This window comes from Suncus etruscus, chromosome 1, assembly GCF_024139225.1.
Source record: "Suncus etruscus isolate mSunEtr1 chromosome 1, mSunEtr1.pri.cur, whole genome shotgun sequence".
In the NCBI taxonomy this organism is placed as follows: domain Eukaryota; kingdom Metazoa; phylum Chordata; class Mammalia; order Eulipotyphla; family Soricidae; genus Suncus; species Suncus etruscus.
In genome coordinates, this window is record NC_064848.1 from 59,197,005 (window position 1) to 59,269,093 (window position 72,089).

The 72,089-nt window shown below is 42.8% G+C and overlaps 2 protein-coding genes and 2 pseudogenes across 2 annotated transcripts in view; 2 read left to right on the forward strand and 2 right to left on the reverse strand.

Moving 5' to 3' along the window:
* Positions 1 to 1,509: 1,509 nt before the first annotated feature.
* Positions 1,510 to 1,606, reverse strand: LOC126029441 (uncharacterized; annotated as a pseudogene).
* An 8,125-nt stretch (positions 1,607 to 9,731) lies between these two features.
* On the forward strand, positions 9,732 to 10,025 carry LOC126009829 (CDKN2AIP N-terminal-like protein; annotated as a pseudogene).
* Positions 10,026 to 23,380: 13,355 nt separating this feature from the next.
* APTX (aprataxin) lies at positions 23,381 to 39,323 on the reverse strand. Its single transcript, XM_049773773.1, has 8 exons — positions 39,262 to 39,323; positions 35,507 to 35,643; positions 35,081 to 35,127; positions 33,606 to 33,902; positions 32,603 to 32,662; positions 30,358 to 30,584; positions 26,222 to 26,325; positions 23,381 to 23,664 (listed from the first exon to the last, which is right to left on the reverse strand). The coding sequence occupies exons 2-8, from the start codon at positions 35,634 to 35,636 to the stop codon at positions 23,510 to 23,512; spliced, it is 1,020 nt and encodes a 339-aa protein (XP_049629730.1). The 5' UTR covers positions 35,637 to 35,643; positions 39,262 to 39,323; the 3' UTR covers positions 23,381 to 23,509.
* Positions 39,324 to 65,354: 26,031 nt separating this feature from the next.
* DNAJA1 (DnaJ heat shock protein family (Hsp40) member A1) overlaps positions 65,355 to 72,089 on the forward strand; it is a 17,494-nt gene continuing 10,759 nt past the window's right edge. The window contains exons 1-5 of the mRNA XM_049773616.1: positions 65,355 to 65,427; positions 66,686 to 66,827; positions 67,055 to 67,232; positions 69,944 to 70,048; positions 70,995 to 71,222. Of these exons, the coding sequence (XP_049629573.1) occupies positions 66,696 to 66,827; positions 67,055 to 67,232; positions 69,944 to 70,048; positions 70,995 to 71,222 (643 nt within the window). The 5' untranslated portion in view covers positions 65,355 to 65,427; positions 66,686 to 66,695. The remainder of the gene's footprint in view (positions 65,428 to 66,685; positions 66,828 to 67,054; positions 67,233 to 69,943; positions 70,049 to 70,994; positions 71,223 to 72,089) is intronic.

Sequence of the window (72,089 nt, forward strand, 5' to 3'; positions counted from 1 at the left end):
GTACCTTGTATGTCTTAGATATTAATCCCTTATCTGATGGGTATTAAAAAATTGTTTCTTCCATTCTGTGGGTACTTTTTGTATCCTAGTCACTATTTCCTTTAAGGTACAGAAACTTCTGAGCAATACCACTCCTAGAGATATACCCCAGGAAAACAAAAACACAATACAAGGGTCAGAGCAATGGCACAGTGGTAGGGCATTTGTCTTGCATGCGACTGACCCAGGATGAACCTGGATTCAATACCTGACATCCCATATGGTCTCCCAAGCCAGGAGCAATTTCTGAGCGCACAGCCAGGAGTAACCTCGAATGTCACCGGGTGTGGCCCAAAAAACAAAAAACAAAAAACAAAACAAAAAAAAAAGAGCTTTAAAAAAATACAAAAATGCCTTCTGCATTCCTATGTTCATAGAAGCACTATTTACAATAGCCAGAATCTGAAAACAACCCAGGTGACTGACAACAGATGAGTGGTTAAGAAAACTGGTAGATCTACACAATGGAATACTATGCAGCCATTAAGCAAAATGAAGTTATGAAATTTGCTTTTACATGAATGAATATAGAAATTATGCTGAGTGGACTGAGCCAGAGGAAAAAGAATATAGATATAGAACAATCTCACTCATTTGTGGCATATAAGAAAAACAAGAGATAGTATGGTAATAATATACAGAAACAATAGAAATAAGGGTCAAAGAAAAGAATAAATAAGGGTCAGGAGAGAGAGAGAGAGAGAGAGAGAGAGAGAGAGAGAGAGAGAGAGAGAGAAGAAAATTGCCTGCCCGAAGGGTGGGGTTGAGGGAGGGTGGAAGGAAAAAGGGAGACATCAATAGCAGGAAGGGCGCACTGGTAAGGATGATATACATTGTATGACTAAAAATCAAGAATGAGCAATTTTGTAACTATGATGCTTAAATAAATCAATTTAAAAAGCAACAACAAATAAATAAATAAACAAACAAACACAGCTGAAGGTGAAAGATAGGCCTCATGTTCTGGTCTTCTCATTTGCCTAGTTTTCTACCAGCCAAATATTTATCTTTTCCCTTGAAATAAGTTTTTAGCATAGATTCATCTTTGTTACTGTTGTTGCTGAAACTGCTGCCATGGGAAAATTCACTCAGGACAACAAACAGGAATTAAACCCTGTAGAGTCCAGGATAGTGGAGCTCAGGAAACATGAGGCAGCTCCAAGGATCAAATTTGGGACCTCATGTAGTCAAGGCATACTCTCTACCATTGCTGTACAACTGGCATGCCTTAAAACCTATCTGATAAAGGCCAGAACTGGACCTCAAACTCAGCTTTTATTTCCAGTTTTTGTTATCAAGATACAATTTATAACAACATTAACAGTTTTATACTAAAAATGCTACTGCACCACCCCCGACCAACAGAGGCCGTCATCCCTACTCCACCATTCCCAAGTCCGTCCCCCTTCCCCTTGCCAGCCTGTTTCCAGTTCTGTTGTTTGGCCATGTTTTTTTGTTTTATTTTTTTATTATTATATGGAATGCTTCACAAATTTGCGTGTCATCCTTGCGCAGGGGCCATGCTAATCTTTCTCTGTATCGTTGGCCAATGTTATACTCTGTTTAATCCCCATCAGTTGGGCTCTCCTTAAATAATGTGCCGTACTACTCACAACCTGGCTCTCCTATATTAATTAGGAAATCTGTTGGGGGGCCGGTGAGGTGGCGCTAGAGGTAAGGTGTCTGCCTTGCAAGTGCTAGCCAAGGAAGGACCGCGGTTCGATCCCCCGGCCTCCCATATAGTCCCCCCAAGCCAGGGGCAATTTCTGAGCACTTAGCCAGGAGTAACCCCTGAGCATCAAACGGGTGTGGCAAAAAAAAAAAAACAAAAAACGGAAAATCTGTGGGGAAGCATGTCTTTTTTTTTAATTCTCTTCATATTTTATTTTGAATCATTGATTCTGAGACATGAAAGAGTTATATAAAACTTCCAAAAAAACAGTTTTGGTTTTTAAGACAAAGATTCAGAATTTCTTGTTCAAATGCTGCCATCTGGTGGACAAAGGCAGCAGCTTTCACACACACCCACTATAACCCCAAAATAGGTTTATGGGGGTAGGGGGACAAAACAAAAACCCTGATCACCTGGTCTTTAAGCAAAGATTAACCATCAAATTGTGTGAGAAACATATTCCCTGGAACACATATAGGAAATCATTAACTTCATATTCTACTAATTCAATCCATCAGAATACTTTGTCCATCAGAAATGGCAAAGTCAAAGCTGCAGAGTCTACAGACAACCTACTTAATAGTTAAATGCATAGAAAATGTGTTTTCGGAGGTGTGTCTTTCCGGCCAGAGTTGTGGATAAGACAGACTCTGCTGGGCCTCTTAAGCTTGGCAGACATTTTGGGGCTTTCCCGGGCTTGCTTCAACCTGGGAACTTTGATCTTCTCTGGCATTCATCCCCTGACGGCTTGCCTCGGCTGAAGTGAGTGTTTCCAAGCCGAAGTTGTGGATAAAGCTGACTCTGCTGGCCCCCTTAAGCCCACCTATCAGGGGTAGAAGCAGAGGAGCGTGGCCACACACTCCACCTAGCCAATGAATACCACCACAACATGTAGAAAAACCCACAGCATAAGCGTGACAATGGGGAAACTATGCAGACCAATTTCAGCCATAGAGAATGAAGATGGAAACTCTGATGACCCAACAATTGCCAACTACCTAAGCAATCTTTCAGAAATGGAGTTTAGAGAAGAAATATGGAGGTTGCTCACAGAACTCAAAGAAAGTATAAATCAGAACACTAATAAAAATCAAGAGAATATGAAGATAGAAATCAGAAAACTCCAAACTGAAATATCAGGTCAAATAACAGGTCTGAAAAACTCAGTATACAAATTGAAGAACATAATGGATGAGCTTTCCAACAGGTTAAAAGCAGCTGAGGATAGAATTAGTGTGCTGGAAGATGAGATGCATAACAACTTTACATAGCAGAAGAGATTGGAAAAAAGCCTGAAATCAAAGGATCAGACAATGGAAAAGTTACTCAAAGAATATGAGCAGATGAAAATAGAAGTCTTTGATAAGCTCAACAGAAACAACTTTAGAATCATTGGAGTCCCAGAGACCCAAGAAGAAAATCTCCAGGAAGAATCAATAGTCAAGAATATCATCACAGAGAAACTACCAGAGCTAAAGAAAACATGTGACCAAATCCTGCATGCCCGAAGAGTACCAGCTAAAAAAGACCCCAGGAGAGACACATCCTAGTCACCATGATGAATCCCACAGATAGAGATAGAATACTGCAAGCAGCAAGATCAAAAAGGGAAATTACATTCCAGGGAGCATCCTTGAAATTGACGCAGACCTGTCACCAGAAACACTCAAGGCCAGAAGGCAGTGGTGGGATATAGTGACAAAACTCAATGAAATAAATGCTTCGCCAAGAATACTGCACCCAGCAAAACTCACTTTCAGATTTAAAGGAAGTATACATGGCTTCACAGATAAACAACAGCTCAAAAACTTTACAGACTCAAAACCAGCCTTAAAAGAAAAACTGAAAGATCTATTCTAAAGACAAGACAGAACAAAAAACACACCAAACTTCTACACAAAGATGGCAATAAATCCCATGACAATTATTTCTCTCAATGTCAATGGACTAAATGCACCAGTTAAGAGGCACAGAGTGGCGAAATAGATCAAAAAACTGAAGCCAACCTTCTGCTGCCTACAAGAAACACACCTGAATAGTCAGAATAAACATAGACTCAAAATCAAAGGCTGGAGGAAAATCATTCAAGCAAACAACACTCTTAAAAAAGCGGGGGTGGCCATACTAATATCAGATGACACAAACTTTATACTCAGAAAAGTTGTAAGGGACAAAGATGGATATTATGTACTAACCAAGGGGTTTGTACAGCAGGAAGAAATCACTCTCCTAAACATATACGCACCCAATGAGGGACCAGCAAAGTATTTCATACAATTGTTGACAAATCTGAAAAAGGATATCAATAATAACACAATAATTGTGGGAGACCTCAACACAGGCTTTTCAACACTTGATAGGTCAACCAAATGGAAACCCAACAAAAATATACTAGACCTGAAAAGATAAATGGAAGAAAGAGACCTAGTAGATATATATATATATATATATATATATATATATATATATATATATATATATATATATATATATATATATAGGACACTCCATCCTCAGAAACCTGGATACACATTCTTTTCCAACATACATGGGTCATTCTCCAGGATAGACCACGTGCTGGCACATAAAACATACCTCCATAAAATCAAAAAGATAGAAATTTTGCAGGCTACCTTTGCTAACCACAAGCCTCTGAAGTTAGATGTGAACTACAAAGGAACACAGAAGAAAAAATTTAACACCTGGAAATTAAACAGCCTACTACTGAACAACCAGTGAGTCCAAGATAAAATCAAAGAAGAAATCAAAAATTTCCTGGAAATAAATGGCAATGAAAACACAAACTATCAGAACCTATGGGATATAGCAAAAGCGGTACTGAGAGGAAAATTATAGCTTTGCAAACACACATCAGGAAGGAAGAAGGAGCATACATAAATAGCTTAATGATGCAGCTTATAGAATTAGAAAATGATCAACAAAAGAAACTAAAAATAGGGAGACAGAAAGAAATAACAAAGCTGAGAGCAGAAATCAATGCAATGGAAACCCAAAAAACAATCCAAAAGATCAACGAAAGCCGAAGTTGGTTCTTTGAAAAAATAAACAAGATTGATAGACCATTGGCAAAACTCACAAAGCAAAAGAGAGAGAAACTTGATAACACGTATTAGAAATGAAAAGGGGGAGATCACTACAGATACTGCAGAGCTTCAAAGGGTATTCAGAGAATACTTTGAGAAACTCTATGCCACTAAATATGAGAATCTGGACGCGATGGATAAATTTTTTAACTCATATAACCTTCCACGGTTGAATAAAGAAGATGTAGCATATCTAAACACTCCCATCACTATTGGGGAAATTAAAACTGTAATCAAAAAATTTCCCAAAAACAAAAGCCCAACCCCTGATGGATTCACGAATGAATTCTTTCAAACATTTCAAGAGGAACTACTACCAATACTGGCCAGGCTCTTTTATGAAATCGAAAAAACAGGAACACTTCCAAATAGCTTTTATGAAGCCAACATCACCTTAATACCAAAACCAGATAGAGATGCTGCCAAAAAAGAAAATTACAGACCAATATCCCTGATGAACACAGATGCAAAGATCCTCAACAAAATCCTGGCAAACAGGATCCAGTGCCTCATCAAGAAGATCATTCACTGAATGAGGGAAGTAGAAAGCCTGTCTCGAGAAAAGGTGTAGGGGGGTGGGGAGGAGGGAGATCTGGGAAATTGGTGGTGGGAATGTTGCACTGGTGAAGGGGGGGTGTTCTTTACATGACTGTAATCATACAACTATAATCATGTTTGTAATCACGGTGTTTAAATAAAGATAAAAAAAAAGAAGATCATTCACTTTGATCAAGTAGGTTTCATCCCAGGAATGCAAGGCTGGTTTAACATCCATAAATCTATCAACATAATACACAACATAAATAACAAGAAAAATAAAAATCACATGGTCATATCAATAGACGCAGAAAAAACATTTGATAAGGTTCAACACCCATTCTTGATTAAAACTCTCAGCAAGATAGGAATAAAAGGAACCTTTATCAATATATTTAAAGCCATCTACCAGAATCCAGTGGCAAATATTATCCTCAATGGAGATAAACTAAAATCCTTCCCTCTAAATTCTGGTACAAGACAAGGCTGTCCGCTCTCACCACTCCTATTCAACATAGTACTGGAATTACTGGCTATAGCGATTTGGCAAGAAAAAGATATCAAGGGAATCCAGATAGAAAAGGAAGAAGTCAAGCTCTCACTGTTTGCAGATGACATGATACTCTACTTAGAAAACCCTAAAGACTCTACCAAAAAGCTTCTAGAAATAATAGATTCATATAGCAAAGTGGCAGGCTACAAAATTAACACACAAAAATCAATGGCCTTTTTATACACTAATAATGATAGGGAAGAAATGGACATTAAGAGAACAATTCTATTCACATTAGTGCCACACAAACTCAAATATCTTGGAGTCAACCTGACTAAAGATGTGAAGGATCTATACAAAGAAAACTATAAAACACTGCTCCAAGAAATAAGAGAGGACACACGGAAATGGAAACACATACCTTGCTCATGGATTGGCAGGATCAACATCATTAAAATGGCAATACTTCCAAAAGCATTGTACAGATTTGACGCAATTACCCTAAAGATATCCATGACATTCTTCAAAGAAGTGGATCAAACACTTCTGAAATTCATTTGGAACAATAAACAACTTCGAATAGCTAAAGCACTCCTTGGGAAAAGGAATATGGAAGGCATTACTTTCCCCAATTTTAAGCTGTATTACAAAGCAATAGTTATAAAAACAGCATGGTATTGGAATAAAGACAGACCCTCAGATCAGTGGAATAGGCTTGAGTACTCAGAGAAGGTTCCTCAGACATATAACCACCTAGTTTTTGATAAAGGAGCAAGAAATCCTAAATGGAGCAAGGAAAGCCTATTCAACAAGTGGTGTTGGCACAACTGGTTAGCCACTTGCAAAAAAGAGAACTCAGACCCACAGCTAACACCATGTACAAAGGTAAAATCTAAATGGATTGAAGACCTTGATATCAGATCTGAAACTATAAGGTATATAGAACAACATGTAGGTGAAATACTCCAGGACATTGAGACTAAAGGCATCTTTAAAGAGGAGACAGCACTTTCCAAACAAGTGGAAGCAAAGATAAACAGATGGGACTATATTAAGCTGAGAAGCTTCTGCATCTCAAAGGAAATAGTGCCCAGAATACAAAGGCCACCCACTGAGTGGGAGAAATTATTCACCCAATACTCATCAGATAAAAGACTAATATCCAAAATTTACAAGGTACTGCCAGAACTATACAAGAAAAAAAACAACCCCATCAAAAAATGGGGAGAAGAAATGAACAGACACTTTGAAAAAGAAGAAAGGCAAATGACCAAAAGGCACATGAAAAGATGCTCAACATCACTAATCATCAGGGAGATGCAAATCAAAACTACTATGAGGTACCACCTCACGCCACTGAGATTGGCACACATCACAAAAAAGAAAAACAAGCAGTGCTGGCAGGGATGTGGAGAGAAAGGAACTCTTTTTCACTGCTGGTGGGAATGCCGTCTAGTACAACCTTTATGGAAAGCAATATGGAGATTCCTTCACAAACTGGAAATTGAGCTTCCATACGATCCAGCTATACCACTCCTAGGAATATACCCAAGGAACACAAAAATACAATACAAAAATCCCTTCCTTACACCTATATTCATTGCAGCACTATTTACAATAGCCAGACTCTGGAAACAACCAAGATGCCCTTCAACAGATGAGTGGCTAAAGAAACAGTGGTACATATACACAATGGAATACTATGCAGCCGTCAGGAGATGAAGTCATGAAATTTTCCTATACATGGATGTACATGGAATCTATTATGCTTAGTGAAGTAAGTCAGAGGGAGAGAGAAAGATGCAGAATGGTTTCACTCATCTATGAGCTTTAAGAAAAATGAAAGACATTTTTAACAGTATCTCAGAGACAAGAGAGATGAGGGCTGGTAGGTGCAGCTCAGGACATGAAGCTCATCACATAGAGTGATGAGTGCAGTTGGAGAGATGACTACACTGAAAACTATCATAACAATGTGAATGAATGAGGGAAGTAGAAAGTCTGTCTCGAGTACAGGTGGGGGGGGATGGGGAGGAGGGAGATCTGGGAAATCGGTGGTGGGAATGTTGCACTGGTGAAGGGGGGTGTTCTTTACATGACTGTAATCATACAACTATAATCATAATTGTAATCACAGTGTTTAAATAAAGATTATAAAAAAAAGAAAAAGAAAATGTGTTTTCTCTATTAAGTATGACACAGTTTCAATGACCAAAAATTTTTATAATCTTTATTTAAGCACCATTATTACAAGCATGATAGTACTTAGGTTTCAGTCATAAAAAGAACACAAACCCCCTTCACCGGTGCAACATTCCCACCACCAATGCCCCCCATCTCCCTCCTCGTCTACTCACTGCCTGTATTTGACAGGCATTCTACTTCTCTCGCATATTAACATTGTCAAAATAGTGTTAGTGTAGTTATTTCTCTAACTGCACTCACCACTCTTTGTGGTGAGCTTCATACTGTGAGCCAGTCCTCCCAGCCCTCATCTCTATTGTCTCTGGGCATTATTACAATAATGTCTTATTTTTCTTAAGACCCACAGATCAGTGAGACTATTCTGTCTCTATCCCTCTGACTTATTTCACTCAGCATAATAGTTTCCATATCCATCCATGTATAGGAAAATTTCATGACTTCATCTCTCCTGACCACTGCATAATATCCCATTGTGCATATGTACAATTTCTTTAGCCACTCATCTGTTGAAGGTTATCTTGATTGTTTTCAGATTCTGGCTATTGTAAATAGCGCTGCAATGAATATAGGTGTGCAGAAATTTTTGTATTGTTTTTATGTTCCTAGGGTATCCCTAAGAGTGGTATAACTGGATCATATGAGAGCTCAATTTCCAATTTTTTGAGGAACCTCCATTTTGTTTTCCATAAAGGCTGGACTAGACAGCATTCCCACCAGCAGTGAGAGTTCCTTTCTCTTCACATCCTACCAGCACTGATTGTTCTTGTTCTTCGTGATGTGTGCAAGTCTCTGTGGCATGAGATGGTACCTCATAGTTGTTTTGATTTGCATCTCCCTAATTAGTGATGTGGAGCATTTTTTCATGTGCCCTTTGGCCATTTGTATTTCTTCTTTAACGAAGTGTACATTTCTTCTCCCCATTTTTTGATGGGGTTAGATGTTTTTTCTTGTTAAGTTCTGTCAGTACCTTGTAGATCTTAGATATTAGCCCCTTATTTGATGGGTATTGGGTGAATAACTATTTACTCCCATTCTGTGAGTGGCTTTTGTATCCCAGTCACTATTTCCTTTGAGGTGCAGAAGCTTCTCAGCTTAATATAGTCCCATCTGTTTATCTCCTCTACCACTTGAAGAGTGATGTTTCCTCCTTGAAGATGCCTTTAGTCTCAGTGTCATGGAGTGTTTTGCCTACATGTTGTTCTATATACCTTATGGTTTCGGGTCTGATATCAAGGTCTTTAATCCATTTGAATTTGACCTTTGTGCATAGTGTTAGATGGAGGTCTGAGTTCAATCCCAGGAAGAAAGTCTGAAGCAGGGTTGCAACAAGAAAAGACCAAGAAAGACATCAGGGAGAAAAGCATTGAGTCGGGGGCTTTCAGCATCGTGGTCGGAGAGCCACCAAACAAACCTCTCCTATATTCTTTATTGTCCAGCTCAATCCACAACTGGGAGGTGAGAGTGACAGACTAAAGTGGCTACTAAAGTAGCTCAAACTAATCAGTCTAAGTGGGTCTTTTAATATGTCAAAAGAAGTGGATGAAAGAGGAAACTAAGGAGTCTTCCTTTTAGGTAAAGCAGGATATGATCTCTGTGCTGAAATCCAACAGCCATCAATCCTATAGCCTTCTATCCCCTAGTTAAAATGGACCTGTCACCCAGGCGACAGAGGGAGGACACCATGGTGGGTGGCAAGACGGCCGCCGCGGTGGAGGAGCTGGTTTCAGGGATGCGGCAGGCCTCGGACTGCTGCTCGCCCTCTCCATGGTCTCTAGGCCAATCACCTCTTCCTGGGTTGCAGTTACAAGAAAGGTCTTATAGACAAGGTGATGGAGATGGCTGATGGGATTGAAATGCAAGACCTCCCACAGTTTACTACCTGGAGTGAATTAATGAAAAAGCATCAAAACTAAGACAGAAGATTCTTCACATTTCCGTAATCGCTCAAGGCTTCCAGAAGAGGCTGGGATGAATGGAATTTAAAATTAAAAAAAAAAAAAAAGATGGACCTGTCACTCCTCCTGAGACACAGTGATAGATCCAGAACCAAGTATGTGACTAAAGCAAAGGGTTTTTGAGGGGCAGTGAGGCACCCCAAGTAATCTGAAGGTCATGGCTGTCTCAAGATAGAGTTCACATTGGCAAGCAGAAACAAAAGATGGTGGAAGCCAGAGAGACAAAACCTGAATTAAGGCAGTTTGGTCCATGGCACCAGTCCTCTCTCACCGGGTGGGGTCTGGAACCTCTGGGGAGGTTCTGCTGTGGCGGCCTGGGAAATTCCCTGTACCACAGGGCCAGAGCACCACATACTCAGGCCACCACAATGAACTACAGTTTGATCCATTGAGAATCAACAGGGGACCCCTGGCTTCATGAGCACCACTTGGGAGATCCCTGCAAAAGTATTTTAAGAGATGGAGAAGGGTTTTTCCACTCTAGAGAAGCCCTTCAAGATCTCTCTTGAACTCGTTTTTCTTTTCTCTCTCCTTATATCTAAGTGTCATTCAATAAAAACTACCTTGATTCACTAGAGATGGAAAGGGGAGATTTTAATGTCATTTCAAGAGTCGTGATTATGGTCCTCATTTCCCACCATGAGTCCAAAATCAAGATAAAGTGGGGCAGACATCTTATAAAACTTTATAGAGTTGGAGAGATGACTCAAGGTTGGGCCACAAGTTTTATGAAAAGAAAGCAGTAGAATATGAAAAACTACTTTAACTTCAGCTAAGAAATTTATACTGAAGTAGAATAGGACCACAAGCTTTCTATGCTAAACTCCCAAATTTGATCCTAAGACTGCATGTCCCCTTGAACTAAGAGTAATCCCTAAGCACCAAGCTGGGAGTAGGCCCCAGCACTGTTGAGAGGTCCCAAGCCCAAGAAAACAAGAAAGCATATTGTAGGGCAAGAGAGAGTACAGGGATTAAGGTACTTGCCTTGTACACAGCCAACACTGTTCAATCCCCAAAGCCATATATGATCCCCAAGGCACTACCAAGAGTGATCTCTGAATACAGAGCCAGTTTTGAGCACCACCAAGTGGAAAAATTAAATAAAATAAATAAAAAGCACCAACAGGGGCCAGAGCAGGTAGCACATTTGCCTTGCATGCAGCTGACCCTAGTTCAAACTCCAGCATCCCATATGGTCTCTGACCCTTCAGGAGTAATTTCTGAGCATAGAGCCAGGAGTAACACCTGAGTACCACTGGGTGTGGGCCAAAAATAAATAAATAACCCACTGCCTTACATGTCAACATATGGATTCAAAGTGTTTGTCATGCACTTTAGAACGTTAAATAGCAATAAATAAATAAATAAATAAATAAGTAAAAGAAAATTAAATAGCAGCTATTGGTTGAGAAAAAAAAAAGGGAGACTTGGACCAGAGTGGGTAAAATGCTCACTTGCATGGTCCCCTGAGCCCTGTTAGAAGTGTTGCATTATAACCCTTCTATTGTCCAGGTTCTTCTAGCAGGCATTCTCTTGCCTAGTTTCAAGTTCCCCTCAACTTTGACTGACTGATTACATCTATTCCACTTCAATATAAATTTTCCTTAGCTAAAGTTAAAGTCACTTTCCATATTCTACTGCTTTCTTTTCATAAAATTGCTTCCTTGCCTTGCTATGATCAGCAGAATAAGAGGAATTTCCCTAACAAAGAAAGTGCTCTGATATTTTTTTTAATAGATTAAAGACATCAGGTGGAATTGGGGACACAACCTGTAAATTCCTCAAAGGTTTAACCAAAGTTTAACCAAAGGTGGTTAAACTGTTTTACTATGATATGGTAACACAAAGCCAAACTCTTTTTCACACTTATCCCATCTTCCTCAAGGCAGAAGGGAATTCCAGCCCAGGGCTGGCAGTCGTGTTGGAAAATCTAGCATCTTAGTGGGGTCCTATCTCCACTAAACATAGGCCACCCATACTTCTATGCAATAATCTTTGGAATCCTGCACAGCAAACCCTCATTAGACTTATATAGACGAGCAGAACCTGGTCTCATTTCCTGGAGTTGAGTGTTTCCTGGCAACAGACAAGGAAGTTGATAGGCTGGATGAATGTTCTTGGATGTTCTAGAATTCCAGTGTTTGAAACACTGTCCACTCCAAACACCTGAATGGACAGTGTTTAAAAATCTTGATCATGGGTCTTGAATGACAGTACAGCAAGTAGGGTGCTTCCCTTGCATACAGTTGATATAGGTTCAGTCCTCAGCAACCTATAATGTCACCGAAGGACCACCAGAAATATTCCTGAATGTAGAGCCAGGAGTAACTTCTGAGCATTACTGGGTGTAGACCAAAACAAAAACAGAACAAAATATTGGAGCTTGGGCCAGAGAAATAGTACAGCTGACCCAGGTTGGGTCCTTGGTTTCCCATATTATCTCCTAAGATCATCAGGAATGACCCAAGTGCAGAGCCAGGGGATTAAACCCTAAAATTTAATTTAATTTAAAAAACTCTGAGTAGGCTCAGCTTGTCTTCCATACTGTCTTCTTTGTGCTCAAGCATAAGCACCCATTAGAGCTTTGTCTGGGAACATGTGTCTGTCAAATTCCATGGCACACAGAGGCAAAGAACCTGGAAAATAAAACAATTAGTCATCACAACTGGGATATATATGCTATTGGTCAGCTTTTGCAACATTGAGGAGACTCCATCCAATGCAATACAATACTAAATTTTGTGTTTAAACAATGGGAGAATGGAGATATAGTACAGCGGGCAAGGCACTTGTGTTACATGCAACTGACCCAGTTTCTATTACCAAGCATCCCATATGGTCCCCCAAGCCCACCAAGAGTAATTCCTGAGTGCAGAACCAGGAGTAACTACTGAGTGCCACTGAGTGTAGCCCAAAAACAAACAAAACAAAGAGAGGGACATCACTTGGAAAGATTGCATGTGGTTTGTATACCTCAATATCTCTTTATTGGTCTCTTCCAAGTTATTATTCACACTTATAATAAGGGTTCTTTAAGTCACTCAGTAGCCTGGTTGAACAAAGAATGGAGAAGTGTTCACCTCACTCTTCCAAATTATCCTTCATTACATTTCACATATCACATATACAGTGGTGGTCACTTCATTCTTTTTAGCCTTTGTTTTGGGGACATATGATGTTCCTGGCTCTACATTCAAAGATCACTCCTAGTCTCCTGGTGTTTGAGTACCATCTTAGGGATAGTAGGGATCAAACCCAAGTCAGTCAACAGGCACTGTACTATTTCTCTGGCCCCATCTCCTTTTTAAAAAAAAAAAAAATTGGTCCTAGTTGGAGCCAGAGCAATAGCATAGCAGGTAGAGCATTTGCCTTGTACACAGCTGATCTGGCCCCCCAAGCTTCCCAGGAGTAACTTCTAAGCTTGAGCCAGGAGTAACCCCTGAGCACCTCTGACTGTGGCCCAAAAAACAAATAAAATAGAAAAAAAAAAGTTCTAGAGGTAGAGCAATAAGGCAGTAGGTAGGGTACTTGTTTTGCATGAGGCTGACCCAGTTAATACCTGGTGTTCCATATGGTTCCCCAAGTACCAGCAGAGAGTGATTCCTGAGTACAGAACCAAGAGTAAGCCCTACGCATTGTTAGGTATGGCCCAAAGACCAAAATATATCAATAGAAAATAAAATATGGTCCTTTACCCTCTCACCCCCCTCCACTTCCCTTTCCCACTGCAATGACTATAAATCATCAATCACTTTGGAGGTGGTGTTCACCAGGTGTTACATACACCTGTAGGTCTCTAGAGATTGTATCATTGTGGTACCAGATATCCCAAATAGTAGAGTCACTGGGTGGTATGTATGTGGAACAATGCTGGGGATGAAAATCAGGGCTCAACGGCCTCAAACTTACAAGGCAGATAATTTTGCCACTGATCTAATGCCCATCTCCCTCACACACACCTTTGTATCATTGCAGATTCTTACCATTTTTTTCCAGATTCACATTTTGAATTTCATATGTTGCAATTTATGTTGAATCATTCAGGTCTGAGACACTGGTGGCACGCACCCGGTGTTAACATGTTAATATTTGCATGTTATATAATACATTATAAAGATTAATTAAATTTAATGCTTTTGCGATGTTTTTTTGTTTTGTTTTGTTTTGGTTTTTGGTTTTTTGGGCCACACCCATTGATGCTCAGGGGTTACTCCTGGCTAAGCGCTCAGAAATTGCCCCTGGCTTTCGGGGGGGGGACCATATGGGAGGCCGGGGAATCGAAATGCAGTCCTTCCTTGGCTAGCGCTTACAAGGCAGACACCTTACCTCTAGCACCACCTTGCCGGCCCCTGCGATGTTTTTTTAAAAGTTCATTGCAGGGGAGTGATAATACAGCAGGTAGGAATCTTGCCATGCACACAGCAAACACAGGTTCAATCCCTGGTACCACATATGGTTCCCCTGAGCCTGACAAGGAGTAACCTGAGTACAGAGCAGGAAGAAAACCCTGAGCACAGCCAGGTGTGACCCGAAACCAAAAATAAGTAGGTAAAATTGAAAGTTCATTATAGGGCTAGAGAGATAGTACAAGGGTTAAGGTGCTGCATTACATTCAGTTCAAATCCTCCTGGCACAATATATGGTTCTCCTGAACATAGGAATAGCCTAAGCACAGGTAGGTGGGCCCAAAACACCCCAAAAAATAATTTTTCTCAAGTTCACTTGGCTCTTTACTTGAACTTTACATGTTCTAAATCAAGAAATTTTTGGAAAGGTATGGGGCTAAAGAGCGAACCCAAGGCACATGCACTAACTCTGAGCACATCCCTGGCCCTAAATTCACTTTAATGTTCTAGAATTCTCAGGCAAAGGAGATGATTTAAGTGGCAGAGACCATGCCTAGCATGTATGATACCTGAATTCATTGCAAGTACCACTAGCCCTATTGACATCTGTTGGATGTAACACTGGTGGTCCCATTCCTGCACATTATGATGTTGCCACTATTTAAATGAAAAAAATGGCAGGCTCAGAGCGGTGGCACAAGTGGTAGGGAGTTTGCCTTGTACACGCTAACCTAGGCCGGACCATGGTTCAATCCCCAAGCATCCCAGATAGTCCCCAAGCCAAGAGCAATTTCTGAGCACATAGCCAGAAGTAACCCCTGAGCATCACCGGGTATGGCCCAAAAAGCAAAAAAAAAAAAAAATAAATAAAGAGAGATAATACAGTCAACAGGGTACTTGCTTTACATGCAACCAACCCATGTTCAATACCCAGCATCCCATATGGTCCTCTAAGCTTACCAAAAGTGATTCCTGAGTGCAGAGCCAGGAGTAACCCCTGAGCACCACTGGAAGTAAAACAAAAAAAAGAAAGAAAGAAATATATCATTTTCTCATGGTATTTAAATAAAGATAATTATAAAAAAAAGAAATATATAATTTTCAAGTGTACTAACTTGGGCTTCAGTGAAATCTGCCTTAGTTTAGCAATGCAAGTTGCTTCAAGCTATACTAGTCTACAGTTCATTTACTGTTAACATTCTATACCCAAAAAATACTGACCTAGGGTAATCATAATGCAGCCAATCTCTGTACAGATGGCTGGTGCTACTTCCCTTTAGAAGTTCCATTTCATTAGAGTCCTCACCTTTTAGATCAAAGTACAAGTCTGTCAGTAAGGGTTCCCGAATCATTCAGGAATCTTAGGTAATGGGCAGCTATATTGGAGTCAAGATCCTATACTACAGCTAGAGACTGTGGGATGAAGAGTGAGATCACAAAAAAAAAAAAAAATTACATTGGGGTTGAAGTGACAGCACAGCGGTAGGGCGCTTGCCTTGAACGGCTTCCGAGGATGAACCTGGGTTTGACCCCTAGTGTTCATATGGTTCCCCGAGCCAGGAGCGATTTCTGAGTGCATAGCTAGGAGTAATCCCTGAGTATCACTGGGTGTGGCCCAAAACAAACCAAAACAAAGAAAAAAGCACCACAGAAATATCCTGGAGATGGTTTGACCAGACAGATGGATCCTTCTTGCCCAGAGCTCCTCAAGCTGGGATTCCCATATGCCAAAAGGATAGATCTAGAAGTACTAAAGAGGATAAAATCCATACACATGAATAAACTGTATCTACACATAAAAAATCATACATTTTTATATCTATTTCATAGATATATTTTCATAGAAAAATCTTCATATTTCTGTGAAAGTCTAAGTTGGGGTTACTTGGAAGGGCAAACCAGAATGAACCCAGATGAATCCTGGCTCTAATATCCAGTGTAACTCACTAAGAGATGCCAGACTCTGACATGTCCCTGAATATACAAAAAAAAATTTCTGGTTTTGAGGCCACACCCAGCCTTGCTCAGAAATTACTCCTGACAATACTTGGGGGATCATATAGGATGCCAAGAATTGAACCTGGGTTGGCCACATGCAAGGCAACTAACTCCCTTCCTGCTGTGCTATTGCTTCAGCCCCCTACAAATACTTAATAATTATTGGAAGCATGGTCTGGTATGGTCCCTGGAAGGACCACTGATAAGTAGATCAGAGACAGAACCAGAAAAGAAAAACCTCTATCTGTGTTCTAAACCGAAAGCTAGCTATATTCACTCCAGGTCCCAGACCAAACCTCTGGAAGAGATCTCTGGCAGAAAAAGATGGGAGTTTTTAGAAATAATCATCCAAGTCCAGATCATCTCCCAAGAACCTGGGGACAAACTTCCAACACTCACAGAAAGTCCTTTTCCCATGTTTTCATAGACCCTAAAATTGTATTGACTAGCCCAAAATTTGGCCCAAAAAGTATAGGCAGCCCGATTTTAATATTCAAATACAAAGTATTTGGGAATGGGGGGATTGTGGGGTTTTTTGTTTTGTTCCTTGGGTACAGACAGCAGTGATCTACAGCTAGCAGGTTACTTCTGGATCAGTACTGGGGATCCCTCCTGGCATTTCTTGGGGGACATTATGGTACCAGGATGGAACTGAGTTCTAGCCATTCTGCACTTAGCCCATTAAGTTTTATCTCCAGCATTTTCCCCATCCCCAACTTTTTTTGTGGTTCTCCAACTTTAGTGTAAATAAAGATCTGGGGTGGGAGCTGGAGACATAGTACAGCAGGTAGGGCATTTTGCCTTGCATGCAGCCAACTCGGGTTCAAACCCCAGCATCCCATATGGTCCTCGAGTATTGCCAGCAGTACTTCTTGAGAATCATCATGTATGGCCCAAAAACAAAGAAATAAACAAAGATGCTGGGTACAGGTGATTGTGAATCGGCAATTTAGTGGGCATTCTGGAGCAGTGTTTAATTTTGGTGGGGGGGGGGGTTTGGGTCACACCTAGTGGTGGTCAGGAGTTACTCCTGGCTCTTTGCTCAGAAATTGCTCCTGGCAGTCTTGGGGAACCATATGGGATGCCAGGATTTGAACTGCTATCTGTCCTAAATTGGCTGCATGCAAGGCAAACGCCCTACCACTGTGCTATCTCTCTGGCCCCAGTGTTTAAATTTTTAAAACTACTGATTCTAATCTCAGGAGTCTCAGAGTATACTTTAAAAAGTTTCAAAGAAGACCAAAGTAATAGCCGTGGTTTAGAAACTGCTTACAAGTGTATGATTATGAATTCGAATTTCCAGTGTCGCATCCACTCATCAAGCATGAACCTGGCACCATGCTGTTTGAGTCTGGCAGCTCTACTGTTTGTGGTACCTGGCACCACAAACTATTCCATACTGTAGCTAAGTTTGTGTAAGCACCACCAAAAGAAGTGTGAGCCCTGACAAACACTACAACTAAAAATGTGTACAGAGGCTGGAGCAATAGTGCAGTGTATCAGGTACCTGCTTTGCACATGGCCAACCTAGAGATCACTCCAGGAGTGATTGGAGTGATCACTGGGAGATCACTCTCCCATATGATCCCTCAGAACTGCCCAAGTAAATACTGAGTACAGAGCAAGAAGAAATCCCTAAGCAACACCAGATGTGCCCTGACACCCCAAATTACAAAAATGTGCATGCACCATAGTTAGATATGTCGGTGACCACATTCCACAATGAGAGGAAGAGGAAGGAGAGAACAGAGAAATAATCTGTGGAGAAAGTTTCTAGAAGGTAAAAAGCAGTAGCCATAACGAGAAAGATAGACCAGATAAATATTCTTTCCAATCCCAAACCAACATAAAAGCAGAGACTCCAATTATAAGTTGAATCCTTCTGTATCAAGTATTGTATTGATACATCTTACACCAAACCCTGTTATCTTTCCAATCTTTTCTTTCCAATCCCAAACCAACATAAAAGCAAAGACTCCAATTATAAATTGAATCTTTCTGTATCAAGTATTGTATTAATACATCTTACACCAAACCCTGTTATCCCATTAATCCTTAAACCAAACCCTGTTATCCCATTTACATACATAAATACTAAAGGTACAAGAAAAGAAGTAACTCCCAAAATTTCTGAGTACCAAACCATGGTTGGAACACAAAGCCTGTCCAAAAACAATATACTGATAACTTTGAAGATTCAATGACCACAAAAAAAGTAGCCATGAAGCCATAGCCCCTCTGCAGTTGGATTAGGAGAGTGTCTCCATGAGCCTACTACAGGAGGAGAGAAAGGCAATGACAAAGCAGGCCTGTAGGTCCACAGTAGAGGAAGGCAGTGAAAACAGGTAGCTGTGCCAAAAAAAAAAAAAAAAGAAAAAGTGCCATGTGTCTAGTGCTGAGGAGCAGCAGACTAAGATGAAAATTATTAGAAAGTGGCACATGAACAGAATGGGTTGTAAGATAATCAACAATTCTCAGAAACCTCAATTATATACTATGGATAGGTTTCGGTTAGCACAGGCCCAAAACCTCTGGGAGTATCAGGTTCTAGCTGTCTATAAATAAGAGGATACTATATTTATATTTTGTTATTGTTTGATTTGGTTGGTTTTGGTAGTGGAGTCACACCAGTGCTCAGGCTCTGTACTCAGGTGACAGTGCTCAGGGGATTATATGGGATATTGGGGTTTGAACACAAATCAGCCACATGCACCACATGCAAGGCAAGCATTCTACCTGCTATACTATCACTTTGGCCCCTATATTTCTACTTTTCAACTGAGAGGACAAATAATGGGTTTAAACTAAGACCAGAACCAACACCAACTCTGAAGCCCAGAATTCTCTGATTATTAGGTTTTCATTCTTTACATGTAGATTAACAATAACCACCTCCCAGAGTTACATTTAGTGAGAAGTAAATGAGATTACTTGAAGTATTTAACATAATACCAATCTCTCAGGAGTCAGACAAATGTTAGCTTTATAAACATTAATTACTGGGCCGGAATGATGGCCCTGCAATGCGGCCAACCCAGGACAGACCCTGGTTCAATTCACAGCATCCCATATGGTCCCTGAGCCTGCCAGGAGTGATCTGAGTACAAAGCCAGGAGTAACTCAAGTGTCGTTGGTGTGACCCAAAAACATATGTGTGTATACATACATACATATATGTATGTATGTATTAATTACTACTAATTATGAGTATACCCATGCTCAACTAGAAACCACTCTAGCATCTTATTTATTTGTGAAAGACAGTTAAGTCAAGTGTGATCTCTATAGATTAAGTTCTTCTAGAGCTAGAAAAATTAAGGGTGTTGTTTGGGAGCCAGAGAGATAGTAGAGCAGGTAAGGTGCTTGCCTTGCATATGGCTAATTTGATCTCCATCATCCCATACGGTTCTCCAAGTCCCACCAAGAGTAATCCCAGAGCACAAAGCCAGTCATCCCTGAGCACCACTGGGTGTGGCCCAAAAAGCCTAAATATAATAAGGTGTTTTAATTCTAAAGAAAATAAAATCACCTACCCCAATAATTCAATGGTTTTGTTAAAACATTGTTTTAAATTTCCCTTTGTTTCTGGAATTTTTTTTTGGGGGGGGGCCACACCCGATGACACTCCAGGGTTACTCCTGGCTATGAGCTCAGAAATTGCTCCTGGCTTGGGGAACCATAGGGGACACCGGGAGATCAAAGAGTGGTCTGTCCTAGGCTAGTGCAGGCAAGGTAGATGCCTTACTGCTTGTGCCACCACTCCAGACCCAAGACTATTTTTTTTGGAGTAAAAATTTATTTGGGTCGTTCCTTGACTTGATATTACTGTTCTGTCCAAATTTGATCTGAGGGAAAAATTAAGTTATGGGATCTGATACAACTCTTTCATTCAAATGACACGACTATTGCTTGAACTCCTGACAGTTTTCAAGAACTGGAAATTACACAAATAACTTTTCAGACAAAAGATTCATGCATAGCGGGGCCAGAGAAATAGCATGGAGGTAGAGCATTTGCCTTGCATGCAGAAGTACAGTGGTTTGAATCCCAGCATCCCAGGTGGTTCCCCTAGCCTGCCAAGAGCGATTTCTGAGTGTAAAGCCAAGAGTAAACCCTGAGCACTGCTAGGTGTGGACCCCCCCAAAAAAAAAGATTCATGCATAGGGCTGGAGAGATAGCACAGGGGTAGGGCGTTTGCCTTTTGCATATAGCCGATTCAAATCTGGACGATGGTTTGAATCCCAGCATCTCATATGATCCCCTTATGACTGCCAAGAGCAGTTTCTGAATGCAGAGCCAGGCATAACCCCTGAGCACCAAAAAACAAAAACAAAAAAAAAACATTCATGCAGTCCAGATAAAATATATGGTATATAAGTTGAATCATAGTGTATATATATAACCAATATTTCCCTACAAGCCCAGAAGTCCCTGACATTAAAAAGAAAAACTCCAGGGATGGAGATATAGTACAGTGCGTAGGGCATTTGCCTTACACACAGCCAACCTGGGTTCAATCCCCAGTAACCATCAGGAATAATTCTTGAGTGCAGAGCCAGGTGTGGCAAATTAAACAAAAACAAAAAAGGGCTGGAGAGCTAGCAGGAAGGTAGAGAGCCTTTGCCTTACATGCAGGCCCCAGATTAAAGCTCCACATACTTCTTGTAGCACCACCAGAAGTGATCCCTGAACACAGTTGGGTGTAGCTCAAAAAAAATTTTTTTAATTAAAAGTTAATCGGGCTGGAGCTGTAGCATAGTGGGTAAGGCATTGGCCTTGCATGAGGCTGACCCGGTTCAATCCCTGGCATCCCATATGGTCCCTCAAGCTTGCCAGAAATAATTTCTGAGTATAGAGCCAGGAGAAACCCGAGTACCACCAGGTGTGGCCCCAAAACAAAAACAAAACGAAAAGTTAAATTGTATTTTACAGTTCAAATAGATGGGTCTTGGTTCCTCATGTATGGCATTGTGTGTGTATGTGTGTACGTGTGTGTGTGTGTGTGTGTGTGTGTGTATTGGCCACCTCCAGTAGATGATGCAGTCTATACCCAGCATCCCATATGGTTCCCTGAGTATTGCCAGGAGTAAGCTCTGAGCACCACCAGACACAACCCAAAAATAAGTACATATATGAAAAAAAAAGTAGAGTGTTTGCCTTGCGTGTGTGTGTGTGTGTGTGTGTGTGTGTGTATTGGCCACCTCCAGTAGATGATACAGTCTATACATATGTGTATGTGTGTGTGTGTGTGTGTGTTTGTATTGGCCACCTCCAGTAGATGATACAGTCTATACCCAGCATCCCATATGGTTCCCTGAGTATTGCCAGGAGTAAGCTCTGAGCACCACCAGACACAACCCAAAAATAAGTACATATATGAAAAAAAAAGTAGGGTGTTTGCCTTGCATGTGTCCAACCTGAGTTCAATCCTTGGAACCACATATGGTTCCCTGAGCACTTCAAGAAGTGATTTCTGAGCATCGTCAAGTATGTCTCTTCACAAAATATTAAGATTAAAACAAGGGGCCAGAGAGATAGCCTGGAGGTAAGGATGGTGGTTCGAATCCCAACATCCCATATGGTCCCCCGTGCCTGCCAGGAGCGATTTCTGAGCATAGAGCCAGGAGTAACCCCTGAGTGCTGCCTGGTGAGACCCAAAAACCAAAAACCAAAAAAAAATAAAGATTAAGGGGACCAGAAATATAGCTCAACAGCTGAGAACATGCAGAGCATTCAAGCAGCCCCAGTGTGATTCCCAGAACTACATGCAAGAACTACCAGGTGTGTCCAAACACACTCATACACATACATAAAATAAAGTAGTAAAATAACAGATTAAAACCAAATCAGAAATATGCCTTACAGGCTTGAAACCACTGGTACAACATTCTGTACGATATCTGGAGCACTATACCCAAGTACGTATGAAACCAAAATGACACAGCAACTACAAATATGCAAGCACATATACAAAGCTCAATCATTACAATAGCAATAGGAGGCAAGGGTGAAAAAGACATAAACATCAGAAAACAGAGTCTGAGATACTTGTTTTGTTTTGGGGTCACACCCAGCAGCACTCAGGGGTTACTCCTGGCTCTGCGCTCAGAAGTTACTCCTGGCAGGCTTGGGGAACCATTTGGGATGCCAGGATTCGAGCCACCGTCCATCCAGGGTCTGCTGCATGCAAGGCAAATGCCCTATCGCTGTGCTATCTCTCCAGCCCCTGAGTCTGAGATACTGAGTTAAAGTGTTCACCTTTCATGGCAGCTGCCTCCCAATATATAATACTAATGTAGGGCATACTGAGGCCCATTAGGAATGATCACTGAGCAGAGGCAGAAGTAAACTGAGAGGTTAGTGTGGCCCAAAACACAAAAACAAAAAACAAACAAAATCAGAGAAGATCAGAGACTCAAGTTCTGGTGAACAAGACGCCCTGCTGTCTCTGATGAGAGAATATGGCATACTTCCAGGAGAATCAATGTAAAGACAAAAATATAGTCCAGGATGTAGCTCAGTGGTAGCTCAAGTTTTGTAAGCATGAGACTCTAGATTAAATCCCTGACACGAGTTAAAAAGGACTATATAATCAACTTCTGTCTCTCAAAGTGGAAGATGGTGTCATTCATGTCCCAGCCATCCTTATCAGAAAACAGAGATAATACAGTGGATAAGGTGCTTGCTGTGTATGTGCCAGATCCAGATTCAAACCCTGGCATTCCATATGGTTCCCTGAGCACCGCCAGGAGTAATTCCTGAGTGCAGAGCCAGGAGTGAATCCTGAGCATTTCCTGGTGTGACCCAAAAACCAAAAGAAGGAAAACACAACTATGACAAACCCTAATACCTAAACTACTTCAAGTTAACCTACATTTGTGGCCACTCACAAACAGTACAAGAACTTACTTATTGGGGAAGAGGAGCACAATTTGGATTATAGCTGATGTTGCTCTGGAGAACATTTGTGGTGCCAGGAGTTGAACCAAGGTTAGCCACATGGAAGGCAAGTACCTTGACCCTTTCTTTTACTATTGCTCCAGCCCCAAAAAGCTGCATGTTTTAATTCAAGAAATAAAGGTTCACACACAATGCAGAACAGGTGCCCAGTCTTCTCTGGACAACCATCCACAGTTGTTGCAGTTGTCCACTCCACAGAATCACTCTGACCAGTGCTTCTTGAGATGCTCTTTCAGTTGAGGAATGGAAGGTAGCAGCTGCTGGCACTCATGACAATGGAGAGGCAGCTTCAAGAGCTCAGATGTTCCATCTCGAACTGTCACTCTGCCAGATTCCTGTACCATGTCCATCACAGCTGCAGGAAAGGACAAAAAAAAAATGTTCAGGAACCAGTTACTATAGAAAGCCAACATAAGAGACAATACTACAAAGAAAAGAAAATATGGCTCCAAATGAAAATATACCAGGTGTCCTAAAGCTAGTGTTTTGCAAGTTAGATTCACTGTGAGGAAAATGGGCTTGATGAGATTCTCTATCTGGGCAACCTATTTCTGAAATGATTATATTTCTTCAGATTTATACTAAACTGGAGTTTCTCAGGCTTTTTCTGATCATGGGCTCCATCCAACATTGTTTCCTCCCTGCTGCTCCTGGCCTACCCTAGTCTCAGGCCATGGTTTCCCTTTTTGGAGACTTTCACTTTCACATCCTTGAAATATCCTGGGTGGAAAAACAGTGCTCTAGAAAGTTAATGATACTATGTCAAAGGCTTGGTAAATGTGCTCTGCCCTCAGAAATCCTTGGTCAATATTAGAGTAGCTGTCATTATTAAAATCCCAGCACTAACGCTGCAATATATACACACTGGGAAATGCATCTCTCTCTCTCTCTCTCTCTCTCTCTCTCTCTCTCTCTCTCTCTCACACACACACACACACACACACACACACACACACACACACACACACACACACACACACACACACACACAGAGCCTACCTGGTCTGCCCTCAGAAACCCTTCGTCAATACTAGAGTAGCTATCATTATTAAAACCTAGCACGGAGGGGTGGGGAGAGGGGGTGGAGAGATAGTACATAAGTAGAGTGTTTGCCTTGCAGGAAGCTGATTCATGACGAATGGTGGTTCAAATCCCAGCATCCCATATGGTCCCACGTGCCTGCCAGGAGCGATTTCTGATCACAGAACCAGTAGTAACCCCTAAGCGTCACCAGGTATGATCCCCCCAAAAAAAAATCCCAGCACCAAAGCTGCAATATATATACACAGTGGGAAATGCGCACACACACACACACACACACACACACACACACGCACGCACGCACGCGCACGCACGCACAATCCCAGCACAAAAGCTACAATATATGCACAGTGGGAAATGCAAAATACACATACACACCCTGGTCATTCAGCACACATATAATACACACATACACACGCGCGCGCGTGCCATTCAACACCCTTAACACACAGACACTCTCACACACTCACCCTGGTCATTCAGCACCCTTAACAAAAGACCTTCCCCAAATTCATGGCCCTGATGATAGCAAATGAAAGAAAGAACTACTCAGAACTTTCATATTCAGGAACTACAACAATTCTAAGAACAAGCTTTCAGATGTTTATTACAATACAAAATTTTTTTGGGGGGGGGGTTGGTTTTGGACCAAGCCAGGTGATTAAGGGTACTACTGGCTCTGCACTCAGAAATCACACCTAGTTAAAAAAGCCATGTTTACCCCCAGTCAGCGCACCTTGAAGGAAAAAAAGCACCAGGACAAGAGGGGCCTTCCAGCCACTCCAACTGGGTGCCACACACACTGTCCCAAAATACTAAGGCAGGCAGACAGATGGGCAGCAGGGTCCTCTTTGTGATTCAGAGCCATTTTCACCCCAAGTCAGTATACCCCATTTCTTCTAGTCAATGAGCCACATCACACAAATAATAAACTACCACACTGCAAAGGTCACAATGGGAAAGTAATGCAGAACTCCTCCACGTTTAGTGACTAAAGATGGTAGTTCAGAAGACCCAACTAATATCAGCTACCTATATGACCTGATAAGGGACTTTAGAGAGAAAATGTTGAAGATGTTCAAGAAACTCAATGAAACCATGGAACAGACAGTCAATAAGACTTAAGAGATATGAAAATAGAAATGAGAAAACTACAAACAGGAATCACGCCCAGGCAGTACTCAGGGGACCATATGCTGGGGATCAAACCAAGCATGTAAGGTTGGCCAGATGTAAGGTAAGCATCTTACCCACTGTACTCTCTCTGGTCCTAATAAAACACTCTGATTCTTTCTAGATCCCCTAGAAGGCAATTCATAACATAGTGGCAATCTTCTAACAATCCAAATAACCCTACCTTTGTTCTTTAAATGGTTTAATTTTCAAAAAGAAGAAAAAGTGGAACACAGGTTTTTGAGAAACTTATCAAGGAAATAAACATAAAAACTGAAGAACACAGGACCAGAGTGATAGCACAGTGGTAAGGCATTTGCCTTGCATGCAGCCAACACAGGATAGACCTTGGTTCAAATCCTGGCATCCCATATGGTCCCCTGAGTCTTCCAAAGTGACTTCTGAGCAGAGCCAGGAGTAACCCCTGAGCGCCACCAGGTATGACCCAAAAGCCAAAAAAAAAAAAAAAAAAAAAAAAAACAGGGGCTGGAGAAATAGCATAGAGATAGGGTGTTTGCCTTGCATGCAGAAGGCTGGTGGTTTGAATCCCGGCATCCCATATGGTCCCCAAAGTCTGCCAGGAGCGATTTCTGAATGTAGAACCAGGAATAACCCCTGAGCGCTGCAGAGTGTGACCTAAAAACAAAACAAAAAAAGAAACAAAAAAAAAAAAAAAAATACCTGAAGACACTATTTACCTTGTGATTCTAGGAAGTATTCTGTGTTGAAAGAATTCCAATGCTTTTTGTTTTTAAGACAAGGAGAATCAAAATCCTGGCTGATTACATGTAGATGTATTTGGCTAGTAGAGAAGAAAGAAAATTAACATTAAGACCTATAAATTTTGATTTAAACAAGTAACAATAAAAGTAGGGATATGTAAAAAGTTGACAGTGCTTCCATTTAATTTGATTTATTCATTCACTTAAGAAAAATGCATACAGGCTGGTATACAATTCAGTAGTAGAACAAATGTGAAAAATGGGTTCAATTCCTGACACTAAAGGAAGGGTAAAAAAAAATTATTAAGAAACTACAAAGATGGGGCCCAGAGAGATAGCACAGCAGTGTTTGCCTTGCAAGCAGCCGATCCAGGACCAAAGGTGGTTGGTTCGAATCCCGGTGTCCCATATGGTCCCCCGTGCCTGCCAGGAGCTATTTCTGAGCAGACAGCCAGGAGTAACCCCTGAGCACCGTCGGGTGTGGCCCAAAAACAAAAAAAAAAAAAAAGAAACTACAAAGAAGGGCCGGAGAGATAGCACTGCAAGGGCATTTGCCTTGCATGCAGCCAATTCAGGACAGACAATAGTCCAATTCCCAGCATTCCATGTGGTCCCGAGCCTGCCAGGAGCGATTTCTGAGCACAGAATCAGGAGGAATCCCTGAGCACTGCCAGGTGTGGCCGAAAAACAAAAAACCAAAAAAAAGAAAGAAAAATCAAGCAGTATTGTGGTTCTGAAAATTTAGAAATGAATAATATTTGTTCTTAGAGAAAACTTAGAGAAACTCTTAGAGAAACTCTATTCATAATCTGAAAATTCAAATAATAAGCAAGATCATAAGCACATAAAAAGCAAAAATACTGGGGCACAGTGGAGGGAGATTCCCAGCATCCCATATTGTCCCCATGAGCCTATCAGGAGCGATTTCTGAGCGCAGAGTCAGGAGTAACCCGAGTGCCACCAGGTGTGTCCCAAATACCAAAAACAAAAAAAGGCAGAAATACTGAAAACAAATTAAATCATTTACTCTGCTCAAGATAGAAATAAAATAGAGAAATGGGACAGAATGTCTAAGAGGTAGAGTGCCTCTCTCACTAGCTAGAATGACCAAGGAAGAACTCTTCCAAGCTGTGATTTGACTGAGAAAGAAGGTCAACAAAGAAAAACCTGCAGAAAGAGTATCTCGGGAATGGGAGGGAAATGATACAGTACAGTGAGAAAGGCATTTGCCTTGCAAGCAGCAGACCTGGACTAGATTCCCAGCACTCCATATGGTCCCTGAGCCTGCCTGGAGTGATTCCTTAGCACAGGAGTAACCCCTGAGCACTGCCAGGTGTGACCCCAAAATAAAAAATTAATAAATAAATAAAGAGCATCTTGGGGAATGGAAATTCCTAGCATGAAAAATGTTTGATGCAATCAAGGCACAGAAAGAAGTTAATGAGGCTAGAATGGCTGGAGCTAAAAAAGAGACTGGAATGAGCCAGATCACAAAGGAACTTACAGGTTGGCAAAAAGATTCTGCTTACACTGGGGAATCACCACAGGATTTAAGCAGAATATAAACCTAATTTTCTTTTTAAAAGATGCTCTATTTGTACTGTGAAGAAAGGGCTACAGAGAGGGCAAAAAGAAAACAATTAAGGGGTTGCTGCTATTGCCACCCAGGTCAAAAATAATCATGATTTACACTGCAGCTATAGAGGTTCATTATAAAAAATGAATATATTTTGGGAGAGAACCAGAATTTATAAATAGATCTGATGAGTTTGAAGGAGTTTCATTTAATGGGATAGAGAAGGTTGGGAGAAAAGCAAGGTAGGGAAGAAAATCAAAAAGTCTCTGTAGGGGAGCCAGAAAGAAAGCGCAACGGTAGGGCATTTGCCTTGCAAGCAGCCAACCCAGGACAGACCTGGGTTCAATTCCCAGAGTCCCATAGGGTCCCCTGAGCCTGCTAGGAGTGATTTCTGAGCACAGAGCCAGAAGTAACTCCTGAGTGCAGCCAGGTGTGGCCCAGAAAAAATAAAATAAAATGGTCTCTCTTTATTTAAAAAAAAAAAAAGAGGGCTGGAGAGACAGCATGGAGTTAAGGCATTTGCCTTGCATGCAGAAGGATGGTGGTTAGAATCCCGGTATCCCATTGGTCCCCCTAGCCTGCCAGGAGAGATTTCTAAGCGTAGAGCCAGGAGTAACAACCTCTGAGTGCTGCCAGGCATGACCCCAAAACCAAAAAAAAAGAAAAAGGTCTCTGTAAGGTTAGAATAAGTAGGGTTATCTTGCGTGTGGCAAACCAGTTATTTGTTTTTGTTTGTTTGTTTTGAAAACCAGGGATTTGATACCCCTGAGAACCACCAAGTGTAGCCCCAAAACAAAAACAAACAAAAAGTTATCTTCGGCTTGTTAAATCAAGTAGGAACTCTTTTTTGAAATATTGACTGATTCTTGCCTCTATAATATTTCACATTTCTCCAACAAATAATTAAAACTAACATGCAAATGTCCTCTCACTGTATTATCTCCCAGGCTCCTTGACTGTACATTTTAAAACAAATTAAATGGGCAGAGATGTGACTGTGGTAGAATGTATGCTTTGCATGTGTGAAGGAAGTCCTTAGTTCCATTCCCAGCACTGCACAGAAAAAGTGCAGTGAAAGTAGTTAAAATGGTCCGGAGCAATAGTGCAGTGGTAGGGAGCTTACTGGAACCATTGCCTTGCATGTGGCTGACCAGGATGAACCTGGGTTCAGTCCCTGGTGTCCCATATGGTTCTCCAAGCCAGGAGCAATTTCTGAGTGCATAGCTCGGAACCCCTGAGTGTCACCTAGTGTGGCCATAAACAAACAAACAAAAAAAAAAAAACAAAAAAAAATGGTTAAAATGTTAAATTTTATTTCGGGTTTTTTTGCCCCTTTTTTTTTTTTTTTTTTTTTTTTTGGTTTTTGGTTTTGGGGTCACACCTGGCAGTGCTTCAGGGGCCACTCTTGGCTCTGCACTCAGAAATCACTCCTGGGAGGCTCAAGGGACAACATGGGATGCCTAGGGTCTATCCTGGGTCATCTGCATGCAAGGCAAATGACCTACCACTGTGCTATCTCCGGCCCAAAATGCTACATTTCAACAACAAAAATGTAACAACTCCAGATAAAAATTCTAAAATAACAACAAAAATTAGTCTATTTATCTTATTGCTTAATTAAAGATATTGCAGAGTTCTGCTTGTTTAAATTCTTTGAAAAGAATAAATATTTTCTAAATCTTTCTGAGTATAATTCAAAGGAGAAGAGGCTCATCTCACATCTACTAAGCTAGCATGAGAGAAGTCTGGTTTGCTTCCTTAATCATCAGAGTTGGGGACCGGAGAGATAGCACAGTGGCGTTTGCCTTGCAAGCAGCCGATCCAGGACCAAAGATGGTTGGTTCGAATCCCGGTGTCCCATATGGTCCCTCGTGCCTACCAGGAGCTATTTCTGAGCAGACAGCCAGGAGTAACTCCTGAGCACCGCCGGGTGTGACCCAAAAACCAAAAAAAAAAAAAAAAAAAAGAATCATCAGAGTTACTTATGGAAAATGGGCTCAATCACTGACTATATTTTTTTATCTGAGGTTAATGAAGTTGCTTTAGCTAATTCATAGGTGGCAGGTTATCCAGCAAAAGCTTAAACTCTGAAAGGAATAAAGTATCATATGTAACTGAATTAAAAACAAAAACATTAACTTCAGTTTGGAGTCTGTTAGCCAGCCAAGGGGCAAAGGGTGGTGGATAGGATGCACACTCTGGGATCATTAGTGGAGGGAGGTCGACATTGATGGTGGGAATGACCCTGATTCACTGTTTTATCTAAAGTTCAACAATAAAAGACTTTGTAGATCACAATGATTTCAATAAAATAAAGTAAAACAAATAAGCACTATGGTTACAAGGTTGTTCATAAAAAATAAAAGAGGTAGGTGAGGGACAAAGGTGCAGTCCACCTGCTTCAGAAAGGTTGCATCCTGCTTTCCTGGTCTGAGAGAAGGGAGTGGTACTATTAGAACACTCAGCAGGCCCAGGCTGAGTCCATCTGTCCACATAGACCAGAACATGACACACCAGAACCACTGATGAAGCTTACCTCATACTGGGAATGGCATGGTAACCCAATCGGAAACGGAGCTTACTGGAGCCAGTGTGATTTGCAATCATCTGTTCCCCCACAGTGTGCATGTGTTTGAGGAGCTGAAGATGTTCCCTGCTCACCACCTTCAGACTGGAAATAGAGGCCCACGGTAGGACCAGCCAGTGGTAACGAGCCTTGGGATACTTATCCTTGATCACCACCACCTGCTCATCTTTGTAAACCTAGCAAAAAAAGTACACAAGAAAGAAATGAGCATCTACTAGCATGTTTTTCTTTTCTTTTTTTTTATTTTTACTTGATTGATTGATTGGGCCACACCCATTGGCACTCAGGAGTTACTCCTGGCTCTGCACTCAGAAATTGCCCCTGGTGGGGCAAGAGAGATAGCATGGAGGTAAGGCGTTTGCCTTACGTGCAGAAGGTCAGTGGTTCGAATCCTGGCATCCCATATGGTCCCCCGAGCCTGCCAGGAGCGATTTCTGAGCATAGAATCAGGACTAACTCTTGAGCACTGCCGGGTGTGACCCGAAAACCATAAAAAGAAAAAAGAAAAAGAAATCGCCCCTGGCAGGCTGGGGTACCATAAAGCATGCCAGGAATCAATTGAACCGAGTCCCTCCCGGGTCAGCCACATACAAGGCAAAAGCCCTACCGCTGTACTATTTCTCTGGCCCCATACTAGCAAGTTCTATGTGCCAGGTGCTATTAAGTATATCTCTTATTTCTCATAACAGTCTTGAGCAAAAGGTCCTTAGTATTTCAGTTTGATTGTTGAGAATACAGAGATTCAGATAAGGTGAGCATCTTGTATAGTCACAGAGCTACGATGTAGGAAATCTAGGGTTCTAGCCCAGATCTAGTTGACTCCAGAGTCTGTTTTTTAAGCTCCACACCACACAAAATACCCTAGACAGTTTCTGGGGACCTGATGTATAATCCTGCAGGCACAGATTCAAATATTCCCCTCTCCCTCTAACTGCAGACCAATGACACAGGCACATGTGTTTCAAGAAACCATAAAAGAGCTGGCACCTTCTCACCAAGATGTAATTAAGAACTCAAAACTCCTCCAAGGATGATGCCTGTCTATTAATCCTAGGACAGCCACGTTACTCCAGTCACACTATTCTACAGACCCTTGAAAGAGACTAAACTAAAATTAACACAACTTGGGGCCAGAGCGGTGGGGCTAGAGGTAAGACGTCTGCCTTGCAAGCGCTAGCCTAGCACGGATCACAGTTCAATCCCCTGGCATCTCATATGTTCCCCCAAGCCAGGAGTGATTTCCTGAGCATCACTGAGTGTGGCCCCAAAAACCAAAAAAAAAAAAAAAAAAAAAAAAAAAAAAATATATATATATATATATATATTAACATGACCTCCCTTAATAATGCAAAAAAAATTCAGGATTACAAAAGGTTCTTTTATATTTCAGAGAAGGGGGAGATGAAGCCTCATCCCACCCATTCTTCCTAGGTAACTTGACCTTACCTGCAAGACCCCGCCCATTCCTGGGAGGGGTCTTGGAAAAGGTAGATAAGGCTTTGACTAGAGGGGATTAGGTCTCTTTTGGTCTTTTGCCAGCATGGAGGTCAAAGGGAAGATGGCTGACAGGAGTTAAGATGCAGGGCTAGCTAAGAATGGCTGAATGCTTAAAAGGTTATGATATAGGCCACACATGTGGTGGATAGGGCATGAATAAAGTTGATGCTTCCTGAAGCCTGCCTGTGAGTGAGTCAATACCCGTCGCTTTCCTGGACCCCAGACCTGCCGGTTGATGGGGAATGAAGCCACGTGGCCATGGCCTCAGAATAAAGGCCTCCATCCTACTCCATCCAAGCCCATCCTAAGGGCGAAATGCAACATCCCCTGACCACTATCAGGAGTGATCCCTTAGTACAGAGCCAGGAGTAAGCCTTGAGAACTGCCAGATATGGCTACAAACATCACACACACACACACACACACACACACACACACACACACACACACACACACACACACACACACACACACACACTTAAAAGAAAAAGGATATTCATTTGAAAAACTTACCTTCTCCCTAATGAAGTTGCTAACTTCCTGGCAATGGGAAAAATCACTTTTTTCCACAGAAAAATAGTCCAATGAAACAAATCTCATTCAGAAAGAATGATATATTATTTCATTTGTAATAAGAACTTCTTGGAAGGATTATTTAAAATATAAAATGTATTTAATGCCAAAATCTTATTCTAACCTGCATTTTGGGATCCTGCATAGAAATCTTCAAGCCTTGGCTCCAGTGGCCCAGTGATTCCTAAAACCAAGAAAACAGTAGTATAATTTGAAAATACTAATTTTAATTTGACATTAGCAAAGAGTATATATTGACAAAGTCCAAACAAACTTGGAAGACTAACTTTTAAGACTTAACTAGATTGGGGCTAGAGTAAGAGCACATTGGATACGGTGTTTGCCTTTAATGTCGCCAACCCAGGTTTGATCCCTGGCATCCCATATGGTACCCCAAGCCAGGCAGGAATAATTTCTGAGCACAAAGCTAGGAATAACCCCTGAGCACTGCCAGGTGTGGCCCAAATACAAAAACAAACACAAAACAGAAGATTTTACTAGATTATCTCACTCTTATCTTTTACAATTATCAGGTCACCCCATTTTTTTTGGTTTTGGGGTCACACTCGGCAGCGCTCAGGGGTTACTCTTGGCTCTACACTCAGAAATCACTCCTGGCAGGTTCAGAGGACCATATGGGATGCCAGGATTCAAACTACTGTCCTTTTACATGTAAGGAAAACGCCCTACCTCCATGCTATCTCTCCAGCCCCAGGTAACCCCATTTTGTTTTTATTCAAAGCTACGTATCCAGATGGACACTGGAAATGATATAATAAAATTTTCATTTTCATAGCCTTTTCCACTCCATCTACAAAGCCTGACCAAATGCCACATAATAATCACATGACTTATGTAAGTGCTCCAATGCTAACCTCCTATTACTATATGAATACCTGATTCATTTTAGCAGTTCAAAAGTAAACATGCAGTCATTATCAGTGTGCCTTGAAGTGGTTAACTCATGAATTCAAAAGAATAAATTGAGTCAAATGATTTTTCATGTCACAAACAAATGACTTACATCAGAGTTAATAACCCCTGTCTGTTTTCAGTAAACTAAACAATTAAGCAATCTTTGCATCTCATTTAACCTTTACATCATCTCTCAAGCATATTAACCTCACCTTTTTGGTAGATGCATCATCTTTGCTCTTCTTTGGGGGCACAGAGCATTGGCTAGGATGGATCCCAGATTCCATTCTTGTCCCAGGCTCAGTATCCTGAGCAGCATTACTTTCTACAAAATCACTGTTGCCTGACTTCTTTCTCTTACTGGGTCTCACTGGACTTGACTCTTCCTTAAACTCTACAGTATATGGATAAAGTTCATTCACCATGTAGAGAACCTGGCCAGGCCTTAGCTTCATTTCTTGGTCCTTCCCAATTATGACTGAGTCAATGCTGGTGGGATTGATTCCTACCTACAGAATAAACAAGCAAAAAATAATTACAGTAACAGTAATAAAACCATTAGTAATATAGCCACAATTATATGCCAGACATTGTGTTCAATGTTCATCTCTATTACTGTCACTGCTTTTCATGACCAAATAGCCTTTATTAAGTGGCACAAACACAACAATCAAGAGTATAAGATGGAGACCGGAGAGATAGCATGGAGGTAGAGCATTTGCCTTGCATGCAGGACAGTGGTTCAAATCCCAGCATTCCATATGGTCCCCCAAGCTTGCCAGGACCAATTTCTGAGCGTAGAGCCAGAAGTAATCCCTGAACACTGCCAGGTGTGACCCAAAAACAAAAACAAAAACAAAAAAAAAAAAAAAAAACAAAGAGTGTAGTGTATTGTTTTTTGCTTGTTTTTTGATTGTTTTTTGCCTGTCGTCCCACCTGGATCTTCCAGGTGCGGGCGATTAAGGAGAGAATAAAGAGCTTTTTGGCAAGGAGAGAGGAAACTTTTTGGCAGAGCTGACAGCTGGCTCGGTTGTTGTTTTGGAGTTGGCATCAGAACTGTTAAAAAAACTCTCATTGCCGAACTTTTGTCCCCCAACCTTTGCGTCCATCTGAATTATTTGCGGTGGAGAATTGTCACTTAGGTTTCCCCCAAAAGGGGGAACGGAAGAATGAGATTTAAACTCTCATTTTGGGAGATATTTCTGGATTCACAAATCACCAACAAGGGGTTCAACATCCCCCAACAAAAAAGTATAAGATGGTGGGGCTGAAGAGATAGCATGGAGGTAGGGCATTTGCCTTGCATGCAGGACAATGGTTCGAATCCTGGCATCCATATGGTCCCCCGAGCCTGCCAGGAGCGATTTCTGAGTGTAGAGCCAGGAGTAACCCCTGAGTGCTGCCAAGTGTGACCCCACAAAAAATTTTAAAAAAAAAAAAAGTATAAGATGGGCCTTAGTAATAGCACAGCAGTAGGGTGATGGTCTTGCACTCAGCCAATCTGGGATAGACTCGAGTTTGATTCCCGGCATCTTATATGGTCCCCTGAGCCTGCCAGGAGTGATTTCTGAACCAGATGTAGCCCCTAAGCACCACCAGGTGTGGCCCAAATACCTCCCCTCCCAAAAAAAGAGTACAAGAAAATCATTGAATATAAAGTAGAAATCCAAGTTACAGAAAGACATACCTGCTTCACCTTGACATAGCCCTTATTACATTCTGCTTTCAATTGGACTGAAAGAGATCAAGAAAAGTTAAGCACAAATGCCACAAAGAAACAGGCTCCTATTTCTATTCTCTGTATAAGCTAATGAAGCCTCACTTCAGGAAACTACCTGATAGGCGTTCCCTCAAAACCCATAAGCAAAGACATCTGTCACACAAGTAGCTGGGGCTACAAATGCATCCATTTTATAAGAGCTCCAAATCCTTCAATAGGCTGTCCAGTAGTGTCCTTACCTACTGCTATCTCTTGAGACAGCTTCATAGTTTCCCTACTTCAAAAGTCTTGGTTCACATAAGGTTCAAACTTTACAGCCAAAAAATGTACATCTTGGTTATCTCTATCCTAAAGAGCCTATTTGGTAATCTCCACATTCCTGACATTAGTTACCTTGTTGGCGGGAACATTTCTTGTCTGTGATCTTGGTCTCTGGGCTGCGCCCAAGCACAATCACTTCCAGATGGGGAAGCTTGATTCGTTGGTGCCAATTGTCCTGTCTCACCAACCAGCACACCTGCATTATTACTCTGCAAGACACAAAAGGGAATCATTGGAAATGCTTCCAGGGCCACATCCAGGCACCACCACACAGCCATTTACCAGCTGCTCATCTTGCTGCAAGTGACTGCCTCTCCCTAGTCTCAATTTTCCCAACTGTAAAGTGTCATAGTTAGAGGGCTCCGGAGACCATTGTGAAGATTAAATGAGATCATATAAGTAAAGTGTTCACTGCTGTATCTGAATCAAGCTAGAAAACCGAGTATTTGATAAGACAATTGACAGACTCCATATGCTGAACATCAAATTACAAGCTATCAAAAATGATTAACATCAGGATCAGAAAGATAGCACAGCGGTAGGGTGTTTGCCTTCCATGCAGCCGACCCAGGAAGGAAACAGTTCGATTCCGAGCATCGATTATGATCCCCCAGCCTTCCAGGGGCGAGTTCTGAGTGCAGAGCCAGGAGTAACCCCTGGGCGCCGCTAGGTGTAGCCCAAAAACCAATCAATAAATCAATCAATCAATAAAGTTAAAAAAGAACAACATCTTTCAAGGGCCTGGAATACAGTGGAGCACAGAGACTCATGTATTGGTTATTACCATGTAATATCAACATGCTGAGAAGAGGCTAACCAAATATGGCATTATTTCAAAAAAAAAAAAAAAAGAACAGTTTTCCTGGGAAATATAAAAATCTGTATGTAAGAGGAATGGCACAAGAGCTTTGAACATCACCTGCCTTGCAAGTACATAGTCAGGAATCCAAATCCTCAAGTATCCCATGTGCTTGAGCACAACCCTGGCAGCTGTTCTACTGCAAGCACTACAACCAAGATGTGCAAATGCCATGATCAGGAAGTGGGACTTCTATATTAGCTTTGTACATGGCTCTGGTTCAAATTCTGGTACCACATATGGTCTCTGGAGCCCTACCAGAAGTGATACCTGAGCAAACCAGGTATGCCCTTCCCCCCCAAAACAGGCAAAAATGTATAACTTCTGGCAGGTATGTGTGTAAATACCACAGAAACCTCTGAAAAACACAATCATAAACTTGTGTGTCCAGTAAGGAGTGAAGGAATGCAAGTATCACAATGACAGAAGTACAAACTTCATTAAGCACCACAGTCAAATGCTCAAACACCACAACCTAATGTGTAACCCACACCCCACTGAACAACTACCACAGTTAAAACTATGAGCATTTTTTTTTTTTTGGTTTTTGGGCCACACCCAGTAATGCTCAGGGGTTGCTCCTGGCTTGGGGGACCATATGGGACACTGGGGGATCGAACCGTGGTCCATCCAAGGCTAGCGCAGGCAAGGCAGGCACCTTACCTTTAGCGCCACCGCCCGGCCCAAAACTATGAGCATTTTTATTGAATCCCTGGTATTGATATAACAAAGGAAAGTGAGAGGAGAGATTAGAAAAAAGTAAATGTTCTTAACATTATGCTGGGTTTTTAAAGGAAAGGAAATCATAATAGCAATAATAATAATAATAGGACCAGAGCAACAGTTCAGTGGATCGGTCGCTTGTCTTGCATACAGCAGAACCAAGTTTGATCCCCAGCTTCCTATATGGTGCCCTGAGCACTGCCAGGAGTGATTCCACTCCTTGAGTGTAGAGCCAGGAGTAACCCTTGAGCACTGCCAGGTGTGGCCCTCCTTGAAAAAACTTATTAAAATAATTATAATAAAGAAAAGGGAATTTGTCTAAGAACAAAGAACTTAAGATAATAAGCTAGAGATATTACAGCAGTTGGGTGCTTAACCCAGGTTAAATTTCCAGTACTCTATATGATCCCCTGATCCCCTCCAGAAGTAAGCATTGCACATTACCAGTTGAGGAAGGAAGGAAATATATTCTTCAGTTCATAAGCTATTTAAGTTTCCCTTACTTGGGGCTGGAATTATAGTACAGCAGTAAAGCATTTGCCTTGAACATGGCAAATGGGACAGACCTGGGTTCGATCCCGGGCATCCCATATGGGCCCCTGTGCCTGCCAGGAGCGATTTCTGAGTGCAGAGCCAGGAGTAGCCCCTGAGCGCCGCAAAGTGTGACCCGAAAAAAATTCTTTTAAAGTTTCCCTTCCTTATCATAAATACTAATTTAAAACAATAAATTTTACTTTCACCTGCTAGAAGATTGTCATAAGTATAGAAACCAGAACTGGTAGATGACTCAAGGGGCCCGAGTGTATAGTTTTACACGGAGAGCCCCAATTCAAGTCCAACACCACACAATCTCCCCAGCACAGGTGCAATCCCTAAAGAGACATTGTAAATGCAGTTATCTTTTTTTTTTTGTTTTTTGTTTTTTTGTTTTGGGGCCACAAAACAAATGCTCAGGGGCTATTCCTGGCTATCTGCTCAGAAATAGCGCCTGGCAGGCTCGGGCGACCATATGGGACGCTGGAATTCAAACCAACCACCTTAGGTCCTGGCTGGGCTGCTTGCAAGGCAAACGCTGCTGTGCTATCTCTCCGGCCCCGAATGCAGTTAACCTTTACATAATATACAACTGCATGATTAATTATGAAATATGGGTGTTTTCCTGGAAAACAGTATTAATTTGCAAGTGAAGACACCAAAAATGTGGGAGACTGGCCTGTAAGCAACCAATCTGGGTTCAATCCTGGGGATCTATGACCCTTCGAAGGATGTGGTGGGTTGTTCCTTTGAGTCATCTTTGGCATCTCCCCAGTCGATCTCCCTCACATTTCCTTTAAACAAAAAAGGGCGGTGCAGCGAGAAAAAAAAAAAGTTAAATTAAAGAAAAGGGGGGGGGGGATGGCATGGAGGTAGTGTGTTTGCCTTGCATGAAGAAGGACGGTGGTTCGAGTCCCGGCATCCCATATGGTCCCCCGAGCCTGTCAGGAGCAATTTCTGAGCGTGGAGCCAGGAGTAACCCCTGAGCGTTGCCGGTTGTGACCGACCCCCCCCCCCCAAAAAAAAAAAAGCCAGGGCCGACTGCAACGGGGCGAAATGGTTGCAAAGGGCCCGGAGAGATAGCACAGCGGCCTTCGCCTTGCAAGCAGCCGATCCAGGACCTAAGGTGGTTGGTTCGAATAGACACAAGGCTTCCACTGAAGCGGACAAGGCCAAGAGGAAGAAGGGCCTGCGGGTCCGGCCCTCATCCTGGGAGCCTTCGAGACTGTAGGAGGGAAGGAGATCTCCAGCTCGAAGGCCCTAACGAACCCCCTACTCGCTCCTCTCCCCAAGAAAGCACAGCCCCGCCTGGCCAAGCAGCAGGGCCCGGCCGGGTCAGCAAGGAGCTCCAGCGGCCAGCAGGGGGCGCCGGGCCGAGCCTCGGACTCCAGAATAGTTCCTGCCACCGGGACCTCGCCAGCTCCCATCTTATGTTTGGCTGTTTCTGTTTTGATTTTGTGTCTGGACCCAAAGGATCACTTGGGGTGCGGGGAATCGAACGTGGGCCCGCCGCGTGCAAGGAAGGCAAGCACCCCACCCGCGTTTCCTTTCCCTGCGTGAGTGGCAACCAAGCACCAACCACACAGGTGGCGGTGGGTAAGGGAAGCGAAGCGGAGACAACCGGAAGTGGCCGCGGGCGGGACACGAACCCGCGGGCGCAGAGGACCGTGCACTGGGCCCGCAGAAAAGGCAGGCCGCATCGCCGCCTTACCTCGGGAAGGAAGGCGGAGGCCGACGCTTCACGCTTTTAAGCTTTCAGCCCCGCCACTCCCGGCGCCGGGTGATGACGTAACGAGACTTCCTTTTCGTTGCTTGCTCGCGGGTCTCATCCGGATCGGTGCCCGGATCAGAAAGCGCGTGTTTGGGGCCGGGCGGTGGCGCTGGAGGTAAGGTGCCTGCCTTACCTGCGCTAGCCTAGGAGACGGACCGCGGTTCGATCCCCCGGCGTCCCATATGGTCCCCCAAGCCAGGAGCGACTTCTGAGCGCATAGCCAGGAGTAACCCCTGAGCGTTACCGGGTGTGGCCCAAAAACCAAAAAAAAAAAAAAAAAGAAAGCGCGTGTTTTCCTTCGCTGTATTTCCGGAAAAGCCTTGGTGCGAATCTGGTACCCGATGCGTGTCCCCATGGCAACGAGCTTGCCCTGTGACAGCCTCCCGGCCCTAAAGCCGCGCCCCTGTCTCTTCCATCATTGCTGTCTCAGCTGGAAGAGCCGGCAGGCAATTAACCCTCTCTGGGCCATTTCTTTTTTTTTTTTTTTTTTTCTTTTAATGGTTTTTGGGTCACACCCGGCAGCGCTCAGGGGTTCCTCCTGGCTCTACGCTCAGAAATCGCTCCTGGCAGGCTCGGGGTACCATATGGGATGCGGGATTCGAAACACCGCCCTTCTGCATGCAAGGCAAACAAACGCCTTTTCGAGGCAACTTACAGTCATGATGCCTCCCAAGGAGGGTACCTACCTTTAGGGCATCGATACCTATTGGTAGCATTTAATTAAACCCCTCCTTCTGATTTATTGCACTTGGGCTACACCTGGCTCTGCGCCCAGAGATCCTGAATGTGCTCAGAATTATATGGGGTGTTGAGCAAGGCAAGTTCCCTATCCGCTGGCCACCCCACTTCTAAGCTGCAGTGTATTTTTGACATTTTTCTGTGGAGAAATGACAGGAGAAATTAGAGACAAGGAAAACACTCAAAAATAAATAAAAGGCAGGAAGCTGGATGAGATGTTTGAAATCTATAGCTATCCCAAAATGTTCCCTTAAAGACAAACTGCAGTTACACAAAGCTGTTTTGCCAGATGGAAAAATCCTATTTTAGGAAAAAATGTATGGTCTTTCTCAAATTCAATCAAATTTGAGCTTTAGGGCCGGAGATAGTACAGCAGATATGGTTACCATGCATACAATCCATCTGGGTTGAAACACCAGCATCCCTTAGGCTACTCAACTCCGCCAGGAGTGCTTCCTGAGTGCAGAACCCTGAGCAATGCTCAGGGGAGGGGAGAGAAAAAACTGAGCTTTAAACATATTTAAACATATTTCTTGATTGAGATGGATCTCTTGTTTTCTTCCATAGAAAAGTAGATGCCATTGGCCGAAAAGATAGGTAGGGCTGCCAACCTGGGTTCGATCCATGGCATACTATATGGTCCCCCAAGTCCCCTTTCTTTTTTTTTTTTTTTTTTTTTTTTTGGTTTTTTGGGCCACACCCGGCGTTGCTCAGGGGTTACTCCTGGCTGTCTGCTCAGAAATAGCTCCTGGCAAGCACGGGGGACCATATGGGACACCAGGATTCGAACCAACCACCTTTGGTCCTGGATAGGCTGCTTGCAAGGCAAACGCCGCTGTGCTATCTCTCCGGGCCCCCAAGTCTCCTTTCTAAGCACAAAGCCAGAAGTAACCCTTGAGCCCCACTGGGTGTATCAAAAAAAAAAAAAAAAGAAAGAAAGAAAAAGAAAAGAAAAGCAGACACCACAGGACTACAAAGATAGTACAGCAGACAAAGTGCTTGCCTTACACAGGTCAACCCAGATTTCCTGGCACCCTTTATGATCCCTTAGCAGGGGTCCTCAAACTTTTTAAACAGGGGGCCAGTTCACTGTCCCTCAGACCATTGGAGGGTCTGACTATAGTAAAAACAAAACTTATGAACGAATTCTTATGCACACTGCATATATCCTATTTTGCAATGAAGAAACAAAACAGATACAAATACAGTATGTGGCCCGCGGGCCATAATTTGAGGACCACTGCTAGAGCTTCCAGGAATATTTTCTGAGCCAAGAACCAGGAATAACCTGTGTGCATCGTCCAGTGTGGCTCACCAACACCATCAAAAAAAAAAAATAAGCATACTCCACAGAATAATAGAAATGCCAGGTAAACTGAAGTTGGGTAAATGTTGAGGGAAAATTCCAAAGAGAAGTTTGATTTATTTGCAAAGAAGATACAGGTTTGTATTTAGGTCACAACAGGTAGTAGGAGAACAGCAAACATCTCTGAACACATGTGGGCTGGTGGCCATAGTATGTGGTAACACTGTGATGGGAAGGATGAAACTGTGGTGTCTTAACTCGTTTTCAGAATTATTCTTTCTGCTTGCCTTAGTAACTCTAAAACTGAACTGGATTATTTCAAGTATGCAAAATAAGTCAGTCTTTTCACTCTCAGTCTATACCTTCAATCCCCTTGCCATAGAAAAGGCCTATTTAAAGAAGCAGAGTGACTTAGCTCTGAACAAGTTAATAGCATGTCAGGCCCCTAAGACTTCAGCCTACAAAAGCCAAAGTTTTAGTCATAAATATATAGAAATAATAGCATGGTCTGTGGCATCTTGAATGTATTCGCTAAAAGTTCACTTGCTTGAGCTTCACCACAGATCTCTAGGTGCACAAGAAACTGGGGATAGAGTCAGCAATCTTTTTGTTTGCTTTTGGTTTTTTTGTTGTTTTGGCCCACACCCAGTAATGTTAAGGGGTTAATCCTGACTGCACTTAGGAATTATGCCTGGTAGTGCTGAGGGACCATGTGGGTTGCTAGGGATCAAACTCTGTTAAAGCCAAGTTCAAGAAAAACACCCTACCCACAGTACTACCTCTCCAGCCCCTCACCCCAAAAGTCTTTTAAGGTTTTGGTTTGGGGTAGGTCATACCTCAAGGTTTTCGTGGTCTATTTCTAGTTCTGCTCTGGGGTCAGTTCTGTCTGTAGTCCACTACCGCTGTGCTATCCCTCTAGCCTCAACTCCCCCTCTTTTTGCAGTGTTCAAGATCAAATCCAGGCTGTCACACAAAACTAGTGCTCTACTACTAAGCTACATCCCCAGCCCTCACTATTTTACTATTGTGACTATACTACTATGGACATTATTGTACATTCAAAGCCTGTCTTCAATTATTTGTGTATATATGTATTTATGTATGTATATATATGTATGTATATATAATTCCACACATCACAAAGTAGAATTTCTGAGCCATAAGATAATTCTGTTTTAGACTAATAACTAGTCTCAAAAGAGATGCAAGCAAAGGGCCGGGCGGTGGCGCTAAAGGTAAGATGCCTGCCTTGCCTGCGCTAGCCTTGGATGGACCAAAGTTCGATCCCCCGGTGTCCCATATGGTCCCCCCAAGCCAGGAGCAACTTCTGAGCACATAGCCAGGAGTAACCCCTGAGCATTACTGGGTGTGGCCCAAAAACCAAAAAAAAAAAAAAAAGAGATGCAAGCAAAGCCACAAAAATTCACAGGAACACCAGTCTTTCTACTGAAAACTCTAGGGCACCTTTCAGAGGGGAGGTAAGCCAAGTCCCCACCCTGCCAAAGCCCAACAGTTGCATCCACACCACATATCCACCACCATGCCAGAGGCCCAACTTAAATGCTTCATGACTAATCTCTACAGAGACATCTAACTGACAAAAATTCCAGGTAAACCACTTTGGGGGCTGAAATCTCTGAGACCTTCCTGGAGTGGGAGCAGATAACCTTCTTTATCTTTCTCCATCTTTCTGGAAGCCCTAAAAGCCACACTTATATCCCAGAGTTGCCAATATGTAAGTTCATAGGATCATTTCTACAGCTCCTGGGGATCCCGGTTTGTGTGATCCACATTGCAGCCATGTGACATCTCAAATTCCTCAATACTGATACCCCAGTAGGTCTCAGTAGCACACCAAAGTAGAATGGGAAAGTAGCATAAAGGCAACTAATCGAATGAATCTAACTAATCTAAGCCAACTAATAAACAAAAATAACACAGTATGTTCAGCTAGCAACAGATAGCTTAGTAAACACTCAGACAATGACTTAATGACCACATTATATAACAATTTTCACAAATTTTCTTTTACTAAAACATCTTTCGATAATGTCATTGCCATGTCATTATAGCAAGAAATATAAATTACTTTGTATCTGCTAAGGGGGGTGTCTTATGGAAAAGGTGGAAACTGGGGACAATGCTGAAGAGAATGTTACAGTGGTGGTAAGAATGATGTTGGAACATTGAATGCAGGAAATGACTGTATTATAAACAACTTTTTAAAACACTGTATTTAATTTTTAAAAAGTGTGGAGTTTGGGATGGACTCTGGGAACTTGGTGGAAGAAGTTGACACTGATGGTGGGAACAGAGCGGAAGCACTGTCTAAAACGCAACTATAGGTCGGAATGATGATAAAACAGCAATAGGGTGCTTGCCTTGCATGCAGACGATCTGGAATGGACCCCGTATTTCATATGGTCCCCCTATCCTGCCAGGAGTGATTTCTGAGCACAGAGCCAGGAGTAACCCCTGAGTGCCACTGGTGTGGCACAAAAAAAATAAAATTAAATTAAATTAAAAAAAAAACTTAACTATGAATAATTTTGTAACTCACAATGTTTTAAATAAAACTGTTTAATTAAAATATAATTCCCTGTTTAGTTTTTTTTTAAACACCTTGATTACATACATGATTGTGTTTGGGTTTCAGTCATAAAAGGAACACCACCCATCACCAGTGCAACATTCCCATCACCCATGTCCCAAATCTCCCTCCTCCCCACCCGACCCCTGCCTGTACTCTAAACAGGCTCTGCATTTCCCTCATACATTCTCAATATTAGGACAGTTAAAAATGTAGTTATTTCTCAAACTAAACTCATCACTCTTTGTGGTGAGCTTCCTGAGGTGAGCTGGAACTTCCAGCTCTTTTCTCTTTTGTGTCTGAAATTTATTATTGCAAGAATGTCTTTCATTTTTCTTAAAACCCATAGATGAGTGAGACCATTCTGCGTTTTTCTCTCTGACTTATTTCACTCAGCATAATAGATTCTGTGTACATCCATGTATAGGAAAATTTCATGACTTCATCTCTCCTGACAGCTGGATAATATTCCATTGTGTATATGTACCACAGTTTCTTTAGCCATTCGTCTGTTGAAGGGCATCTTGGTTGTTTCCAGAGTCTTGCTATGGTAAATAGTGCTGCAATGAATATAGGTGTAAGGAAGGGATTTTTGTATTGTATTTTTGTGTTCTTAGGGTATATTCCTAGGAGTGGTATAGCTGGATCGTATGGGAGCTTGATTTCCAGTTTTTGGAGGAATCTCCATATTGCTTTCCATAAAGGTTGAACTAGACGGCATTCCCACCAGCAGTGGATAAGGGTTCCTTTCTCTCCACATCCCCGCCAGCACTGTTTGTTCTCATTCTTTGTGATGTGTGCCATTCTCTGTGGTGTGAGGTGGTATCTCATTGTTGTTTTGATTTGCATCTCCCTGATGATTAGTGATGTGGAGCATTTCTTCATGTGTCTTTTGGCCATGTGTATTTCTTCTTTGTCAAAGTGTCTGTTCATTTCTTCTCCCCATTTTTTGATGGGATTAGATGTTTTTTTCTTGTAAATTTCTGTCAGTGCCTTGTATATTTTAGAGATTAGCCCCTTATCTGATGGGTATTGGGTGAATAGTTTCTCCCACTCAGTGGGTGGCTCTTGTATCCTGGGCACTATTTCCTTTGAGGTGCAGAAGCTTCTCAACTTAATATATTCCCATCTGTTAATCTCTGCTTTCACTTGCTTGGAGAGTGCAGTTTCCTCCTTGAAGATGCCTGTAGTCTCAATGTCCTGGAGAGTTTTGCCTATGTGTTGTTCTATATATCTTATGGTTTGGGGTCTGATATCGAGGTCTTTAATCCATTTGGATTTTACCTTCGTACATGATGTTAGCTGGGGGTCTAAGTTTAATTTTTTGCAAGTGGCTAGCCAGTTGTGCCAACACCACTTGTTGAAGAGGCTTTCTTTGCTCCATTTAGGATTTCCTGCTCCTTTATCAAAATTAGGTGATTGTATGTCTGGGGAACATTTTCTGAGTATTCAAGCCTATTCCACTGATCTGAGGGTCTGTCCTTATTCCAATACCATTCTGTTTTGATAACTATTGCTTTGTAGTAAAGTTTAAAGTTGGGGAAAGTAATTCCTCCCATATTCTTTTTCCCAATGACTGCTTTAGCTATTCTAGGGTGTTTATTGTTCCAAACAAATTTCAAAAGTGCCTGATCCACTTCTTTGAAGAATGTCATGGGTATCTTTAGAGGGATAGCGTTGAATCTGTATAATGCCTTGGGGAGTATTGCCATTTTGATGATGTTAATCCTGCCAATCCATGAGCAGGGTATGTGTTTCCATTTCCGCGTGTCCTCTCTTATTTCTAGGAGCAGAGTTTTATAGTTTTCTTTGTATAGGTCCTTCACATTTTTAGTCAAGTTGATTCCAAGATATTTGAGTTTGTGTGGCACTATTGTGAATGGGGTTGTTTTCTTAATGTCCATTTCTTCCTTATTACTATTGGTGTATAAAAAGGCCATTGATTTTTGTGTGTTGATTTTGTAGCCTGCCACCTTGCTATATGAGTCTATTGTTTCTAGAAGCTTTTTGGTAGAGTCTTTAGGGTTTTCTAAGTAGAGCATCATGTCATCTGCAAACAGTGAGAGCTTGATTTCTTCCTTTCCTATCTGGATTCCCTTGATATCTTTTTCTTGCCTAATCGCTATAGCAAGTACTTCCAGTGCTATGTTGAATAGGAGTGGTGAGAGAGGACAGCCTTGTCTTGTGCCAGAATTTAGAGGGAAGGCTTTTAGTTTTTCTCCATTGAGGATAATATTTGCCACTGGCTTGTGGTAGATGGCCTTAACTATATTGAGAAAGGTTCCTTCCATTCCCATCTTGCTGAGAGTTTTGATCAAGAATGGGTGTTGGACCTTATCAAATGCTTTCTCTGCATCTATTGATATGATCATGTGGTTTTTATTTTTCTTGTTGTTGATGTTGTGTATTATGTTGATAGACTTACGGATGTTAAACCATCCTTGCATTCCTGGGATGAAACCTACTTGATCGTAGTGGATGATCTTCTTAATGAGGTATTGAATCCTATTTGCCAGGATTTTGTTGAGGATCTTTGCATCTGCATTCATCAGCGATATTGGTCTGTAATTTTCTTTTTTCGTAGCATCTCTGTCTGGTTTAGGTATCAAGGTGATGTTGGCTTCATAAAAGCTATTTGGGAGTGTTTCCACTTGTTCAATTTCATGAAAGAGTCTTGCCAGGATTGGTAGTAGTTCCTCTTGGAAAGTTTGATAGAATTCATTAGTGAATCCATCTGGGCCTGGGCTTTTGTTTTTGGGCAGACTTTTGATTACCATTTTTATTTCATCAATGGTGATGGGGGTGTTTAGATATGCTACATCCTCTTCTTTCAACCATGGAAGATTATAAGAGTCCAAGAATTTATCCATTTCTTCCAGGTTCTCATTTTTAGTGGCATAGAGTTTTTCAAAGTAGTTTCTGATTACCCTTTGAATCTCTGTCATATCAGTAGTGATCTCTCCTTTTTCATTCCTAATACGAGTTATCAAGTTTCTCTCTCTCTCTTTCTTTGTTAGGTTTGCCAGTGGTCTATCAATCTTGTTTATTTTTTCAAAGAACCAACTTCTGCTTTCATTGATCTTTCGGACTGTTTTTTGGGTTTCCACTTCGTTGATTTCTGCTCTCAGCTTTGTTATTTCCTTCTGTCTTCCTATTTTTGGGTCCTTTTGTTGAGTACTTTCTAGTTCTTTTTGAGTCACACCTGGCAGTGCTCAGGGGTTACTCCTGGCTCTATGCTCAGAAATCACTCCTGGAAGGCTCAGGGGACCATATGGGATGCCGGGATTCAAACCACCAATCTTCTGCATGCAAGGAAAACTCCTTTCCTCCATGCTACCTCTCCTGTCCCCCTGTTTAGTATTTATAGCTAAAAACCTACTGTTTTCCCTAGCTCTACCAGGAATTATTCCTGAACACAGAGTCAGGTGTAGTTCTTGAACACAGAATGATGTGACCCTAACCAAGTAAGTAATAACAATAATTAATAATAAATTACAAAATGGGTAAAGTTCTTGAATAACCATTTCTCCAAAGAAGATATACAAATGGGAACCAGGGAGGTTGCTCAGTAAAGAACATATTTTTTATGTGTAATGTCTTGGATTCAATCCCTGGCACTGCAAAGAACAACAAAAATACAGGTGCACACATATACAAGTTGGAGAGATAGTACAATTGTTAAGGTACTTACCTGCAGGCAGCTGATTCCCAGCATCACATATGATCTACTAAGTACCACAAAGAGTAATTTTTTTTTTTGGTTTTTGGGTCACACCCAGCGGCACTCAGGGGTTACTCCTGGCTCTGCACTCAGAAAATGCCCCTGGCAGGCTCAGGGGACCATATGGGATGCCAGGAATTGAACCACTGTCAGTCCTGGGTCAGCCACATGCAAGGCAAATGCCCTACCTTTGTGCTATCTCTCCAGTCCCACAAATTGTGATTTTTGAGTGCAGAATGAGAAGTAAGCCTTGTGAAAAGTCAGGTGTGGACACAAAACAAAACAAAGATATAGTAATGACCAATCAACAACATATACAAAGATGCTTAACATCACTAACTATTATGTAAATGCAAATCAATGCCATATATTAGGTACCTTATACTTATTAGGATAATGTCTATTAAACCAACTCTTTTCTCCGTATCAAAACCAACCCAAAATAAGAGTTGAACATGATGTGGAGAAATTAAACACTTGAGTGCTCCTGGTAGAGTTTGGGGTACCATGTGTGATGCTGAGAGGTTCAAACTAGGGTCAGTCACAGGCAAGGCAAGTAACTTAACCCCTGGACTATTTTTCCAGTGTAGGCTTGTGATTTAGACTAAGGGAAGAACATATACAGAAGTCCAACAGCAGGATCTTTAGTATCTTTTTTATAGGCGTGGCAGAAGTGGAGCAGAGGGGCCAGAGCAGTGGCAAAGCGACAGGGCGTTTGCTGTGCACACAGCTGATCTAGGACTGACCACGTTTGATTTCCTGGCATCGCATATGGTCCCCCAAGCCAGGAGTGATTTCTGAGCTCCTAGCCAGGAGTAACCCCTAAGCATCACCGGGTGTAGCCCAAAAACAAAAACAAAAAGAAGTGGAGCTGAAATGCAAGATAGTGAAAGGAAAACAAAGGCTGGGGTCTAAACCAGGGTCAGACAATAAACCATTGAGAAATTAGACAGGTTCATCCTGTGTGTAATGAAAAACTGCCGAGGAGTTAGCCAGGATGTAACATGTGATTTTCAATTTATAAAGATCACTATTACTGCTGTGAGTAAGAATGGCTTAGAGCAGGAAGAGGAAGCCAAGTGTAGTTGGGAGTTTCCTGATGTATTACAACAAAGGGCACTGGCAGCCAGGACCAGAGAAGTGACTGATTTAAGAGACACACCATTTAGGAAACATCAACTAAAACAAGACATCATCTTCTCTTTAGACTCACCCAGATCAGTGTAGCGAGTAATTACTCTCAAGTAAAAAGTTCCATTTAATGGGATTAAGAAAACCTAATGAGCTTCAACTATAGTTCCATGTTTCATGTCTCTGAGACCTCCTCTCAGTGCAAGAGACTGTCACAGACTTCAACTGACCCCATCAGCTATCTCTGAATACTTCAGGCCAGAAGAAAGGAATTTACAGCTCAGGGAACAATGGTTAAGTTTCCTATCGTGTTGTGCTATGACCCACGAGAATTGCTGAGAGCAGGATGCCCACAGTACAAAATCTATCATTTTAAATGGATAATGCATGATCTAGTTACACACCACAGAGGGAGTGCTCTGAACTGCATCTCAGTTTGAAGAGAGGAGTGGAATACTTCTGTTTAGGTGTTTAGGAGCCACTCCAGGATGTGCTCTGGAAACTCTAAAGTTCTAGGGATTAAACTCAGGGCTTTCTGAATACAAAGCCTGTGCTTTAATTAATTGAGCTAATTCTCAGGTTCATCCACGTCTCACTATTTTGCTTTAGGACTATTCTGCAATGCTCAGAACTTATGCCTGTCTCTGTGCTCAGGGATCATTTCTAGCAGTGCTCAGAGTTTACTTTGTCATCCCTGTTTCAGTCTCTGACACCATATAAATCCCTCAGGCTTTTCCAAGATTGATCCCTGAGCACAAAGCAAGAATAAGCCCTGAGTACTGCCATGTGTGGCCCTAAAACAAAAAGCCCTTTTGGGGGGAGATTTAGGTCACTCCTGGCAGTGATGTGGGGAACCTGATATGGTACCTAAAATCAAACTAGCTGGGCAGCTTGCAAGGCAAGCACCTCACCCCAAGTACTATCTATCTAGTCTCGATAAAACTAAATAAAACTAAATAAAAGATTGGGGCTGGTGAAGTGGCGCTAGAGATAAGGTGTTTGCCTTGCAAGCACTAGCCAAGGAAGGACCGCAGTTCGATCCCCCAGCATCCCATATGGTTCCCCCAAGCCAGGAGCAATTTCTGAGCGCTTAGCCAGGAGTAACCCCTGAGCATCAAACAGGTGTGGCCAAAAGAAAAATTAAAAAAAATTAAAAGATTATAAGAGGCCTGGGGCTGGAGCAACAGTACAGCAAGTAAGGCACTTGCCTTGAATGTGGCTGACCTGGATTCAATCCTCAGAATCCCACATGATTCCCATGATCCCAGAATTCCCCGTGATCCCAGGAACACCACCAGAAGTGATCCCTGAGTGTAGAACCAGGAGTAAACTCTGACCACTGGAGAGTGTGGCCCGAAACCAAACATGTGCAGCAGGTAGGGTACTTTCCTTGTATGCAGCCTACCCACATTTAATCCCCAGCACCATATCTGGTCCCCTAAGCATCATCAATATGATCCTTGAGCACAAATCCAAGAGTAAGCCCTGAGTACTGCCAGATGTGGCCCAAAACAGAATCAAAAGGTTATGTTGAACAGTGAGTGTCCTCCATAACACAGTCCTCTGTGAAACTGTAAACAATCACCCGTACTTAGTTTCAAATGTGCATTCACTACCCTCTCCTTTCCATTTATCCCATGCTCCTAATCCTTTCACAATTGAATTTTTATCAGCCAAACTCCCAACATTAGATAGCTCCTCAGGAATAAAAAAAATTTTGGTTACAAAAAGAGGTTGTGTTGGGGCCGGAGCAATAGCGCACCAGTAGGGCATTTGCCTTGCACACAGCTGATCCAGGACAGACCTCAGTTTTTTTTTTTTTTTTTTTTTTGGTTTTTTGGGCCACACCCATTTAACGCTCAGGGGTTACTCCTGGCTATGTGCTCAGAAATCGCCCCTGGCTTGGGGGGACCATATGGGACGCCGGGGGATCGAACCGTGGTCCTTCCTTGGCTAGCGCTTGCAAGGCAGACACCTTACCTCCAGCGCCACCTACCCGGCCCCCAGACCTCAGTTTGATCCCCAGCATCCCATATGGTTCCCCAACCCAGGAGCAATTTCTGAGCGCATAGCCAAAAGTAACCTCTGAGTGCCACTGGGAGTGGCCCAAACCCCCCAAAAGTTATGTTAATGTAGCTATATTAATTGTTCTGTTTAAAGAGGGCAGTAATTCCTATGACATTATTTAATTTTGTTTGTTGGTTTGGTTTGAGGCTATACCAGTAGTGTTTGAGGTTACTCCAAGTTCAGAGCTATTTGACTTCCACTTGGATGAATATTTTTGTTTGTTTTGGGACTATACCTGGCAGTGCTCAGGCTTACTTCTGGTTTCTCTCAGGAATTACTTCTGACGGTGGTCAGAGAACCATATGGAATGCCAGGATCTAATTCAGGTTGGCCGCATGCAAGGCAAACACCTTACCAGCTTTACTATCAATCTGGCCCCACGAATGAGTATTTTCTTGACACATTACTCACCACCATGAATGTACACACACATATATGCTCTTTATGAATGTACACATATATACATTCCCTTTTTCCCCTCTCTCTCCCCTGCTATTGCTACTTCCCTTTTCTTTTTGAAAATACATTTAATGTGAAAATATTAAAATAGCCATTTAACCTCAAGCTACAAAACGGAGTGCAGAATTGGAAATGGGATTTTAAATCTTGGTAATTAGGGGCATCTTTCCAGAGACAATCTTCAAACTGGGTCTTTTTCATTTGACACTCAACAAAAACTTCTTGACACCTTTTGTATATTTATTGTGGTCCTGGTGCAAAAGAGGAAGATCTGTGAGACTTTTCTCACTGAACAAGCTCTGCATTTGGTGCACTAAAGCTCTGCATTTAGGGCATTGCATTTGGTGAACTTCTTCTGACTGAATGGAAGCATTCTAATTACCTCATTAGTGACTCTAACAAGGGCATTGCTCCTCATATAACACACTGTTCTCTTTTTTGGGAATGGGGGAAGGCTGTACTTAGGGCCTTACACTAAACGATCACTCCTAGCATCACTAGTAGTGTTCAGGGGACCAGATGTGGCTCCAGGGATCAAACCACATGTAAGGAAAGCACCTTAACCCCTGTACAATCTTTTCAGTCCACATAGTCTTTTTAGAAGCTTTCCCAAGAGAATCTCACCTCAGTTCTGAAGAGTCTTATTCCTCCAGAGTAAAGCATTTACTTTTTATCTAAGGACACCATGAATAGGATCATTGGACCATCAACTTAGAAGCAAAATCAAACTGAGGGAGTTGAGGGAAGAAGCAGGTGAACATGGGATAAAGGTAGATGGATCATGATAATGCTCTAACTCTAATATTAATATAAAATATAAAGGGGCCGGAGACATAACATGGAGGTAAGGCATTTGCCTTGCATACAGAAGGTCAGTGGTTCGAATCCCTGCATCCCATATGGTCCCCTGAGTCTGCGAGGAGCGATTTCTGAGTGTAGAGCCAGGAGTAACCCCTGAGCACTGCTGGGTGTGATCCAAAAACCAAAAAATAAAATATGGTACTTTTAAACCTGTTTTGATTTTGTTTGATTCTTTGTTTTGAAGTCACATCTGACCATGCTCAAGACTTACTCCTGGTGGGCTCAGGAATCATTCTGTTGGGCTCAGGAACCTACGAAGTAAAGGGAATGATACCCAGGTCATTGTGAGGCAAACACCATATCCACTACATTCTCTACTCCCAACTATGATATCTTTTTTTGTTTGTTTGTTTTGTTTTGAGGCCACACCCAGCGGCGCTCAGGGTTACTTCTAGCTCTGCACTCAGAAGTCACTCCATACAGGATGTTGGGGATCAAACGCAGGTCTGTCCCAGTGGGCAGAGTGCAAGGCAAACACCCTACCACTATGCTATTACTTCCCCCCCCCCAACAATGACATCTTAAAAAATATAAATTAGAATAAAGATGTTTAGGAGCCAGAGTGATAGCAGAGTGGGTAGGACATTTACCTTGCATGTGGCCAACCTGGGTTCAATCCCCAGCATCCGAAATCTGCCACGAGTAATCCCTGAATGCAGAGCCAGGAGTAAATCCTGATGAACACCACTAGGCATGATCCAAATACAAACAAAAAATTTGTTCATGACCATCTGTAACAAATGTGAAAGCTGTTTACATATTTATTTCTGGTCTTAACCTTGACTCCATTTCTCTTTACCCATGTTTTCATTCTCTCTACTCATTTAATTAGTGATATTCTGTGTATATGTGTGTCTGATTGGGGGATTTCTTGTGTCTTTGAAAATGACTCAAGAACCCTTTCTGGAGGAAACGCCCACATTCTTATATCAATATGTCAAAAGGAAGATGTGGAACTCTATTTATAAATTAAGCAAGATCATTAGAAAAAGACTGCATGGGCCGGAGCGATAGCACAGCGGGTAGGGCATTTGACTCAAACGCATTCAACCCAGGTTCGAACACCGGCATCACATATAATCCTCTGAGCCTGCTAAGAGTAACTTCTGAGTGCAGAGTAAGGAGTAACCCTTGAGCATTGTTAGTGTGGTTCCCAAAACAAACAAACAGAAAAGACCTTGCAATAGGTATTATTGCATGAGATGAGTTTGTCTTTTGTTTGTTTCTTTATTTTGTTGAGGAAGTTATAAAGTGTATTTACAATTCAATCATTGGTTTTTGGGGGGAAGTCCTCCTTCTTCTTCTTTTTTTTTTTTTTTTGAAGGGACCACACCTAGCAGTGCTCAGGGGTTACTGCTGGCTCTGCATTCAGAAATCTCTCCTGACAGGTGTAGGGGGACCCATATGAGATGCTGGAGACAATTCAATCATTGTTAAGCAAGATCAAATTGTTACCAAATGCTAAAGATACTTATAAAAATCATAGATTTGGGGGGCTGGAGAGATAGCACAGAAGTAGGATATTTGCCTTGCACGCAGCCTATTCAGGACGGTGGTTCAAATCCTGGCATCCCATATAGTCCCCCATACCTGCCAGGAGCGATTTCTGAGTGCAGAGTCAGGAGTAACCCCTGAGCACTGCCAGGTGTGACCCAAAGAATATTAGATAAATAAATAAAATCAGTGAAGATTTAAATAAAAAAAGTGCAGACTTTTATGTCCTACCAGAGATTGATGAGACTACATAAAACTTTCAACATATTGAGGGCCAGGATGATAGCACAGTGGGTAGAGTGTTTGCCTTGCACACAGCTGACCCAGATTCGAACCGTGGCATCCCATATGGTTCCCTTAGCCTGCCAGAAGTAATTTCTGAGTGCAGAGTCAGAAGTAACCCTGAAAACCTCTGGGTATAGCCCAAAAATATTTTTTCAACATATTGAGATTAATCTGACAAAATTTCCCCTTATTAATTCTTCTAAAAGATAGGAGTGGGGAACTTGAGCAATAATAATAAGAGTGCATAGAGTGCTTGCCTTGTACCTGATTTTGATCCTAACATCCCATATGGTCCCCCAAGCACTGCAGAAGTAATTAATGAGTGCAGAACCAGGAGTAACTAGAGTTACTCCTTGAATATGACTAGGTATAGCCCCAACAAAATAAAATTAAAAATTAGGGTGTGAAACAACTTATGCCTGTGTCAGAATTTTCATGTAGAGAAAGAAATTCAGATGTAATATTAATATCTGAGAGAAAGTGAGAAGAATAATTATAGGAGCTCAGAGAGGCTCAGTTGCTAAAAAAAAAAAATCTGGTCTTGGAAGAATAAAGTCATGAATTCGATCCCTGGTACCACCTATGTGTGACAAGCACATCCTCTTGCAAGGTGTCTGGGACCCCACCACCACATAATAATTGCCTATTTTCTTTAATAAATGCCTCTTTTATAAACTGTAATGAAATGGACTAATATATGAGATTCAGACATCTATCTTGAGGTCCACTGTATGCAGTTTGCCAGTATGAGTTTTTATATCTTAATTCTAAAAAGAGGTGGGAGGTACAGGAGTTGAAGACAGGACTTCACTCACTCACACACACACACACACACACACACACACACACACACACACGGTAAGTACTCTAGCACTGAGCCACATTCTGAACCATAGTGAGAAAAAAGGGGAAAAAGAAATTTATATTAAACATATTTAAAAATATTCTGCTGATCTAGCACAGTTAAAATAATGCATAGCAACTATTCTTTCTCTCACTCTCACACAGAGTAGATAGATGCCAAGGCTGGCAGTGCACCTACAGAACAGAATGAAGAATTAAGGCAGAATGTTGTAAATTATTGCAATTTAAAAAAAAATGAGCTGGAACAAAATCCCTGTTTTATCTGTGCATTGGGAAAACATTGGGGAATGTTTGTTGTTCATTTTGCACTGGGTAAACAGAACTGCTCCTTCATTCAGCCAGTCTGACCAGTTCTATGCTAGTACCTAGCAGTGCATCAATGGTGGTACTCTGCAGTGCTACAGGCTGAGTCTATAGGGACCACACTGTGAGGCTTATATGTTTATAATGCTACATCCTATGGTGCTTGGCAGTGGGCATGGAGTGCCATGCAATGCCAGAAACAAATTCAGGTCCTTAATTATGCAAAGCATGTATTCCTAACCCTGAGCACTCTCCCCACCCCCATCTTTATATTTGTTTGTTTTTTGTTCTTTGGGGTGGTGCTCAGGAGTTACTCCAACTCCTGCCTCTGCACTCCTGGCAGGCTCAGGAGACCATATGGGATGCTGGATATCAAACCTGGGTAGGCCTTGTACAAGGCAAATGCCCTACCCATTGTCCTATCGCATCAGCCCCTATCTCTGTATTTCTCTAAATGTCTAATGTTTTCAGTGAGCCAACTTTGATGTATACATGTTTGTTTGGTGTTGATTTCCTGCCCTACCATATGTGTTGTTGTTGCCATGATCACAGGGTATATACAACGTGGCTGTGGTGCTTGTCAGGAGTAATGGTCATTTCCTTGTAGTGCTCACATATGGGCCTACTCTAGCTAAACTCCTGGCTGCAGTGTTCACACTTGCCTGGCTATGTACTAGCAAAGGCTCACTTTGCTATGGTGATAAGAGTGCCAGCTGGGATGACATTCAGCACATATATGGAGCAGCAGGAATTGAATTCATGGATTCTACTTGCAGGGCAGGTGCTCTTAGTCTCTGGAACCTCACATTGCTGACTTTTAATTCAAAGTACTAAAAAAATTATTTTTTCCTGATTCCATATATTCTATTTCTTGTTTTGAAGGAAATCACACAGACAGTGCTGGGTCTCAAACCCCAAGCTCCTACATGCAAAACATGTAGTCTTCTGAATCATTTCCCCAGTTCTTTTTCCTTTGTATCATAATTTTTTTAAACTTTAAAGCAAAAGTACTAGGTAGGCAGACAGTAAATAGGGCAAGGCATTTGCCTTCCATGTAATGAAACCAAGTTCAGTTCCCTGCACTGAACTGTCTATGGTCTCCAGAACACTACCAGGTTTTCCCCTACCAAAAAATAAAAAAGAAGGAAAGAAAAAAGAACGAAAAAAAAGAGCAAAATTAAATGAAACTGTTGAAGAAAATCTATTCCATACAAGTCATAGGAACTTTTCTGGGAGAAGTACAAATAATCAAAAAAAAGTTTTTGTTTTTTCTTTGATATTATAATCAAGACTTTTCTTATAAACTACAAAGAAAGAAATTCTGAAAGAAGGTGGGTCACAGGTGTGTACAGGGCAGGATTCCCAGAAACAACTTTGCAAAGTGAAGGAATGAGACAGAGGTCCAGGATTATAAAGCCAAACTGTATGTTCAGGCAGGCAAGAGCCATCCTTTCTTTTTTCCTTTAGTATTACCCAGTGCTGACTTAAGACATGGCACAATGTATTTCCATGTATTTACTCCACAAATACATATTGAGTATTTACTCTGTAGAAGGTGATATTCTAGGTACCTTAGATATATCTAAGGTATCTTCAGTTACATTACAGATTAAAACAAAGACCCTAGCCCACATGAACATTTTATTGTGTAGGAAATGGATATAGAGGGAAATGATGAGAGCAGTGGTACTTAATGTGCAATGGAAAAGAAAATAAAGGGTAGTGATTAGAGAGATTGTACAGGCAAGCACTTAATTTGCATGTGGCTGACCCCAGTTTGAATTCCAACACCAGAATTCATCCCCGAGCATGAGCATGGAGCCATAAAAAAACCCTGGGCACAGTCAGGTAGGGCCAAAATACACTTCCACACAAAAAGAACGAAAACAGGGGGAGTGGGGAATGTTACACTGGTGAAGGGAGGTGTTCTGTTTATGACTGTAACCCAACTATGATCATGTTACTTAAATAAAAAATATTAAAAAAGAAAGAAAGAAAGGAAACATAGGGTAGGTTATGGGGAGTTGAGATTTCAAAGGAGTAACAGAATGCAATTCTGAACATGGCAGATATTGCAGACCACACTGAGGTGACATTTAAATCAGTGAGATAAGCTTCTCAATAAACAGTTGGTTAGAGAGATGACTTAGGGTAAAATAAAAGAGGCAGGAAAGCTCAGGCATGTTCAAAAGGCGGTAAGGAAACAAGTTTGAAAACAAAGTTCATCTTGGTTAGATAAAGAGTTGAACTTGTTAAGGAGTTGGAAGCCCTGGGTGAAGAATAAAAGGTCATAAATGTCCACAATTCAGAATTTACATTCTCCCATATCTAGAGCTCAACATTTATCATTTCAACTCCATACTCAGAGGAAACCATACTCAGAGAAGCTGGGTAATTTTTTCAAAATCACATTTTCCCAGTGCCCCTCTCTTTCCAAAATTACTATAGGAAATTAGAAAAAAGATACTCCACATAAGGTATCCCAAGCACCATCAAATGCAACTCCCAACAGAAAGCCAGACCTGGCCCCTGAGTACAGAACTAGGTATGGTCCATGAGCATAAGAGCAGGTAAGACCCCAGCCTCAAAACAAAACAAACGGTGTGTGGTGTGGTGGGTGTGCAGATTATACAATGAGTAAGGAGTTTGCCTTGTGAGTGGCCAATTGCAGTTCAAATCCCAAACACCACTTATAGTTCCCTGAGTACCTCTCCTGAGCACAGAGCCAGATATAGCCCCTGCACACCATCAGTTATGATTCAATAAACAAATTAAGTAACATAAAATAAAATAAAGCCGAGGATACAGTCTTGGAACTGGGTCAAGCAGTACAGGACACAAAGCATTTCTCAATCAAGGCTGAGAGGTCTGATAGGATTTTTGTTTGTTTTGGCTTTGGGGACACAGAGGATGGTGCTCAGGGTTTAATCCTGGCTTTGTACTCAGAAATTACTCCTTGGGACCTGAGACATAGCACAGCAGCAGATCATTTGCCTTACATGCGGCCAATTTGGGATGGACCCGGGTTTGATTCCCTGCATCCCATATGGTCCCCTGAGCCTGCCAAAAGTGATTTCTGAGAACAGGGACAGTAGAAACCCATGAACACAGCCGGGTGTGCCCCCCCAAAAAAAAAAAATTACTCCTTGGAGCCAGAGCTGTAGTATGGGCAGTAGGGTGCTTGCCTTGCAAGTGATTCTCCTTGCCTTGCAAGTGATTCTCCTAGGGTGGGAACTGGAGGTGTCAAACTCGAGGACCAGCCTCATGCAAGGCAAGGGCCCTACCATACTATTTCTCTAGACTGTGAGAGGTCTGATATTTAACTAACAAAACCCTGAATTCTTGGGCTGGAGAACTAGTACAGAAGGTAAAAGCATTTGCCTTGCATGTGGCTGACCCAGGATGTCCAATGCATGTTTGATCACCAATGATCCCCTGAGCCTGGCCAGGAGCACTGTATCGTATGGCCTAAAATCCAATACAAACAGTAAAAGATGAATTCTTGAGAAATGGAATATTTACCAAAGCAATGGGTAGATTGTGAGTGTTTTTTTGCATAACAAGCACTTAGGGAAGCTGGCCCAAATCAATGGAAGTGTTAATAAAGCCAGAGTTGTGTTGGGAGAGATCAGAGGTTTTGCTCTCAGAAAGACCTGGTTCACATTCCAACTTTACCACTTACTGAGTAAGCTACTCAAATACTTGAACTCTCATTTTCCTTTAAAGAAAGTGATCTGGCAGAACTTTTGATCTTTTTGTAAGCAAAGTCTTTAGTTTGTCTTTTGACTTGTGTAAGCAAGCACCTTGCCTCATTGCCTATGGCATCAAACAATTTCTTTTCAAGATCCAGAATGCGAGAGGGAGTGAAATCCTAATGGAGAAACCTGAGGACATGACCTCAGCCAGCTGGTTACAATGAACGATGGCAATGAAAAGAGTCAAGGTACAGACTCTGGGTACCAGAAGATAAAACTAAAAGTTACCTTGCAATCATCTTCCCAAAACACACAAACTTCCTTTAACCAGGAGAAAAACAAGTCAAAGTGGAAGTAAAGGACAATCTATAAAACTCATTAAAGCTGCTAAGACTATGAAACATCTGAAAAGCTGTCACAGATAAATGGAGCCTAAAAAGACATGGTAGCAAAATTCAAATAAAGAATGGACTGGAAACACGGCTTAATGTGCTTTTGTATCTTTTGCATGCTGGAGGATCAGATTTCATTACCAGCATCACGTGGTACCCTCAGCATGCGGCCAATAATGGTTCCTAAGCACCAACAAACATGGCTCTCAAACAAACAAACAGACTTTTATTAATAATAATGTATTGTTAATGAACAAATCTCCATATTTAAAAGAAATTCTTGGGTTTTTGGACCATACCTAGTGGTTCTTAGGGCTGACTCCTGGCAGGGTAGGGAAATTATCTGCAGTGTTTTAACCCAGTTTGGCCACATATAAGGCAAGTACTCTGCCCACACTACTATCACTCTGTCCTTTTATGTTGTTTTCTATTATTTAAACTGTAGGTTTACTCCACAGAAAAAATGGTCATATACAAGAATGGTCATAAGTGTCAGTAAGTATTCAGAATATGTTTAATAACTATTAAAAAACTTTAAAATAATAAGATATTATTTAACCTGTAATGCCAGAAAATACTAAAATAAAAATGAAAGAGTATCTGGAGAGATAGTGCTGCAGGGGTTAAAGAGCTTGCCATATACTCAGCCAACCCAGGTTCAATCCCTGACACAGCTTATGATCCCTTTTGTGCTCTGGTCCTTGGAGATATCTCTTTAATCCTATCTCCTTAATAAAGAGCAGGTTATAGTGAGCTAGTGAGCTTACTTACAGATTCTAAAAGTATCTTCAGTATCATATCCAAAGTCATGGACATTTCTATTATCTTCCTGAAGCAAAAAGAAATACTAAACAGCTCTCTCCACTTTCTCTCTCTCTCTCTCTCTCTCTCTCTCTCTCTCTCTCTCTCTCTCTCTCTCTCTCTCTCTCTCTCTCTCTCACACACACACACACACACACACACACACACACACACACCTGGTGGTTAGCGATTCTTTCATTGCTTCAAAGGAAATTTACAACTCTCCTATCTGTAAATACTATCACCAATTTTTTACTATACACCAAAAATTGAAATTGATTTGACTTTTCTGAGTACACTTGCAGGAAATCTCTCTTTTCCTCTGCCACACCCCCAAGAACACATCATAATAGCATGACCCCAAGATAAAGGCGGGGAAAAAAAAAAAAAAGAAAAAAGAAATACTAAACAGAGCCAGGGAAATTGTCCACAGGTTAGGGATCCTTGGCACCACACAGCCTTCTGAGCATTGCCAGGTGTGATTGTGGGGCCCCAAGGACCATCAGGGTCCTGGCTGTCCCTAGCCCAACAGGGCCCAAGAAGCATGAATTCTGCATACCTCTTGCTGAACTGCCTGCCTGGTTGACCAAGACCACAAGTAGATCACCAATTGGGAGGAGGTCTAAAATCAATAAACTAGAATTTAAACAACTCCAAATATGAACTCTTGGCTAAGTTATTTACCTATTTATGGTTGATGTAAGAGCCACTTTGGGCAGTAGTAGGATAAGGCAGGTGCAAGATGTAGTGCTGGAGATCAAACCCAGGACCTCATTCATATGATGCACGTAGCTCTACCATTTTAAACCACATCCAGCCTCTAATGTGAATGTTGTTTTGTTTTGTTGTTTGTTGGTTTTCTGGCCACAGCTGGTGCTCATGGTTTTCACCTGACTGTTCAGGAATCACACCTGGCTGGCCTTGGACAACAAAATGGGTTGCCAGGGATCGAACCTGAGTTGGTCATATGCAAAGCAAGCACCCCACTAAGTACATTATCTCCCCAGCCCCTGTTGACATAGTTTAACTGAGCACAGTGATGTTTAGTTAATATGTTTAACCAATGTTAGAATCACAGACACAATTCACAATCCATGTTTCAATAAAGTAAGAGTTTGAATTTTAATCATATGAATGCTATTGTTTATTGTTCTCATTAATGCATGCTTTCACACTGGCTGATTTCTTAGCTAGGATATTCATCTGGGTGAGTAAAGGCTCCCCTCTTAGCACCCCAATCCTCTCCCTTGTTGGCATTTATCACAAACCAGTCGTCTTTATGGTGAACACCTTGAGGACAGGGATCATGACTTACATGATTTACAAATCACTTATCTCCAGTCCCTTGTCTGGTAATATTAGACTTTTTTTTGGGGGGGGCCACACCCAGCGGTGCTCAGGGGTTACTCCTGGCTGTCTGCTCAGAAATAGCTCCTGGCAGGCACGGGGGACCATATGGGACACCAGGATTCGAACCAACCACCTTTGGTCCAGGATCGGCTGCTTGCAAGGCAAACACCGCTGCGCTATCTCTCCGGGCCCAATATTAGACTTTTAAGTGATGATTAGAAAAAAATATGTCGGAGTTAGACAGCACAATGGCTTTGCCTGGGTTCTAGTCCCAGCACCACTTGGTCCCTCAGCAGAGTCTCTCAGTGCAGTGAACCCCCCACTCTACTTTTCCACTAAGCACAGAACTGAGAGTAGTCTCTGAGGACTGGCAGCTGTAACCCAGAAAACCAAACAAAAAAAGAAAAAAGTATATACCAGAGGTGATATTTAGGAAGGCAACACTTAAGACTGAAGTGTCAGCCAGAACAAAAGAGCAGAGGTGAGAAAATTGGTATATTAGTGCTGGCTGTGGTGTAAAATAAAAAATAAACTGTAACCCTAAAACATAGAACATGGCAAGTAGTGATTTTAATGAAATTAAAAGTAAAAAATGCTTGGTATGTTTAGGGACTTAACTTGGTAGGATACATATTTCACACGTGAGAGGTCTCAGGGTGAACCCCAGGCTCTCTATGCCTCTCCGTCCATGCAGTTCTGTTGCTTCCATAGCATAGTCTGTACCACAGGGAGTGGAATGTCTCTGAGAATCTGCACAACTAGATGTGTGTGTGTGTGTGTGTGTGTGTGTGTGTGTGTCTAGATACAGGGAAAATTCTCAGGTCAAGGCCAGAGCGATTTTGCTTGCCTTGCACACAGCTGACCCAGGTTTGATCTCTGCCATCCCAATGTGGTCGCAGGATCCCTACCAGGGGTGATTCCTGATCTCAGGACCAGGAGTAAGCCCTGAGCATTACTAGGTGTAGCCTAAAAACAAAACACAGAAAATTCTCAGGTCAGTACACCAAACCAAGATGTGGTCTGGTCTTAACCACCTGCTTCTCCAGTTGTCTTAGCTTTGGATATATTCAGTTCCTTGAAATTTCCTGAAAACATTTAATTGCATTATACTGGGTGGGGGTGGTGGAGGTAGGGGGATGAGGGTAGGAGGGTTGGGCTACAACTAGTGGTGGTGCTTGGGGATCATACTGAACCAGAGATCCAACCTGGATCTTCTACATAAAAAGCATGCATTTTGCCTTTTGAGCTACCTCTGTGGCTCTAAAATACTATCTTTTTGTTTGTTTGTTTGTTTGTTTTTGGTTTTTGGATCATGTAGGGTACCTATCTGAGACCCACCCATTTCTGGGAGGGGTCTTGGGAACCGGATATTAGGTGTGACCTTACCTGCAAGACCAGGCCCATTCCTGGTATGTTATGTTTTTTAAAAGGGCTGGTATATTAATTTTCACTCTATTACATTGGTGCATATAAATATTAACCCACCTTTGGCTAAAGGTGCAGTCAGAATTACAATAGGGTCTTTATATTTCAAAAGAGGGGGAAATGTAGGGTACCTATCTGAGACCCACCCATTTCTGGGAGGGGTCTTGGGAACCAGATATTAGGTGTGACCTTACCTGCAAGACCGGGCCCATTCCTGGAAGGGTCTTGCAGGTAAGGTCACACCTAATATCCCGTTCCCAAGACCCCTCCCAGAAATGGGTGGGTCTCAGATAGGTACCCTACAGGATCACACAGGCGGGGGGCGGTGCTCAGGAGTTCTTCCTAGATCTGTGCTCAGAAATCGCCCCTGGCAGGCTCAGCGGACCATATGGGATGCTGGGATTCAAACCACCATCCATCCAGGATCATCTGCATGCAAGGCAAACACCCTATGGCTGTGCTATCTCTCTGGTTCCAAAATATTATCTTTTTAAACTATCTTTGCCTTTTCTGAGATGTGTCCTTTGCTGGGAAAATGCATCTCCTGGCTTTAAAACTCAATGCTTCCCAGGAAAGCATTTCTAGTTCACCAGATTAATGTAAGAGCTTCCACTATTAAGCTCTATCACGTTCCTTTGCCAGTTTATGTGCTTAGGGCAGAGAGACAGTATAGGAGTTAAGATACTTGCCTAGCAAGTGGCTGCAATTGTGACATTGGCTGGAACCCAGCACCATATCTGTAACCCAGAGCAGAGCTAGGCCTGCCCTCACACACAGTAAAACTCAGTTCCCTGACTTGTCTTACTTCCAACCTTAGTCTAAACGATGTAAATGGGCTTTTCAATTTTGCATTCCCAATCCTTGGGATTTGGGATAACTCTGTTTGCTGTGATTTTATACAGCAGGCACATTTTGCAACAAGTAATAGTTCCAAGGAGCATAAGGCCACCAGCATACTAGCTGACTTGTGTTGATCTGGGTTGATAGACTGGGGATCTGGGGAGGTCAAGGGACAGGGATGTGGCTCAAATGGCACACACACACACCTTGTCTGCCAGTTTTTATGTTCTTGGCCATGTAAGGTATGGAGTTTGTGTGGAGTGTACATGGTGCCCTCTAAGTGGGCAACCTTGAGCAACCAGGACAGGGCTAAGAAGAACTGTCACCATGCTAACTGAAGGGAAGCCCTTTGGTCCCAAACCACTGATGGATGACTCAGGCCCACCCAGATGGCCCTTCTTTAAAAAAAAAAGGGGGGGGGGCTGGAGCAGGGATCCTCAAACTTTTTCAACAGACCATTGGAGGGCCAGGTTATAGTTTAAAAAACGAACAAACTACGAACAGTAGTGGTCTCAGGGCCATAGTCTGAGGACCCCTGCTCAAGACTGAGGAGTCGAGAGACAGAAGAATTAAGAGGGTACATGGGTAATGTGCACTGCGCTCTGGAGGCTAGGACAAGTTGGCTGCTAAACAGGTCAGACTGCAGCGGCAAAAACACCCTGTGGGTCAGAAAAATGTCCTTAGTGGGCTGAATGTGGCCCACAAAGACCCTGGGTTGGAGAGATAGTACCGTGAGCAGAATGCTGACATTGCATGACGCTGACCTGGGTTTGATCCCTGTAACCCCATATGGTTCCCCAGCCCCACCAGTAATAATCACTTGTGTGCAGGAGTAAGCCTTGAACTTCTCCGGGTGTGAGACATCCCCCTTCTTCGTCCTCCCTTCCCTTAAAAAAGAAAAAGCCAAGCCTGGTTATTTCTGGCTTTACTGGGCGAACAACTGGCGGAGGAGTCAAGGCCATAACCGAATTAACAGCCAAGTGCTTTCCTGCAAAACGCCTCCTCAGGTCCACTGTGCTCCAGCCAGAGGCTGGAGTTGCACCCAGACCTCTTCCAACTTAGCTGGGTTAATTAACAGATGGAGGCCAGAGGCTGCGCTTGAGGAGGAGCAAGATCCGAGGCGGCCTCTGCGATGGTTCTGGATCCAAGCCCATCCTCTGGCTCAGCAGTTTTCTGCTCGGCGAGTTCCCAGAACCAAGGCAGGGAAAAAAGAACCAAACGGGTTGGAGGCACCGAAAAAGAGGCAGCGCAGTCGGTGGGCTTCGTATCGAGTGGATCCGGCTCTGCCTTCCGAGAACCCGCGGGCGACAGTCTTTCCTAGAAACGCGCGAGTCTCCACCGCGCTGAAGCACACCCGGCCCGGGCGACAGCGCTCCGGGGTCTCCCAGCCGGAGGCGCAAGCTCTACTCTAGAGAGTTCCATCCGGGAGGCGGGGCCACCAAAGCCGCACCTGCGCCACCCCCACTCCCCGGCCCCCAGCCGACCTTGCGCACGGCCCCGCCCCGCCCCTCCCGCCGCGCGCGCGCGCCCCCGCACCGTCTCCCAGGTAACCGCGGGGCGGAGGCAGCGGCGGCAGGGGCGGGACTTCCGGCGGGTGACGCGCCGGAGCTCGGCTACAAAAGACGACGGCTGCGGCGCGCCGGGGGAACTTTCCAGAACGCCGCCTCGCCCGCCCGCCTCAGAGGCTCAGGGGAAGCTGCAGCGGCTCGCTCGAGCTGCGCACAGCCCACGCCACACCGCTCCTGAGCCTGTGGGTCGTCAGCACCGGCCTCGCCGGCTCCCCGGTGAGTTGCAGCGTCCCCGGCGGCGGCGGCGGCGCTTTGGTCCTGCCACCCCCACCCCCACCCCGGATGGCGCCGCGGCCGGGGGCCCGGAGGCGGTTGGCCCCCGCGTGGGTGGGCGGCGGGAGCGTGCACACGGTCGGTGTCGGGGGCCCTCCCCGGTGCACGCGGCGTGTGGCCTACTGGGGTGTGTGGGGGTGCAGCTTCCCGGCGCGCGCCCCCTCCCTCCTCTTCCTCCTCCCCCGCCCGCCGGGGTCTGGCGTGGCGCATGCGCACTGGGAGGCGGGGCCGGGGCTGGGGGCGGGGCCTGCGAGCGCGGGCGGCGGAGCTGGAGCTGGAGCTGGAGCTGGAGCCGGCGCCGGCGCCGGCCTCTGCAGCCTCCCCTCCCTGCCTCTTTGTTGTGAGCCGGGCTGCTCCCACCCCGAGGATCCCGGGAGGGAGGAAGCAACGGGAGACGACGCCTATCTTGCTTTGTGAAATTTGGACCCCGGCGCAGCTGGGAGGCCTGGGATCGCTGAGGGAGTGGGGAGGGCGCCTTTGGAAAAGCGTTGGTGCGCTCAATCCGTTCGCACCGGCCACGCCCGCACTCATCCCATCTCCAATCCCGAGCGACGCCTTCTGGACGCTTTATCGGGTTCTATAGCTAAGGTAAACGATCATTTTCACACCCGGTGGTGGACTTAAAAATCTTATCGATGCTTAGGGTTTTTTGGTCACTGCCGTGTCCGCTTGCCCAGGGAGAAACAGAAAGCAAGGAAACAGAATTATGGTCGTCTTCGATGCTAGAATGGCAGCCTGAGCTGGAAGGGAGGCATTTGGCTGATGATTTGGCGCACACGGTCGGTGTGGGGGGGGACACACACACCCTCCCCGGTGCACGCGGCGTGTGGCCTTCTAGGCCAAGAAGTTTGCTTCTTCAACTCGTCTATGATGTTGAACCCTTTACCAGAATGGGCCAGGAAATGAACGATTCGTAGCCCGAACGATTCGAGCAGATCTTTGGGTTTTTATGAAAGGTGGTGATTTTGGTTTCTTACTTAGGTCACGCCCGGCCATGCTCGTCTGGCTCTGACCTCTGGGATCCTAACTGGCAGGTTCTCAGAATCGTATAAGGTGCCAAGGATCGAATCCGGTTCAGCTGCGTGCAAGGCAAATGTCCAAACCTTTGCTTTACTAATCTATCACTCTTGGCGCCTAACCAGTCTGATGTTTAACTCATTAAAACTGTCCGCTGAAAATAGTTTATATGCTCTTATTCCAGGCTGTAGAAAATGGTGAAAGAAACCACTTATTACGATGTTTTGGGGGTCAAACCCAATGCTACCCAGGAAGAATTGAAAAAGGCTTACCGGAAACTAGCCTTGAAGTACCATCCGGATAAGAATCCAAATGAAGGAGAGAAGGCAAGTGTGCACTTGCTCCTAAACATAATTGAAGAGTTTTTGGCTAAGTGTGTACTATTTCCATTATTACCCTAAATTGAGTTGTGTCTAATAGGCCAAGCTTTGTAATGCTTGTGGGGTTTTGGTTTTGTCTCTTTGGCTGGGATCAAACCCAGGGCCCCCCATACACACAACATGTGCTCCACAAGCACTTTTTTAAAGTGAAGTTTATTCCGCTTTTCTCACAGTTTAAACAGATTTCTCAAGCTTATGAAGTGCTCTCTGATGCTAAGAAAAGGGATTTATATGACAAAGGCGGCGAACAGGCAATTAAAGAAGGTGGAGCAGGTGGCGGGTTCGGCTCCCCCATGGACATCTTTGATATGTTTTTTGGAGGAGGAGGAAGGATGCAGAGAGAAAGAAGAGGTAAGAATAAGCTAGTCCACCTGTTACAAATTAAGGTTATCTAGTTGAATCAGTTTTTGAGGACAGTGTTTGAGAGCTTATATGTTACAATGTTGAAAACTGAACTCCTGGTGGCCGGCTTGGTAGCGCTAGAGGTAAGGTGTCTGCCTTGCCAGTGCTAGCCTAGGATGGACCGCAGTTCCATCCCCCGGCGTCCCATATGGTCCCCCAAGCCAGGAGAGACCCCTGAGCATTACCAGGTGTGGCCCAAAAACCAAAAAAAAAAAAAAAACTGAACTCTCTTTCCCTTTTCAGTGGGGTTTTTTTGTTTTGTTTTTACTTGTATACGTATTTTTTGATTGTGGCCTGTACGAGTTATGCTTAGGGCTTACGCCTGCCGCTGAGTTTAGGGATCGCTCAGGACAGGAACCATTTGTGGTGATTCAGCCCTGGTCATCCATGTGGAAGGCAAGGTCTCACCCACTGTTCTGGCCCAGGATTTTTTGTTTTGGTTTGTTTTGGGGGGTTGGATGCTTGGGGCTTACTCCTGACTCTGTTCTCAGGAATCACTACCGCGGCCCTCCATACAACATTTTGTGGCCCTGCCCTAGAGGAATCTTTGTTTTGTTTTTAGTTGTATGGGTCACACCCCCCAATGTTCAAGGCTTATTACTGACTTTGCACTCAAGGATCACCCCGCTTTGCCTCCTGCGGCCCCCAGGTAAATTGAGTTTGAGACCCCTGCCATAAGGGATGTTGGGGATAAAACTCAGGTCGATAAATGACAAGTCAGGTGTTCTTTTGTGCAATATTCTCTGGCCCTCCAGATTTTTTAATAAGATTTAAAGAGGGCCTGAACAATAGCGCAGCGGTAAGGCGTTTGCCTTGCACGCAGCCAACATATGGTCCCCCGAGCCTGCCAAGAGTGATTTCTGAGCACAGCCAGGTTGAAGAAAGAAAAAGGGATTTTAAGTGAGGGGCTGGAGCGATGGCAGAGCATGGTAGGACCCAAGTTTAGTATCCAGCATCCATCTGGTTCCCTGAGCCCATCAGGAGTGATTCCTGAGTACTGCCAAGTATGAGCCCAAAAGAAAACAAAAAAGATTTGAAGTGATTGAAAAATTGGGTGTTTCTTTAGCTTCTATATCCTCTTCCACTTCCCAATTTTAGGGAAGATAGGTACTCCTTTAAAGTCACAACTTGGGGGGGGGGGATTGGATTACACCCGGGGCCGCTCTGGGGTTACTCCTGGCTCTGCTCAGAAATCACTCCTGGCAGTCACAGGGGACCATGAGATGCTGGGATTTGAACCGCTGTTCATCCTGTGTTGGCTGCATTCAAGGCAAACAACACTGTGCTAATTTGTTCCGGCCCCATAAAATCACAACTTAAGAGTAGTACCAAAACCGTGTTAAAATATCTTCTCTTGTAATCACATTCATGTTCAGCCACAGTTGATTAGAGGCCACTGTTGAGCTACACGATAAAAATTTGTCAGTGAGGGGGCCGGAGAGATAGCACAGCACAGCGGTAAAGCGTTTGCCTTAGACACAGAAGGATGGCGATTCAAATCCCGGCATCCCATTTGTTCCCCCGAGCCTGCCAGGAGCGATTTCTGAGCGTAGAGCCTGGAGGAACCCCTCAGCGCTGCCGGGTGTGGCCCAAAAACAAAAAAAAAAAATTACTTATTTTTTTGTCAATGAGGATATTTTGTCCAGAACTATCAAAGGACAGGATGTGTAAAGCTAGTGTTTTAGTATTTAGTGCTGACTTATCTGGGGGAATTCCTACCATAGAGGCAGGCCTGGAGCAGGAGCAATGGGAGAGAAACTGGGAAAATAGGTGGGGAATGAATACTGGTGAAGGGATGGTGAACCTGAGTGACACTCAACTGTCAATTGTTAACTATCTTACAGTGATTCAATTTTTAAAATGTTTGTTCTGCTTCAGGAAGGAGCAGGGATTTGGGTAAAAATCTTGTAATGGAGGCTGAATGAATACATTGACTTCCCTGGCCAATCTTATCAAAACTTTGCTGAAAACTTGCATGAAGTAATAGTGTGCTGAAGAACTTCCACATAAAGTGTTGCTCAAGACTTGAATGAAAGGAATCAAAGACTACATTAGGACTGAAATGCAGCTATTGTGAAATTTGACTAAATTTATTTCCCAAACAATTCTTAGCAGTAACATTTTAGTTTTTATCCTACAGTGCTTGGCTCTGTGCTTAGGGAATCACTCCTATTGGCTCTGGGGACCATAAGTGGTGCTGGGGATAAATTAGGTCCGCCATTTGCAAGTCAAGCACCTTATCCACTTTAAACTATCTCTCTAACCTGAGAGTAACATTACAAGAGCTTTAATTTGTTTTTTGCTCTGGGGGCAAAATATAAAGTGCTATGGTGACTGAGGTGATTTGTTACTGGAAATTGAACCCAGGGCTCTCACATATACAGCACTCCAATACAGCACTCCAGTCTTTTCAACCATCTTCCTACCCTGATAAACGGTAATTTACTTAAGACCCCTTATCTGTGGCTTTAGGTATGGACATAAATAGATCTCACCCCAGTTTACTCTGCTGAAATTAATTAGGTGAAGACTTAGAGTGTGGGCCATAATCCTGTGTGATTATGATATGTGCTCAGGGACATGTGTACACTTGATTATTACTATAATGCGTTAAACATTCACGGTGAGGGTATCTTAAAATTTTAAATGTTTTGTTTTAGGTAAAAATGTTGTGCATCAGCTCTCTGTAACCTTAGAAGATTTATGTAATGGTGCAACAAGAAAGCTAGCTCTGCAGAAGAATGTGATCTGTGACAAATGTGAAGGTATTTATGGTCTTAGTTAAAGCTGTTTAAATAAAAAGGAATTACATGACTTTTATAAGTTTGTACATTTGGACCATTCTGATTATTTTTTCTCAATAAGAAAGTTCCAAGATAAATGCTTTCTTACAGAAACATTTTTTTTTTTTTGGTTTTTGGGCCACACCCTGTGATGCTCAGGGGTTACTCCTGGCTATGAGCTCAGAAGTTGCTCCTGGCTTCTTGGGGGACCATATGGGACGCTGGGGGAGCCGGGGGATCAAACCGCGGTCCGTCCTAGGCTAGCGCAGGCAAGGCAGGCACCTTACCCCTAGCGCCACCGCCCGGCCCCACAGAAACATTTTTATGGCTTCATAATCTACAACACAAGTTAAAGTTTCCCCATTTTGGACACTTTGCTGGCTGTGTGTGTCAAGCTTTTTTTTTTTTTTTTTTTTTGGTAAATAACCAGTTGGATGGTTTTTAAGTGCCAGTCTGCAGTAGTTTTAAACAACTGCTTTCAAACATAAAACATAATGAATAAAAATAAAAACACAAACATAATGAATTCTGCTTATAAAAGCACATGTCTAGGGGCCGGCGAGGTGGCGCTACAGGTAAGGGGTCTGCCTTACAAGTGCTAGCCAAGGAAAGATCCCCCGGTGTCCCATATGGTCCCCCCAAGCCAGGGGCAATTTCTGAGCGCTTAGCCAGGAGTAACCCCTGAGCATCAAACGGGTGTGGCCCAAAAAAAAGCACATGTTTAAAATGTTGTTCTGTGAAAACACCTTTGGAAGACAGTTGGTGAAGATTATAATAGTTATTTTAAGGTTACAGCTGTATTTTTTGTCAAGGAGGTTTGTATTGCAGATATTAGAGCCTTATCTAGTCTTTAAAATATTGGAAATGTGTTTGGGTCTTGTTAAAACATTCACTCCCAGTTCTGATACTAATCTTTTGAATGATTTAGGCCGAGGTGGTAAGAAAGGAGCAGTAGAATGCTGTCCCAATTGCCGAGGTACTGGAATGCAAATAAGAATTCATCAGATAGGACCTGGGATGGTTCAGCAAATTCAGTCTGTGTGCATGGAATGCCAGGGTCACGGGGAACGGATCAGTCCTAAAGACAGATGTAAAAGCTGCAATGGAAGAAAGATAGTCCGAGAGAAGAAGATTCTGGAAGTTCATATTGACAAAGGTAAATTTTGATCTCTTATTCTCAGTTCTAGTTTAAGAGTACTTTTTAAGAGGTGGTGTGATTTGGGGCTGGGAGGCCTGGGAGTACTCTCTGCTTACTCCTAGTGGGCCTCCAGCGACAATGACACTGGTGTCTGGATTTGGGCCAGGGTTGTAGTAGCCACAGCCATAGGCTAGGCTTAAAACTTTGAACAAATACCTCTGGCCACAGGTATATGTGATCCTGTGGCCAAAGATGATTGTTCTTACCCATGTAGTAAATGCCTGGTTTTCTGTGCAGGCTTCATTTTGCTCATTTGTATGGAAGACACTATGGCTCTTTCATTTAAATGTAATATTGATGTCTGTAAAAAGAGAATTATAAATGAGTTCTCAGATTAAGTCATTTTTATTTTTAAAAATAATCAATTTCAGGGGCTGGAAGCAGTAGCACAGTGGGTTATGCATTTATTTGAGTTGCACCTGGCCAACCTGGGTTTGATACCCTGCATCCCATATGGTCCCCTGAGCCTGTCAGGTATGATTTCTGAGTGCTTGTGTGGGTGGCCCTAAAACAAAAAATAAACTTAAATGCTCGGGCAGGCATGGGGGACCATATGGGATGCCGGGATTTGAACCACCGTCCGGCATGCAAGGCAAATGCACCACCTCCATGCTCTCTCTCTCTGACCCCACTAAATATTTTTCTAAACAATTGTTCTTTATTTGTAAAAACAAGGCCACCTACCATGTTTTTTCAGGTAGACTATACTTCAGTGCACTAGGAGAACCATAAGTTGGGAGTTAAACCTGAGTCTTTGATTTTTGCCTTCTCCCAGTTTTAAAAACTTAGATTAATGTTTTTATTTTTCTTTGTTTTGTTTATTTT

What these genes read in the sequence shown, in the direction of transcription:
- APTX (XM_049773773.1), bottom strand. Translation starts at nt 35,636, where the DNA reads ATGCAGGTGTGCTGGTTGGTGAGACAGGACAATTGGCACCAACGAATC. An exon ending in ATGATGCATCTACCAAAAAG is followed by an intron (nt 32,663 to 33,605) that starts GTGAGGTTAATA and finishes TCTTGGTTTTAG; the next exon opens with GAATCACTGGGCCACTGGAG. An exon ending in CATGCCATTCCCAGTATGAG is followed by an intron (nt 26,326 to 30,357) that starts GTAAGCTTCATC and finishes CTTCTCTACTAG; the next exon opens with CCAAATACATCTACATGTAA.